General features: G+C 39.0%; 4 protein-coding genes and 2 pseudogenes across 6 annotated transcripts; 4 read left to right on the forward strand and 2 right to left on the reverse strand.

Annotated features, from left to right (window-relative positions):
* The first annotated feature begins 17117 nt into the window (after positions 1 to 17117).
* LOC121781073 (glutathione S-transferase T1-like) lies at positions 17118 to 18958 on the forward strand. Its single transcript, XM_042178759.1, has 7 exons — positions 17118 to 17294; positions 17365 to 17438; positions 17549 to 17609; positions 17776 to 17829; positions 17974 to 18053; positions 18299 to 18501; positions 18592 to 18958. Exons 1-7 carry the CDS (start codon positions 17230 to 17232, stop codon positions 18766 to 18768), a joined length of 714 nt encoding a protein of 237 aa, XP_042034693.1. The 5' UTR covers positions 17118 to 17229; the 3' UTR covers positions 18769 to 18958.
* Positions 18959 to 23651: 4693 nt separating this feature from the next.
* Positions 23652 to 26703, reverse strand: LOC121781071 (MND1-interacting protein 1-like). 3 transcript variants are annotated; one of them, XM_042178758.1, is made up of 4 exons: positions 26430 to 26703; positions 25012 to 26329; positions 24842 to 24920; positions 24161 to 24316 (listed from the first exon to the last, which is right to left on the reverse strand). In XM_042178758.1, exons 2-4 carry the CDS (start codon positions 26260 to 26262, stop codon positions 24288 to 24290), a joined length of 1359 nt encoding a protein of 452 aa, XP_042034692.1. In that variant the 5' UTR covers positions 26263 to 26329; positions 26430 to 26703; the 3' UTR covers positions 24161 to 24287. The 3 variants fall into 3 exon arrangements, with proteins under 3 accessions (XP_042034691.1, XP_042034690.1, XP_042034692.1); XM_042178757.1 differs by lacking the exon at positions 24842 to 24920 and having other exon boundaries at positions 23652 to 24316; positions 25012 to 26326; XM_042178756.1 differs by lacking the exon at positions 24842 to 24920 and having other exon boundaries at positions 23652 to 24316.
* Positions 26704 to 28689: 1986 nt separating this feature from the next.
* LOC121782951 lies at positions 28690 to 35416 on the forward strand (annotated as a pseudogene).
* Positions 35417 to 35820: 404 nt separating this feature from the next.
* On the reverse strand, positions 35821 to 40746 carry LOC121781900 (annotated as a pseudogene).
* Positions 40747 to 51148: 10402 nt separating this feature from the next.
* Positions 51149 to 54922, forward strand: LOC121780948. Its single transcript, XM_042178609.1, has 6 exons — positions 51149 to 51326; positions 51416 to 51485; positions 51615 to 51720; positions 53327 to 53425; positions 53506 to 53646; positions 53710 to 54922. Exons 1-6 carry the CDS (start codon positions 51176 to 51178, stop codon positions 54760 to 54762), a joined length of 1620 nt encoding a protein of 539 aa, XP_042034543.1. The 5' UTR covers positions 51149 to 51175; the 3' UTR covers positions 54763 to 54922.
* Positions 54923 to 57928: 3006 nt separating this feature from the next.
* On the forward strand, positions 57929 to 58411 carry LOC121781620. Its single transcript, XM_042179344.1, has one exon. The coding sequence runs from the start codon at positions 57929 to 57931 to the stop codon at positions 58409 to 58411; it is 483 nt and encodes a 160-aa protein (XP_042035278.1).
* The last annotated feature ends 13678 nt before the right edge of the window (positions 58412 to 72089 follow it).

Consider the following 72089-nt stretch of genomic DNA (forward strand, 5'->3'; position numbering starts at 1 on the left):
TTTCCTACAGAAGTTTTATGATCTGATTCATCTCGTCTCTAGCGCCACGCATGTTACATTACATTCATTTTTTATGAATATTTGTGGCATTTTTATTATCACTAAAAGCCCGGAGGATGATCATTGATAAGACTCGTTTCATGCATGTATTATGTGATAAAACTATACCATTTTCTATAATCTAACGTGCAAATGTGAGCCAGGTGTGTATACAGTCCACCACAATCAGAAACTGAACGGATCAACTAGGCGGACAGACAGACCAAGGAGAAGGAGTCAATTCGCCGCGCCAACGGATCAATTCAGAATATATGTAAGCAGCTGGAGCACCCGCATAGGAAATAGAATATATGGAAGCAGCTGGAGCACCCGCATAGGAAATAGAGTGTAACATAAAAAAAGATCCCAAAAGGCTAAGGGGCAGGAAAGACTTTTCAAAAGGACAGTTGCCTTAGGGATCAAGACCCCACGCCTTCCTATAAATGAAAATAGGAAGGAGGAAGGAGGAGCACTCATCATAGATTCCACACCTATGTTCAATGACTTTGGCATCATCATTAAGTGGTTGGTCATTCAAATATTATTAGGCTGTTCAACAATATTTAGCACACTTAATTCTTGAGGAAATGAGGGAAGAAGGTTAAACCCTTATTTCATTAATGACCGCATTACGAGTGTTAGAACTCTCACTGATCTCACCATTCTCAAAGAATCATATACTTCCAGTTTCCACAATTCTCATGCTATCATTAGGACAATAATTACCCTATGGATTTTTCTGGTAACTCATAAAGTAACCACTAAATGTCTAAAATCCCATTTCTTTTCTTGCGAAGAGTATACTCTAGTTTCTGCTGAACAACCCAAAACATGAAGGTGCTGCAAACTGGGTTTGCTACCTGTCCAAAGTTCATAAGGGAGTTTTTTGTACAACCTTACTAGAAACCAGATTTAATACATAAATAGCGGTTCTGAGAGCATAAATTCACAACGATATGGGTAAGGTAGAATTATCATACTTCTAACCATTTCCATGAGAGTTCGGTTTCGTCTCTCAGCAACACCATTCTGCCGAGGCGTACCAGACATAGTGTATTCAGCACAAATGCGATGCTTTTCTAAGTATTTGGCAAAAGGTCCAGATAATTGACCAATTTTAGTGGTACGACCATAACATTCACCATCTCTATATCGAACAATTTTCACCTTTCAATTTAATTGCCTTTCAACCTCAGTCACAAAATGTTAAAGTGTTTTTGTTGCCTGAGATCTTTCATGCAATAAATAAATATATTCATAATGCAAAAAAAACATCAATAAAGGTGATATACTTTTCTCCACCAAAATTCGGGATATCAAAAGGTCCACAAATATTTGTTATGTATAATTTCAAGGAGCTCAGGCTTCTTGTGGTATTTTTCTTACTATGTTTTGTTTGTTTACCTTTAATACAAACCACATAAACCGTAAAGTTTGTAAAGTCTAAAGTTCAAAAGAATATATCCTTCACAAGCCTCTTAATTCTTTCACTGGAAATACGACTAGTTTCTTATGCCATAAGAACGATAAATTCAAAAGAATATTACCCTTTAGACGCTCCTTTAGTTGAGTATGAGATGTACTCCTTTCACGCTCCTTTAGTCTTTGCACATCCTGGACCAATATGTTAATCAATTCATAAAAGTACACTTATCTTTTATAGTGTTATAATGAATTGGGAATGGTCCATATTGAGGAGGTAAGAAGGTTAGGAAGAATTAGATAAGGAAACCCCCGTCCACTGATAATCCTAACTTTCCCAGCTTGAAAGTGTTATTCATGTACATCACATGCTCGTACATGGTCCAAGAACCATCATATTGCATGCTCATGAGATCCTTCATAAGTTTTCCTGCAAGAGACTTATATGCAGTTGTGAAGCGATCCTCAACATTCTGCAAACATTCTTTTGCAATATCATTCGTTGAGAGACTTTATCTGCAACGAACATTCTAATGAACTGTAAACCTAATCCTGTTAGATTTTTTTAAAGTAAATATTTGGGCTCCTAAATTAAATTAAGTCCAATGTTTAAATACAACTTATGGCTTTGGGCCAAGATAACCAAAAGTCCAACAAATAAATAAAATTACACCTCTTGGGCTATTCATCTAATGAGTCCAAACAATTTAATTGTGGGAGATAGTTTTTGAGCCCAATCCTCTCCTCTCTTCTTTCTTCCTCACGTGAATTCCACTCCAGATGCAGCACCTTCAATGATGCAGCACCTTCAATCTTCCAACTTCCATCCCACTCGGCGGCCATTACCTTTTTCCCAAGCATTATTGATGATTCCGCGAATTTTTGATGTTAGCAAATGCTGGTAGAGAATGAAAATACAGACACAAAGAATTTTACGTGGTTCGATTTACTGAGGTAAATCTACGTCCACGGGGAGAAATGGGGGCAGGTTTGTATTGCTTGATCTGCGAATTACAGCTTACAACACAGACTTGCTATATGACTATTTCTCTAGAGAGATTCTAACCTCTTCTATCAGATCTAAGTTCTATTTATATAATGAACTCAGATCATGGCTTGCATCACCACCCTAAGTCGTGGATGTCGTGTAGGTTATGGCCTAAGATCGTGGGTGAAGCGTAGGTCATGGCCTACGATCGTGGCCTGAACTGACATCACGTGGTAGTGGGTGTGTTGGACATCCTGTATGGGTCCACTAACTCCTTGTTCGGTCGAATACCGAGACCGAACTGCTTTGGTTGCCGATCTGAGAGTAGAGCTTGATGCCGACCTGAGAGCAGAGCTTGATTGGTTGGCTTTTACCGAGCTGTAGGCTGAGGCCGAACTCTTTGGTAATGCCGAACTCCTCCGAACTCTTTGGTAATGCCGAACTCATACTCCTCCTTGGGCTTTGGGCTGATGGGCCGTCACTGCTGTTGGGCTTGTTTAGTTCGTACCCCATCACTACCCCCCCCGAAAGACGAAGTGAATCACTTCGGCGAAGCGAGTCACTTCGGCATTCTGGATAAAGGTACGGGGGAGGCTGACGTCAGGGGACGTGCCTTGCATGTGACTGCATTAAATGCGACAGTAAAATCCGGCCGTTGAATCCTGAAAAGGTGGGATTCGAAACGGTGCGACGATTTTGAAATCTTCGCCGAATCTGATAAATATGCTCTTTCTTCCTCATTTGAACACCTTTGCTGTTGCGTCTTCTATACTCTCTCTTTCTCGAGAAATTTTCTTCCGCTTTCAAGAGCTTCTTCAGACTTTCTTCACTTTCAAAAAGTAAGAAAAATGTCTTCTTCTTCTTCTTCGGTGTCGGGTAGCGGTAGGAAGGGGTCTTCTAGCCGGAAAGAATCCGGGGAGAAGACCGTAGAGTATTTTCACAGTATCTTGAGTAAGGATACTGTGATATCCCTTCACGAGAAATATTTTTTACCTGGGGGGAAGGCGGTGGTTCCCGACGATGATCATAGGGCTAACGACCCGCCGGAGGGTTATGCCACCGTTTACGAAGCCTGCTTAGAATGCGGGCTTCGTTTTCCTCTTCCCCCACCTTTTGTAGAGCTTCTTGATTTTTTTCAACTCCCTTTAGGTCAGGTGACTCCGAACTCTTGGAGGCACTTATCGGCTTTTGCTGCTGAACTGCGTAGGCTAGATAAGGATCTGTCTCTGAGGGCAATCCTTAATTTTTTCCAGTTTAAAAGGAAGGGATCTTGGTTTTACTTGATCCCCTTACAGCCTTTTAGGGCCTTCTGCAAAACCAAGTGGCCGAAATGGCAAAACCGTTTCTTTTTTTATAATAGGACTTCGGCTCCGGGCTTTCCTTGGAGAAGGCCGAAGTCCGTGATTCCCCATCCTCGGTTAGAACCGTTGGCCGAGCTCGAGGGCGAGCTCAATAAGATTCCTATGATTAGGAAACAGTATTCGGAAACTGAGCTCGTCAAGGGCGACCTCGTGTTCAATATCTCGTCTTCGGACGAAGAGGCCGAGGGTGAGGATTTCTCTTTATCTTTATGCTCTACTGCTTTAACGAAGAAAACTAACCTTGTTTTCTTGCTTTTTGGCAGTGTTCATGCTGAATAAGGCTATCCGAAAGTCCTCCGAGCTTGAGGAGCCGGAGAAAGAGAAGGCTACCAGCTCGGCGCCTGATGCCGAGAAGAATCCGAAGAGGCAAAAGACCTCTTCGGGTCCAAAGAAGCCGGAGTCGACTTCGGCAAGTAGGAAGGGGAGGACCCAGAAGCCCCCGAGAGCGCCAGAGAAAGACGTGGTCTTGGCGCCTCCTTCGGAGCATATCTGTGAGCCATTTTTATGGCCCACGGACTTCGCCGAGGTGAATTGTCTTCTTGATTCTTTGGCCTGGCTTCTGTCCTGTATTTTTGGTGCCCTCTGTTGACTTTTTTCCTTATCCATTTTCAGAGGAACGATATGCTCTCCAAGCTCGTCGCCGTCGAACTCTCCAAAGCGTCCAATGACTATGCCGAGATGCAGAGGAAGTTGGCGGCTGCTTGTCATCGGGCCGAACAGGCTGAGGCTAAATTTGAGAAGGCCAGAGCTGCTAGGATTTCGGCCCAGGATGAAGCTCAGTTTGCCAAAAACCAGCTCGTCATCCAGCGAGAGCAGGCGAAGCGGAGCGATGCTGCTGCCGTGGTTGCCCAAGGGGAGGCTCTCCGTGTTTACACGGAGAAACTCTTTTTGAGCAGCCAGTTCTCGGCCTTTGTCGGTAGCCTGGTAAGGCTAATTGCCGATAAGGGCGAGCAGGGGGCCGATGTCGTGCTGCCTCTGTACAGCCGAGAGATAGCAGCTCGGCTTCAGAATCTGCCGCTCCTTGAGGAGCTCGCTTCATCCTCGGTCCTGCTTTCTGCAGACCGAGTCCGGAGTTGTCGAGCTGATCGGGACGAGAACCTGGAGGCTATCTTTGCCTCCGTGGGACCCGTTTCACCCGCTTCGACTTACAACGGAGAGGGTGAGGCCGAGCCGCTGGAGCGGGAGGCCGAAGTCGAGCGAGCCGGGCATCCGGAGAAGGAAGCCGATCAGGAGACGCAGCAGATCGGCTACGGTGGCGCCGAGCAGGCTGAGGAGAGCAAGGAGGCAGAGGCTGAAGCTGAAGCAGATGAGAAGGAAGCTGAACCTCACCGAGAAGGTGGAGACGAAGCTAGCGAAGTATGATTTCGTCTCCCTTCTCTTAGTTTAGTTTCTTCCTTTATGTAAAATGGCCTTGAAGCCCTCCTTGTATAGAAAAATTTTTTTCTTATGAATGAAAAAATTCTTCTTTCTGCTCTTGTGTCTTCGTATAGCCTTTCGTACTCTCTTACTCCTGTTGTGGTTTACTACCTGCTCGGTAAGCTGAAATGCCGAACTGACGTAGCTGCTTTGTATTCTTAACTCTCAAGGAGCTGGAGATACTTCACTGGAAACGGCTGTACTCTTCGGCTTTAGACGAAGCTGAGAAAAGAGCTATAGCCGATCAGACGAAGAATGACGAGCTTCTGGCTCGTTTAGTGAAGCTGGAGGCCGATATCAAGGACTTAGAGTCCGATAAGAAAGATCTGGAGGCCGAGCTGAATACGGCCATTGCTGAGAGGACTGCGTATGAGGATTACATCCGTGTGCGCGGGGGAATGACCATATCAGAGGTTCAGGAACGAGTTGACGAACTGTGGGAGGAGTATAATGTACTCCGGAGGAACAATGCGCTGGAGAGCTCGGCTTGCCAACAAGTCGTGAAATCTTTGCGGCGCTGGGCTTCTCGGTATGACATTGTTCTTGCCCGGCGTCCCTCAATTGAGAGATTCCTCCGGCATATCGCGCCAACAGATGCTCGCACTCCAGATCAAACCTCTGGTTCCCTTGTTCAAAATCCTACTCCCAGCCAACAACGAACTCCGGAACAGCCGGAAACGTCAAGACGAGAACGGGCTCAGGAGCAACCGGAATCGTCAAGACGGGGACGGACTGAAATTCGCCGAGGAGTTGTGACTATGAGCGAGCAAGATCAGCAGATGCTTATTGCAGAGACTCTTCATCGCCGAGGTGTTAGGACTTCTCGGGCTCGGGGAAGAGGCGTTGGGTCGAGGATGGCATCTCGTCGACCTGCTTATTCTTCATCTGCTCGGAACAACCGAACTCGGCTTCCAGAGGATTTTGCAGATAGGTGGCTTAACTTCAGCAACCCTGGACAGTAGAATAGTCCTTTGTAATAGCGTAACGCCATTTTGTAGGGTAGCGGAGTTGTGTGCCGAACAAGATTTGAAAATGAAATTTTGTTTTTGTTTTCGCTTCTAACACTGTGTATTTACAGCTTAGCGAAAAAATTTCATCGTACTTGTCCTCGGTCTTATGAAGTAAACTTCTTTGACCGGACTTGTCTTTGGTCTGATGAAATAAACATCTTTGACCGGACTCGTCTTTGGTCTGATGAAATAAACATCTTTGACCGGACTCGTCTTTGGTCTGATGAAATAAACATCTTTGACCGGACTCGTCTTTGGTCTGATGAAATAAACATCTTTGACCGGACTCGTCTTTGTGTTCTAATTTGGCGATTTTCGTCGCCGGGATCGAACTTTCCCTTGTCCTAATTCGGCGAGTTTTATCGCGTGGATCGGACTTTCCCAGTTAACCGAAGTGGTCTTATGCAGTAAACCTCTTTGACTAGACATGGTCGTCCTCGGTCTTATGAGGTAAACTGCTTTGACCGAACTTGGTCGTCCTAATTCGGCGAGTTTTATCGCGTGGATTGGACTTTCCCTTGTCCTAATTCAGGCAAGTTTTATCGCGAGAATCGGACTTTTGTTGCAGTTCGTTTCAGACGAAGTGCTTGATTCTTAAGCAGAATTGTGGTCTTGTATCCTCTTTAGAAGCTTTGACACACAATCGTGGGCTTGTTGCAGCTCGTTTCAGACGAACTGCTTGTTTAAGCTGAATTGTGGTCTTGTATCCTCTTTAGAAGCTTTGACACACAATCGTGGGCTTGTTGCAGCTCGTTTCAGACGAACTGCTTGTTTAAGCTGAATTGTGGTCTTGTATCCTCTTTAGAAGCTTTGACGCACAATCGTGGGCTTGTTGCAGCTCGTTTCAGACGAACTGCTTGTTTAAGCTGAATTGTGGTCTTGTATCCTCTTTAGAAGCTTTGACGCACAATCGTTGGCTTGTATGTTCTAAAAAGGGGATCAGCCTTTGAAGAACGAGATACCTCAGTTTTATTTGTAAGAGACGACACTCACATAGACACAACGCACGTAGAGACAAGAACAAGTAAAAAACAAAGAAAACACATAAGACTGACCGACCGGACTGTCTCTTACAAATGGAACTTTTTGAGGTTGGAAACGTACCATGTTCGGGGTACTTGTGCTCCCGACGCGTGAGTCAATTTGTAAGACCCTTTGCCGAGGACTTCTGACACCCGATATGGACCTTTCTATGTGGGTTCGAGTTCGCCCAGCTTTTCTGCTCGGCTTACTTCGTTGTTTCTCAAGACGAGATCTCCCACTTGAAATTGCAGCTTCTTCACCCTTTGGTTGTAATACCGGGCTACTTGCTCCTTGTACTTGGCTGCTTTAGGCAGGCCAATTCTCTTCTTTCTTCGGCAAGATCTAGTTCGGCTCTCAGTCCGTCACCATTCATTTCTGAGGAGAAATTGAGTTCGGGGACTGGATATGCCGATCTCAACCGAATCACGGCTTCAGTGCCGTACACCATCGAGTTCGGCTCCGGTGTGACTTCGGTCATTTCGCCGGCCTCTGATTCCGGCTGCTGTGATTGCTATGCTCGATGGTGCCGAACTGATTGCTCGGCACTTTTAAGCGCAATCTGCGAACACACTTGCTCTTTTTCGATCACCTCGGATGACCGCTATCTCTCCTTTAGTGGAGAAGGTGTTCGGCGAGGATGCCTCTGATCGTTATGACCGGGCTTCTTTTTGTCTTCTCTAGATGAGCTGTCTAAAGACCGTTTTCGACGGTCTGCCTCATCGGCACGAGAAAACTTGTCCGCAATGTCCCACATCTCTTGAGCTGTTTGCGGACCGCACTCCACGAGCTTTCTGTAGAGAGCTCCGGGCAGGATTCCATTTTGGAATGCCGAAATGATAAGTAGATCATTGAGATTATCTACTTGTAGGCATTCCTTATGGAATCTCGTCAGGAAGTCGCTGATCTTTTCGTCGCGACCTTGACGTATAGAAAGCAGCTGAGCCGAAGTAATCCGGGCTTCCGCTTTCTGAAAGAACCTCCTGTGGAAAGCATCCATTAGATCTCGGTAGGATCTAATGCTGCCTTGGGGGAGGCTATCGAACCACCTTCTTGCGTTCCCGATAAGCAGCTCGGGAAACAGCTTGCACATGTGGACCTCGTTGAGACCCTGGTTCGCCATGTTATATTGATAGCGTCCCAAGAAATCATGAGGATCCACGAGTCCGTCATAGGTTATCGACGGAGTTCGGTAGTTCTGTGGTAGGGAAGTTCGGGTAATATCGTCCGAGAACGGAGTCATCAATGCTCCGTACATGGCGAACCCGACATCTCTTCGGTATGGAGGAGTTGGAGTTCTCCTGTGATTCCGGTACCGAGGATTCTCTCTCCTGGAAGACATGACACTACTGCGGTAGTGACTGTCTCGTATGGAGGGAGAGGGAGAATCCGCCGTTTTCGCCTCCGGCTGCTTTTGGCTTTTTTGCAGGAAGGTTAAGAATTCCTCCTGCTTTTCAGCCAAAAACAGCTTGACAGCCTCGTTCAAATCGGGCTGCTGGGAAGACTCGGTGTGTGACGGCTTTTGGAGCGGCTTGTTCCTTCGCCATGAGAACTGGTGGTGGATTTATCCCTAGGCTGTTTTCCCGACCTATGGGATGGATTGGCTTCCTCCTGGTTCTCCCGGGCAGGAATACGGGTATTCTGCGATCTGGTATGCATTTTTTGGGTGGAGAAAATGGATCAAAAATTCGCTTTATCACAAATTTTGTTCTCTGTTTCCCACAGACGGCGCCAGTGATGATTCCGCGAATTTTTGATGTTAGCAAATGCTGGTAGAGAATGAAAATACAGACACAAAGAATTTTACGTGGTTCGATTTACTGAGGTAAATCTACGTCCACGGGGAGAAATGGGGGCAGGTTTGTATTGCTTGATCTGCGAATTACAGCTTACAACACAGACTTGCTATATGACTATTTCTCTAGAGAGATTCTAACCTCTTCTATCAGATCTAAGTTCTATTTATATAATGAACTCAGATCATGGCTTGCATCACCACCCTAAGTCGTGGATGTCGTGTAGGTTATGGCCTAAGATCGTGGGTGAAGCGTAGGTCATGGCCTACGATCGTGGCCTGAACTGACATCACGTGGTAGTGGGTGTGTTGGACATCCTGTATGGGTCCACTAACTCCTTGTTCGGTCGAATACCGAGACCGAACTGCTTTGGTTGCCGATCTGAGAGTAGAGCTTGATGCCGACCTGAGAGCAGAGCTTGATTGGTTGGCTTTTACCGAGCTGTAGGCTGAGGCCGAACTCTTTGGTAATGCCGAACTCCTCCGAACTCTTTGGTAATGCCGAACTCATACTCCTCCTTGGGCTTTGGGCTGATGGGCCGTCACTGCTGTTGGGCTTGTTTAGTTCGTACCCCATCAATTATGGACAATCAGCTAAACTACTTTGATCATAAGATCATTGGGTTATCATTCAACAATATTCGGTCCAAGTCCATTACTCCTTGAGTGAACTCAAGTTTCTCTTTCCATTAAGAGAAGTTAGTTCCATTAAGTTGGGGAACGTTTGAGGTAAACATACTAGTAGAAAAAAATGCTTGATATTATAGGAGCAAATAAAAGAATGAATGCTCACATATAAAAGCTTTGAATAATAACACGAACATTAATTTGAAAACCCATATCATGAGGCAATTATGAAAACTCCTTTGGGTAGTCTTCATACAATAATAAACATCACGATTTTAATGGTCATATCTTAGTTTAATAATTGAGTAGTAATAATTTATTTTAACCTTTGGGTAATCGACACCAATTTATATTATTAACTCCATTGGTGCTCATTATATCGCAAAAGACTATTTCCTTTGGGAATCTAGACTTTTTATGACAAACGAACTATATGTAGATAATGAATATACTTTATAATCATAACAAGCATGATGATTAATTGCATACACAGATTTTCATAAACTTGATTATAAACTTTTCTTATTTTACCTCACTTTGGTGATTGCAAAATAAACGTAATATAATCAAGAGTATATTGATTAATGATTTAAACAGATTTTCACAGTACTAATTTGATTATAAACATTTTTCTTATTTTACCTCACTTTGGTGATTGCAAAATAACCGTACTATAATAAAAAGACACACCCTTAAAACATGAATTGAATCATTTAATCATTCATTCCATATCATATAAACTCAATTCACATGAGATAATTCAATTCAACAACAATTCTAAAAAATACGTGCACAATTATGTATACAAAATTACAAACTTAATTCATCAACTAAAAATAAACACAATTAATATACCCAAATCAATTCCATATAAATAGAATCAATTTGAAAACAATGTGATTCAAACATGGAAAACATTGATTCACGGTAGTGAGCATATAATATAAATTGACAATTCATCAACTAAAAATATCCAAACATAATGCGCGTGCATAACAAGATTCAAAACACACACTTAATGTATAACATATTCTCTCGAATCTATGGCATCAAATAACCATCATTCAGTTTAATAGCCATTTTTAATTGATAAAGCAATTAATCAATACAATTCACAAACAAATTATGCGAATAAAATTAATTACCAATTCAATCATCCTACTGCCTTGATAGTCGTACAGGAACAATAATCCATAACGACAGAATAATCAATGCATAATTGTTCAATTAGGCATATGAATTCATTCATTAAAGTCACGTAATACATGAATTGAATCACTAAAAACTGAATTCAAAATACGCTGACCATATTAACAAAATAACCGATTCAATTCGTACTAATTTATCAAAAATAAATTCAAAAAATTATGGTTTTCAATCATATGAAAATACATGAGTTCTCAACCATGCTCTGATACCACATGTTGGAAATTATTTATCATCATATATTCAAGAATGCATAATTGAATATAAATACAACAAGATCTTTGAACGTCATGTATTTCACATAAAACCATAAACATACTAGGATCGAAATATACCTTGACGATCCATAGCGGAAGCGATTGAGGAAGGAGGAGACGGTTTCCTTGAACTCTTTTTGGCGTAGTGCCGCAGCTCCAACTCCAAGGATTTGTTTATCATCACCACATTTTATTTATAGGCAGAGAGAGAAAACAAACCCTAATTATCAAATATTAATGTCATTTCCATCAAAGTAGCTATTAAAATAATTAATATAGACGTTTTTTATTGAACAAGAATATAATCTTCCATCAATTGATACTACTAATTGGTCACAATCAATTCTAATCAAATCATAATAATATGTACGAAAGTTTCTTTCCTTAATAGCCAAAGAATGAAATATTCATTCCATAAAGACTATGTAATCAATCGACACATATATAAATCCAATTCATTCCTTATAATTGGAGAAATATAATATGATTATTTAATTAATTGATAAGTGACAATAATTAATTGATAGTCAATTAATTAGGGTAAAATGTGTCTTATCCCAGATATATGTATTATACTAAAACTCAATTCTATTAAGGATTCTATCACATGTCACATATGTGCGACACAAAACTTACACGAACAACACCACCTACCCAACTGACGAATAGATCGACTGATGTATGGTTTCTTAGCAAATGTTCATGTACCACTCTCTTGATTGTTAATGAAGATGAAGATGGTGCAGATGATAACTCTGAGTTAACTATATACTTTACGGAGAAGTAATACAAGATGAAATCCACTAAACTTGAGCATTTTGACATAAATTAAAGCACAACAATTTATGTGAAAAAATTGAAGGCAATAATATACATATACAAAATGGGCATCGCAACTTTGTTTTGAACAAAGCCGATACAACCAATTCATCGGAACCTTATTACACTACCAATTTGGACAATGCCAATATGAATCAAATCAATTCGATCAAAGCCAAGAAGGGATGGTGTGCTCAGAAAGATGATGACAGGGGGCAGAGATAAGGCAACAGTTGCAATTCCAAATTTCAATAGTTTATAGAGTATATTTAATTGAACATTTGGAAAATTCATTTCACATTCATCTTGATCTAGATCGAGACAACAAATAATATTAGAATTAAAAAATTTGATTGATCTTAGATTTCATTGAGTATTAAGTTTTTGATTAATTATGCAATGAAGTAGTCTATTTATTTTAGCTTTAATTGAATAATTATGAATTTCGGTTAAGCATTTAATAAATTTTGCAAATATCAATTTATTTAATGGATTTCAAGTTATTTATTATTGTCTGTTTAAATTTCACTTAAGAAAATATATTTTTCATTGTGTATTTTTAATGCTGAAAAACTATTACATCCAAAAAATTGAATTACTTTTATATGCACGCATAGTATGCTATAATTGTTTGCATAAAGACTACCATTAAATATCATATAGTTTAAAATAAGTGAAACTCAAATTCTCCATGCAGTTAATTAGTAATAATAGAATTTTAAGACTATCATATATACTCCCTCATGTAAATATAAAAATTATATTTTCTCTCTCCATTTAATACACAAAAAAAACCTCCTAAAATCATGTGCCGTCCCACAAGTGTGACATCTTTTGTGGGATGGAGGAAGTATTTATATTTCAACTTTAAAATTAATTATACTCCGTATTAAACAATTCAAATAACAATATTATAAAATACTACTACTAATAAATAAAAGAGAAGAACAAACGAAAGGAAATCAAATACTACTATAAAAGAACAAAAAGGTACATAACATATATGATATTGTTTATTACTCCATTTTATAGTAAAGGAGTGTGAAAGAAAATAAAATGGTTATGCATTGCAAGGTGGGGATCTATTCATTTCCTTTTTTTATCTTTTGTTCTATTGTTCTTTTTAATCTCAGCCCCACGATTTTGTCATCCGACGGTTAGATTGATGTCACATGTCATTTAATAATGCAGATTTTTAGTTGAATAATGCACACCGACTAGTAATGCACCATTATAATGTAATAATGCAGATTTTCAGTTGAATAATGCACACCGACTAATAATGCACCATTATAGTGTAATAATGCAGATCATCACAACCATCCAATTCAAGGATCCAATGGCTGTGATTAAAAAGAAGCTTGGACTGAAAAGCTGCGAAGGACCTTAGCACACCCCTGACATTAATACTATTATAAAAGAACAAAAAGGGTGTTTCATATTCTATTAAATAATCCTTTTATTATTTTCTATTTATGCTTGAGAAGCAATAATATAAAGTGAATCAGCACTAAATTCACTATTTTTATCCATTTTTTATTTGTATAAGTAATCACGTTATAACCATTATTAATACTCCCTCCGTCTAATTATAAATGAATCACTTTCCTTTTTGAATGTTCATTATAAGTGAACCATTTCCATTTTAAGCAAAAAAAATTTCTTTCTAACTTTATTCATCCACCTTCTATATTCTTTTCATTCCTCTATTTTTGTCTTTCTTGTACTCTACTTTCTCCACATTAGTTCTTAACTATCAATTCTTTAAATTTTTTACCAAAAGAAATGGTTCCCCTTAGGACGGATGGAGTAAAAGATTTCGCATGCTTGGTTTCCAACACAAAATGCGGAAACTTTAATTATGGTAGTAAAAATTTACTACTATGAAATTACGCTTTTATCATTCTTCAACTACGAGCTGTAAACCATGCAAAATTATTATTGGTGATGTGAATAAAATTCAATAATCCAGAAAAAAGAGAAAAATAAGTAATTAACAATTGTGATCATACGTGGGGTCGTGGGGACAACTGAATTTTAATTCGGTGATATATTAGCCATTCAAATAAGTGCATCAACTGATATATGAGGATTAAATGAATACATATTAGGAGTAGTATTAATCAATGCTATAAATTATGTCGGTTTGTCTCCCACTAAGTTGATTAAAAAGGTGTGAAAGTGTGAACCCAGTTCTGAAATTTCATATATACTTCTAACATCAATTGTTTTCATTAACTAATGATTCATGTATAGTTATATATTCACATAAAATAGTTATGTAATTCTCCTTTCCCAATTAAGTATGAGACAAAAATTTTAAACTTAAAAATTAAGAAATTGTGTTAAAAACAGGAGAGAAGAATAAAATAGAAGAATAGAGAGAATAAAGTAAATGATTAAATAAAATAAGAGTGATTTGATGTTTTGTTTTTTTATAAAAAAAGAAATGACTCAAGTTAGTTTAGAAACATCTCAAAAAGAAATACGACTCAATTTAGTTGGGATGGAAGAAGTGTATATATTTTATGCATAATAGTAGTAGTATATATTTAATCATACTATTATATTTTATAATTTATCAAATTTAAATATTTTTATATAAGAATAATACATTCATCCCTTTATTATTTCGTCTAAGTTCGATCAAAATAAGTCTTTATATAATTATAGTAAAATTTCTTATTAAATGTCGTGAGCTCCATTTCCTATCAACACGTTCAATTACTTTTTTCTCTAAAAATTCGATTTTTATATAGGATATAAGTATATTTGAACTTCTTACAATGGTCTAAAGACTAAAAGGCATTTGGTTGAGTGGTTATAAAGTGTCTCATGGATCTCGTCTTCAAATCACCTAAATTGCAAAACTTGATATATTTTGTAAAAAAATAAAAATAAATTGAGTGAACTAGTTGAAATGCTTGCTGCTTTCATGGCCGGTTTTCTCAAATTCAAAATAGCCTGATATTCAATCGGTTAGGTTGGGTGGTTTTTAAAACGTAGATGTGAACGAATTAATAGGATAGATACATTATTAAACATTATTTGCAGTCAACAACACAATAGGATAGATACATTAATCATTATTTGCAATGTGTTGGAGATGAACATTATTTGCAGTCAACAACACAATAGGATAGATACATTAATCATTATTTGCAATGTGTTAGAGCATCTCCAATGGCGGTGAGCGGATAGGCTAGCCGATTCCCGGCGCTGGCCGGTCCACTCGCCAAACCATTAAAACCGGCGAGCGCCATTTCGGTGAAAAAATCGGCGACCCGACGCCGATGTTCAGGCGCTGGCCGGTCGGCTGGCCGCCATTGCAGGCTCTCGATCGGCGAGCGATCAGCCAACTCAATTTTTTTTTTAATTTTTCGAAACACTATATATACGCGATTTGCACGTCATTTTCATTCGCACCATTTGTTTTAACGAGTTTTCTCTCCATCTTAATTTCTGTACAAGAGCAACAACGTGAAATGAGTAATGCGGGTGATAGTAGTGGTGGTAGTGGTGGGGATGCTGAGGATTACGAACGGCAAATGAACGAAGAGTTGGAGGCCTATACGTCCCGCGAGATAAACCGGTTGATACAAATGGCCTTGCAGCCGGCGGTACCTCGACCTCCACCCGTTGTCCACCGACGAGCAGTGATTGATCGGGATCACGTAGCTGCACATCAGCGGCTATATGAAGACTACTTTGCGGAGGAGCCGCGGTTTGGGGCGCCTCTTTTCAGGCGCCGTTTTAGGATGCGTAGGGCAGTGTTTATGCGTATCGTTAATGCTTTGGAGCGTTTATATTTGTGTTTCCGGTTCAGGTACGATGCGGCTGGCAGACCCGGCCACACACCTATACAAAAGTGCACTGCGGCAATCAGGCAGTTGGCCTACGGAGGCGCGGCAGACATGTGGGACGAGTACCTCCACATCAGTGAGACGACTGCCCTGGATTGTCTGAAGTATTTCTGTCAGGGCGTCATTGAAATATTCCGTGATCAGTATCTTCGAAGCCCTACCCCTGAAGAGTGTCAGGATCTGATGCAGATACACGGGGAGAAGCATGTGTTCCCCGGGATGTTGGGCAGCATAGATTGTATGCATTGGGAGTGAAAGAACTGCCCCGCTGCCTGAAAAGGGTTCTACACGACTGGCTACAAGGGAAAGAATCCCACGATGATCCTCGAGGCCGTTGTTGATTACCGGCTGTGGATTTGGCATGCATATTTTGGGGTAGCCGGGTCAAACAACGACCTCAACGTCCTCAACTCGTCGCCCCTTTTCAACGAGCAGTGCCAGGGCGTCGGTCCGGCCATCAGTTTTATCGCCAACGGGAACCAGCATGATATGAGCTACTACTTGGCGGATGAGATATACCCTAGGTGGCCCGTCTTTGTGAAGATGATCAGATGCTCATCAGATGAGAGGAAGACCTACTTTGCGGAACGGCAGGAGTCGGCGCGCAAGGACGTGGAGCGCGCATTTGGTGTGCTCCAGTCTCGATGAGCGGCAATTAGGGGTCCAACGCGTTTGTGGCATGTCGACTGCATTGCTGATATAATGTACGCCTGTATTATCCTGCACAACATGATTGTCGAATATGAATGTGTACAACTGACTAGTTGGGCCAATGACGATGCTAATGAAGCCGGCCCAAGCCATGACGTGGCCGCCCCCAACGTACGAAGAGGGGTACCTCACGATGAAGTCGGCCGCCTCAAAGCACATGCCGACATACGCCAAGTGAATGCTCATATTCGACTCTAAAAGGATTTAATTGAAGAGTTGTGGGCGCGGAGGACTGCACGTCGTTAGATTTTTTTTAATTAATGTAATTTTTTAATTAATATACTTTTTAATTTAAATATTATTATTGAATTTTCCCGTATCTGTGTCATAAATTTAATTCCGTATTTTGTGTGATTATTAATTATTTGTTTTTTATAATTTTATTTATTGTGGCTAGCCTATTGCTTGTCCAATTGTTTATTCTGATGATGTGACAGGGGGAATTTTAGTCCTGATAATATGACCACAGGAGTTTGTGGTTAGCCTATAGCTGGCCTATTACTCTCGTGGATGCTCTTACACAATAATAATATAGGCGGCCCCACCCACCTCCACCAACGGCAACTTGACCCATGACGATGATAAGGTTCAAATTTTAAAGAATCTCGATACTCTCAGAGTCGCTCAACTCAACTCAACTCAACTACTGCATATATATCTCAATCTGTTTCTGAGAAAAAAAAAGGCGAAGCAAAATGGAGCTCAAAGTCTACTGTGATCGGATGTCCCAGCCATCACGAGCAATTCTCATCTTCTGCAAGTACGATTTCCCTTATTCTTCACTGTCACACACATTGTCTGTTTATAATTCTTGTGTGTTGTTTTTCTAGGGAAAATAATGCAGAATTTGAGGAGGTTACGGTCGAGATCGGCAAGGGCCAACACCGCACCCCTGAATTTGCAGGTTAATTAATTACGTGTCTCTAAATTTTTTTCTTCATAAATATGTCATGATAATCAGCTGATTTGGTGTTTTTAATTGGGGGTTTTGGTCTTTTGTTTCACAAATTACAGAAGTGAATCCTATGAAACAAGTTCCAGCTGTCATCCATGGTGATTTCAAGCTTTTTGAGAGGTACTTGATCATTAATTTTTTTATACAATTATTGTTATGCAAATGTTATTCCTGGTTCCGTTTAAGTTTAGCTCAGTTAGATGCTAATCTCTTTAATGTGAACCCTAATGAATGTTAATTTAATCTTATTATTCGAAATTGTTACTCACTTTTTTGTTTACTGCAGTCATGCCATACTTATTTATCTGGCTTCAACAATTCCTGGGGTTGCTGATCACTGGTATGTTCTGCTTCTCTGCTTGCACCCATTCTCTTTCTCAGAATTTCCCTTTCAGGATCAGCTTATGTTATCTACTTCATTATCGTTTGTATCGTTGCTTATGTTATATCTACGAAACAATGTGTGACATAACTCGCGGTGCAGGTACCCAGCTGATGTACGCGAGAGAGCAAAGGTCCATTCGGTGCTGGATTGGCACCACACGAATTTGCGCCGTGGCTCAGGTGATGTGTACATCTACATCTAGAGATATTATTAATCTCATTTAAAGTAGTTTTGTTGGTCAGTGAACACTATGATAGGAGTTGCGTAAAAGCAGGAAAGGCATGGTTGTGGTAGTCCTAATATCATTTGTATCGTTGTTCAACTGTGTTCCGATCCACCATATCCTCTTAAGCGTTTGTACTGTAAAGCCATGGATGGTCCTATAGTACTCCATAAAGCTTAACTTTTGTGTTAATTCTTTCAGTTGGATATCTCTTGAATACCGTCTTTGCAGTAGCGTTTGGCATACCTGGGGACCCGAAAGCAGCAGCTGAAGGTGAAAAGCTTCTTTCGGCATCTCTTGCAAGAATTGAGTCATTCTGGCTTCAAGGAGGACCATTTTTGCTTGGGAATTCAAAGCCAACAATTGCTGATCTAGCTTTAGCTTGTGAAGTCACACAACTTGAGGTAAGTCTATGCCCTGCTTTCAAATTTGATGAGAAAATAGTTGTTTAGATGAGATGATATCTGACTTGCTTTCCCCCAATGCGGATTCAGGTTGCAGATGAGAAGGACCAAGACCGTATTCTGAAACCCCACACGAAAATCGTGAAGTGGATCGAGGTTGTGAAGAGCGCAACCGCCCCTCATTTTGAGGAAATTCATGCAGCAATCCGTTCAGCCAGAGAGCCCCTAAAGAAACTGAAGGCCCAGGCAGGTCACAAATCGGAGTGAAGCGTTCCATTTCCACATGTGTGAGGTAACAATGAATAAGGGAAAGTGCTGAACATCTCCATCACTCGATCTATTTTACATGTGGGATATCGACTTTTATCTTATCTGCTGCTTATAGTAGCAGAAAAATCTCCTTTAGATTTATGGATGTGGTGAACATGTTTCGTATAATAAATCTTTATTCAAAACATCTCTTTTGTGATGTTATCTTTTTGATGCATTAAAACATGATTATATAAATTAATTATACTACATTATCTTTATACCGTATGCTCAAGATTACTAGGTACATATTGACAATGTAAAAAAACTCTTAAGATCTTGTACTTTAACAGGAAAAAGCAGAATATTTGATGGAAGGACGGGGAGCCCTTTTGAACAACCCGTTATAATAGGAAAGCCTTATATCTTGAAATTAATTCATCAAGTTGATGATAAAATCCATGGACGTTCCAGTGGACATTATGCGCTTGTTACACAACAACCCCTTAGGGGAAGGGCAAAACAAGGGGGACAACGGGTAGGAGAAATGGAGGTTTGGGCTCTAGAAGGATTTGGTGTTGCTCATATTTTACAAGAGATGCTTACTTATAAATCTGATCATATTAGAGCGCGTCAAGAAGTACTTGGTACTACGATCACTGGAGGAACAATACCTAATCCTGAGGATGCTCCCGAATCATTTCGACTGCTTGTTCGAGAACTACGATCTTTAGCTCTGGAACTGAATCATTTCCTTGTATCTGAGAAAAACTTCCAGATTAATAGGAAGGAAGCTTAATCGGAATAAATCCGAATTTGTATTCTATGATCGATCGGTATAAACACCAACAGCTACGAATTGGATTAGTTTCTCCTCAACAAATAAGCGCTTGGGCCACTAAAATCCTACCTAATGGGGAGATAGTTGGAGAGGTGACAAAACCCTATACTTTTCATTACAAAACCAATAAACCGGAAAAAGATGGATTATTTTGTGAAAGAATTTTTGGGCATATCAAAAGTGGAATTTGTGCTTGTGGAAATTATCGAGTAATCGAAGATGAAAAAGAAAACCCGAATTTTTGTGAACAATGCGGGGTCGAGTTTGTTGATTCTCGGATACGAAGATATCAAATGGGCTACATCAAACTCGCATGCCCAGTAACCCATGTGTGGTATTTAAAACGTCTTCCCAGTTATATTGCGAATCTTTTAGATAAACCTCTTAAAGAATTAGAAGGCCTAGTATATTGCGATGTGTGATTTGATCAAAATTATGATTTTACAGATTCGGAATGAGAAACTGTCATCCCAGTCAATCCAATTGTGGGATGCCCTGGATCTGACATGTTACTCGGTAAGAGTACCACGAAGCTCAGACTTAGGGGTGTAGTCAATACTCCCAAATCAAAAGGGGAATTTATCTATGGTCAATTTTGGAACAAATCCAAAAATTTATATTTGTACCTCGTAAAAAAGATTTATTTGTTTTGTGGAATTAACCATTTACTTTCTTTTGGAAAGAAATTATGTTCAAACAAGCAAATATGTCATGGTTACAGGAGTCTATCCATCGCGTATAGGCTTTAAAGGCATCGTGGCAGAACCGTCGAGGTTAAGTAGGGACCTAACAGATCGAATGGAACAATACATAGACAAGTAAATCCCTTATGAATTTGAATTCCAAGGTATTCTTTAATTTCATTTTTGAATTCTAATTAAGAATTAAGGAATTTCTCATTCGAAGGGAAGTAGACTACTCAAGAATTCCACATTTCATTTATGTCGAAATTGAATAACGAATTAAGATAATATTAATTTTATTAATAAATAAGCGGAATTGATGAAATCTTGCATGGTCTTCACTGGGAACTTGAGTAAGGAGTAGATCTTTTTATTTTGGGGTTTTCTAGAATTTGAAAGCGAGAACCCCTTTATTTAGTTGGTGTACCTACTTGAGCCGGATGAAAGGAAACTTTCACGTCCGATTTTGAAAGGGGGAGATCCTATAGGATCCTATCCTAATTTTTCTTTTGCTAGGCCCATAACGAAAAAACCTACTTTCTTGCGATTACGAGGAATCTCACTGAGAGTTCCAAGTCAATATTATACTACATCAGTCCCATCAAGTAGCTAAGATAAACAATAACTTTGGACTGATAATACAATTTTTTTTACTATTTAGGATGCATGAAAGATTTTCTATGACTATTGATCCACACAGATTATACACATTTTAGGGGTTAGTTTTAGCTTGATTTGATTGAATATTGCATGATTTTAGTATGTTTTTGTCTAACTATATATCAATTGGTTGGTATGATTTTAGTATGAGTCCATCATCTAATCTAGCCTTCAGTATAGGAGTGGTTCACAGAATTATTAATAGTAATATTTGGTAAATAAACCAGAGTAATAATAAAGGCAAACCATGGGTCAAAAATAACTTATTCTTATAAAATAAGAGTATGAAATAAGATTTTATATAATTCAAGCATCTCAAAACATGCTCCTCTCTCTTAGTCTAAGCTAGTAAGAGCATTCACTACGCGGCGCACCGGCGTCCCGCGACCCGTCCCGGAGAGACTGGTTCGTCGCGCGCCGCGTTGCAGCATCCGTCCCGTCCCATCCCGCGACCCGTCCCGCGTCCCGTGTCGACGAGACACGCGACGGGCCGTCTCACCACGCGCCTATGCGACGTGACGCGACCCGGCGTCTTGCGTGACGCCCACTCGCCGGCCCGCGAGTGGGCGTCGTCACGTGCTGACGCAATAAATATTTTTTTAAAAAATTCAATTTTTTTTAAAAAAATAAAAAATAAAATTAAAAATATTTCTAACGGTAATAATACCGTTTTTGTTTTTTTAATTTTTTTATTTTTAAATTAATTTTTTTACTCTATAAATACTCCTACACTCATCCTCATTTCACACACAACTACACATCTATTCTTCTATCATCTCAATTTCCTCTCAAATTTCCTCTCAAATTTCCTCTCATCACAAGATGTCCGACGAAGGCAACTACGGCGGCTCCGGCGGGTGGGATCTCAACGCCTTCGGCGATTGGGAGACCATGATCAACACACTGGGCGGTTCCAGTGCGTCGACGCCGGGGACCCAGAGTTCGGCGACGCCGGTGGGGTACCAACCACCCAACTTTGACGTTGATGCATATGCCCGTCCCTCCGCCCCGCGGTATTCGCAGAGATTATCCCAGATCCGGGAGGATTTTCCCGTTGATCCAACGCCGGGAGTAGGCCGAGGCGGTGGAGGTGGACGAGGCGGTGTACAACCCCAGTCGGGCGAGGACGAGGAGGAGGAGGAAGAAGAATAGGAAGAGGAAGAGGAAGAGGATTTAGGCCGGCATCCGTACAGCAACCACGAAACGCTGGCGGTGTACAACGCCTGGATCACCGTCTCGTACAATCCCATCGTCGGGAATCAACAACCCCGAAAGTGTTTCTGGGAAAAGGTCTGCGAGGTCTACCACCAGATAAAGCCGAAAGGCTCCCGCAAGCGCAAATATAAAATGCTCCGCTCTCACTTTGACAGAGTCGACCGACAGGTCAAAAAATTCTGCGGCCTCTATTCGGCCGAAGCGGCGCCACGGCAACCGACATTTTGACGTCCGCTTTGCGCGCCTACTACGAGGACACCCGTCAACAATTCAGATTTGTTGATGTTTGGCAAGCCGTGAAGGACGAGGAACGGTAGGCCGGTGGTTTCCGCTCCAGCTCGGGCTCAAACTCGAAGCGCACGAAGCATACGGCGAGTGGCCAATACTCGTCTGGTGGTGACACCGCTGAGGGCATCAGCCCACATGAGGCTGAATCACATGAGTTTGCGGGTACGATCGGCGATACTGGAGGATCCAGCCGTGGGCGCCGTCGGCCGCAAGGGACGAAGGCGGCGAAAGTGGCTAGAGCGAGGAAGGGCCGAGGCGAATCAAGCCAGGCGGCCTCGGGATCGGGCTCGCGGGGAGGCTCGGACACACTTATGGTGGCGTACATGACCGCCACAATGGTAGACACTTCCCGCTTCTCGCACGCCCAATTCGCAGCCTGGTGGAACAGAATTGTGCATATGGCAGCACAACTTGGCCTTCCGACTCCCCTCAACCTCGACCGCCTCCGGAGGATGATTAGCCGGCGGAGTAGTTTTTTTATTTTCTTTAAATTTGTATTTTAAATTATGTTGTGTGTTTTTTTATGTTGTGTGTTTTTTAATAAAGTGTGTTTGTTTTAATTGAATTGAGTTGAAAAAAAATAAAAAATTAAATTAAATGAATAGTAATTTAAGGGACGGAATAAGGGACGGTTAAGGGACGGAGGGTTGCATGTTCCGTCCCTTAGTTAAGGGATGGAGGAATAAAGTACAGTTGGGCCCTTAAATAATAGTTTAAGAGACGATGGGGGGATGGTGGAGGGACAGCGTAGTGGATGGCGTAAGTATTGATTTAGTAATTTCGTTGTTGTTGATTGCCTCGATGTAGCTTCTTGGCTCACTGTAATTTTCCTTCTTAGCAGTCAATAAGGTATAGACTTTGCCCATAAAAAATAAAATAAAATAATGTATAGACTAAAATTCAAAATTGGATGTTTATATTTACTCAAAAATACTTTTTAGTACTACACATGAAGTCAATAGTTTATGATTCCAAACAATATACATCGGTCCAGTTTTAACTATTCTAACAAAAATTAATGATTAAATAAATTTTGGCCAAATTATTTTTATAAAATAAATTGCATTCAAATTAAAAATAAATCAGAAAATCCACCGATTCCAATTCCATTACCTAAATTTTGCAAATTCTTTCTATAAGAAATCGCCATGGCTAACACCAATATCCATATCTTCCACATTTAGCAAACCACCCATAGAGGAAGCCGACGAAGATGCAAAATCTATTTCTATGTATTAGCTGCTTATTGCAAAGATCAGAATAGCCTTCTTCCCACAGAAAGTAGGAGAGTATCATGTAGCAAATGCACAAGCCGCATATGACTATGCTATTTATACACGTATATCCATGCTGGTTTCTGGCAACGAACCAGTAAAGCTAAAAACTAAAGACACGTATACCACCTTCGGATCTTGTACTGTACCTACAAGCTTGCACCAAAAACTTGAATCCTTTCTTCAATCGGAATCCCACAATATGCACATGTATCTTTACCTTTCTTTCCATAGTTTTCGTTACAGTTTGCACAGATCACCTGATGAGTGCAAGGAAGAAAAACGACAGAAACTTCATCTCTCGTGCAAATCACGCATACCCTATCACATCTGACCTTCTTTTTTGAACAGTCTTGCAGTATATCAGCTTCTGTCCAAAAATCATTTTCCGCCTCTGTTAACTGTGCCGACTCTTTAAGGCGATCACATTCTTGCTCAAGGCGCTGGAGATCATCTTTGTGGCGCTGGAAATTTATCTTTATCTTTCGGCGCAGATCCTCAAGCCTTGTTTTGTTATTAGCCTTAGAAGCTTCTTTAAGGTGCCGCTCATTCTCCAGCTGTGTGAAAACTAGTTCTTTAGCCTGCTGCTCCTGCCTCCACTTTGCCTTTAATATGGAAGTTCGAATACACATAATTAGTAAGCCCAAGTTTACTGTTAATGGGGTAATGAGCTACAGCTCTCCAGGTAAGAGAAAATAAATAGCAACTCATTCGGAAAAGGGCTTTCGTTAAACAAGTTATCTACCCACATACTTGAATGTGGTATAGCATAACCATGACGTAGAGCAGATTGAATTTAGCATAAAATGCAATCTAATGTAAGATGCATAACCGTGATGGCTCATAAATGTTCTCAAAATAGGCACCATCGGTCCTTATCCCAATGCGTCCAATGCCAAACTGCAGTCTGCAGTTACATACTACTATGAGCAGATGACATTATGTCTGCACACATTGTCACATGTATGCATGCTTATATGTTACTAATATTTCTCAATGGATATACGTGATCAAATCATTACATTCGGACATTATAAAGCCTCATCTATTGTCATGTTCAAGCATGTTGAAGGAAATTGAATGCCTGAACAAATTTGCCTGTATAGGTACATCCAGAATAAAAGATACACCTTTAATAAATAGACCAAAGGAATGCCTTTGTACGTGAAGGCCTTCATAAGCACTCGCAGACAACAAGATGATTCCAACCTAATAGTTATGCAAATATTTATATACCAGTCACATAAAAGGATCGCAGAGTAAAGTAATTTGTATGAACAGCTCTTTTCAGTACACATACCTCAGTTTCCTTTGTGGCTGCCTCGACCTGAGCCAGTTCCTCCTGTAACTCTGAGATCTTCTGTTTCGCTGCGGCAATATCTTCCTGCATCTTAGTTTTCTGCTTCTCCCGTGCCAGAAGCCTCTTAAGGCACCTTTTCTCCCTCTTCTCTACTTCCAAACAGGATGAGACCGATTCAGATGCACTTAGTTTAGATGCTTCCATCTCTGCTCTAATTTCTGCATTTTTTGTCTCAAGCTTCTTAACAAGACCATTTAGATCATCTACTTGATCACTAGCCATCTTTACAGCATTCTCCATCTCAGTGACCTTTTCCAGGGTAGTATCATCAAGCGTTTTCCTGCCCTTTTTCAGGCGCCGAGTCTCCTCTCTCTCCATTCTCAACTTCCTCAGTTCAGTGAAATCACAACAGAGCTTTTTTGCAGCTTGGATCGCCTTCTGGTGAGCCCACTCTTTACGTTCCTTCACCTGTTTCTTTAAGTACGTAATCTGATAGACCAAAATAAGGATGATGAAATCTTGTTCATCCAATGGTACTTGTCCAGTGTTCTTCTCATCACAATTGAAGTCCCGAAACTTACTCACTGCTGAGTTAACCACATCTTGAGTCTTGGCACAGTGGAACTCGACACTGTTCCCATCTGGAACTGCAGCCGCCGTACCACACCCACCAGATAAAGAACCGGGACAGGCTTGTGATTGGCTCTGAAACCGCTTCGGAATTCCCCCAAATCCTGCAGCAAACATCATAACGTCCCTCTTCAACATGCACTTCATTAACGGACTGAGGTTAAATCTCTTTGGACACTCAATCTCTCTCTGCAAAGCTATTTCCATTGCACTTGCATTACCAACAAGGACAACACTCATCAGTATACTCCACAATGCATCATCCTTGGTCAGATGGGGCTTTTCTCGTTGCAAGAAAGAAACCAATCCCATAAGCGAATACTCCCGCAGCTGCCTCAAGTCTGTAAACGAAGGCACCGGATCCCCCGAAATCCAATTAATGCAGCCACTATGCAGATAAGCCAAAGAATTGCGCAAAATGTTATTCAAAACATCCATCTCACCATAACAATGCCCATTCCTTAAGATTGCATTGAGTGCCTCCTCCTCAACATAACCAAATTCAACAAGCTTATTTATCGCCAGATTATACAAAAACTCCAAACTCGTGAGCAGCAACTCCTCTAACTGTTCCTCTGTAAGGTGCCACCAACCCTTATCCTCAAACACAGAACTCGACATTGGTGCATTCAAATTACTGATGTGTTTGTCTCTTACAATCGATCAAATTAACAAGAAATTCAAGCTGCTGAAATGAAAATGAAGAATGAATAAGTAATCAGCTACACTAATAGACGTAAAGAGACGAGGGCATAAGAAAAAAAGATGAGGGAAAATCGGAAGGTTACCGACAAATTGATGATTCCGGCGATCAATTAGCGTGTTTGAGATTTCTTGATTGGCGGTAAGCTTTAGGAGAATGCCCTGACAGAAAGTTACTGATAAAATGATGATTCCGGCGATCAAAATTGGAGTGTTTGAGATTTCTTGAATGGCGGTTGTGGTGGAGAACTGGAGAATATGCACAATACAGTAAGCTTTAGGAGCAGCTGCCAAAATGGGTGGGCTTTTGCCGGATACGGGTCTGGATCCGAATGAGACGAGCTTGGGATGGGTTGAAAACCGTCGAATTGCCACCGTGATGCAAGTGTAGTTTGGTCACCACAGCGTCGACACACAAAATATACGTTTTTGGCGGGAAGCAACATTTTTCATTGCAAATTATTGTGTTAATTTTTTAATCATTTTGTAAATAGTGACTACAAAAATAGTCCTTCGATTATGGTTTATCTCTTCACTGGACTTTAAAAATATCGTCAGACATCCATGGGTTAATGGTTTATTTCAAAAATGGTCATTTGGCTATTTTTAATCTGAAAATGCCCTTTTGGGCTGCTAGACAATTTTATCTTTTTACATTTTTAACTTTGTAAAATCTGATGTTATTTCAATGAGGTACATATTATTTTTAAATTATTTTCTTTTTTTCTTTTTTTCATCCTTCACTTTGTTTCTTTATTTCAATATTAAATTTAATATTATAAAATTAAATTTAAAATTTAGAATTTTAAATACTAATAAATTATTTTTAATTAAAATTATTAATTTAGGTAGAATTTTGAATGATGTTTCTTTTATTCTAAATGATACTTCTCAAGATTCATTTTTTCACACCGCCCATTTCTTATACCATATTAATTTTCACACCGGCGATCATCAAGGAGCTCGCCAACACCGGCATCGGAATAGTCATCGGAATATGAGTACAAACCTCAACTTATAAATATTAATTTCATCAAGGCGCTCGCCAATACATAAATTGGTAATTTTAATTAAAAATGATTTATTGGTATTTAAAAATTTTAATTTTAAATTTAATTTATAAAATTAAATCTAATATTGAAATAAAGAAATAAAGTGACGGATGTAAAAAGGAAATAGGAAGATAATTTGAAAATAATATCAGATTTAGTATATCATTAAAATAATATCATATTGAAAAAGTTAAAAATGTGAAAAGTTAAAATTGCCCAGCAACCCAAAGCACATTAAAAATAAAAAATAACCAAAATGATCATTTTGAAATAAACCCTTAGTTCATAAATGTTTGGCGATAGTTTTAAAGCCCATGGACTATGAGCGAGATAAACTCATAGGTTATGAACCAATTTTGTAGTTCACTCTTTTGTAAAACCTTTTTGCAAAAGGTTGCACCATATATTAGTTTTACTTGTATACATTAGTTTTAAAAGATATATGAGTGGAATGAGTTAGTAGAATGTGAGATCTTTTTACCATTTATGATAATTATGAACTAAGACTCCTATTCGCGGACGGATCAAAATGGAAATCATGATTCCTATTCGGAGATATAGAGAGTACATGCCTATTTAATTCAGAATGCGTGTGTGATTTAGGTGTGTGGTGGCACTTGGAAACTAAGAATTCTTATTTCTTGCCAATGATTCAGTTTTCTCTTTCTTAATTTCTGAAAATTACCTAAAATAAATTAACTTTTGTCTAGTGACATTATTCTCTTTGATGTACATAAATTTGAATGTTAATACTCCCCCCTCCTAAATTAAGCAAAAGGTTTCATTTTTGAACCTGTTTTGAAAAAATAATGATAAATAGTTAAAATGAAGACAAAATTAAGTAAGAGAGAATGATAAGTAGCCCTACAGAATATGTACTTTGAGTTCGACACGAGTTTTAATGTAAAATTGATAAATTAAGAGAGAGGTAGAGATAAAAAGTAATCAAAGTATTATTAGTGGAGAATGAGTCTCACTTGAGAAAATAATTTCTAAAATTAAAAAGTGGATATTCTTGTAGGACGGACTAAAATGAAAATGGTGCATGTTTTTGTGGGACAGAGAGAGTAATACGCAAGAGTATAAAATTGAAACTCATAGTCTACTAATATTTTCAAACTCATTTTTCTTTACTTTTCTAAATCTGATGTCGTTGGACAATTATTGAGGGACGAATAAGTATATTGTATATACAGTATACAATGCTCCTCCGCCCCTTAAGTCGTTAAGGGCGTGGCTATGGTCGGGAGCATCGTCAACCCACCTATAATCTTAATTGGCGGACGATGCATGACTTTGTGGATGCGGGCTGGAGCTCAAAATCTTTTGTCTCGAACATTCATTAGTCCACATCAACACACCCATAAGTGTCCAACACTAGTTGCTGTCAAAACCTTTGTATCACCTCCATTTTTACACAGATTTTGCCATCAATTACAATTTTGAACACTCTTGCTTCAATTCTGTTAATTTCCCGTCGAATCATCTGTTTCCTCATGCGGGTTCCACCGCCATGAGCCGCCGCCTCACCGCCGCCCTAACCTCCTTCATTGTCATCCTGCTTTCCTACCATGCCTACCGTTTCCCCAATCGCAACCCAATTTCCACTCCCTCACTCCCCCCTCCGGCAAATTCAACCGCCACCAACCACATCATCCGATTTCTCCGATACAACAACGCTCACGAACTTAGGGCTTATCTCGAGCGCCAAGTCAAATGCAGCGGCTGGAATTGGGTGGAGCGCCGCAACCCGGCGGCCAGCTTCCCCACGGATTTCGCCCTCGTCGCGATCGAGGACCACCGCCGGGACTTTTTGATTGGGGAATTTGGGAAATTGGAGCTGGTGAAGGATGTTTCCTTGGACTTGAGCTACCAAAGGGTGGTTCTCAGTGCTCACGAGGAAATTGGCGCTGGCGCCTTTGTGGATGGGAAGAAGAAGAAGAGGCCCGGTAAAATTTTCACTTCCATGTCGTTTACCGAGCGGGAGAATTCCGCCCCGGCAAATGCTAGCTGGAGGAGGAGTCTGATGATGCAGGTCGCCCTTGCCTTTTCTTGTTTCTTAGTAGTTAGTTGTGATTTAAATTGAATAATTAGGGGTTTGGTTTAACTGGAAGAACATTACGAATCAATTTTATTTTTCATACCTGTAATCAAAATTACTATGTTAAGGTACAATCCACTCTGTCATCCTGCGATTGATCTTGAAATTGAAATCCTTGAATACATTTAATCCGTAAAATTGAAGAAAGGAAGAAAGATCATTCAAACTAGCAACATCTTAAACGCTTACAGCTCTGTAGAGTTCTTTTTCTGTCATTGAGATCATAACCCTTAGGCTTCTAAAAGAAAGTATGATTTGCTTAAACTTGTACATTATATAGGTCATTTACTGCATTAGTATTTGTGTGTGTGGAGGGGCAGACACTATTAATTGGTGGTTAGATTTTCTTGCTTAAAGAGCTCACAAAATTTGTTGCCTGTATAGGTTTAGCCTATTTTTAGTTTTATGTGGACTGTGAGCAGTAATATTGCAAATTGTTTCTGCTCTCTTGGACTAACATGCATGATGCATGTCAGGGCTTTCACTGTGAACTTATTTTCCATCATAGTTTCCTCTCTTGTTGCAGAAATCTCAGGTTACCTCCTTGTTTGGAGCAGATGCTCTCTGGTCGAAGGGTTATACTGGAGCTAAAGTGAAGATGGCTATTTTTGATACTGGGATCCGTGCAAATCATCCACATTTTCGTAAAATCAAGGTGAATTTTATGGCTGATAGGAATATCTTTGTCAGTGTTCTGTTCTTTTTTGCCTTGTCTTCTGGTAAATTTTTCTATTATCAGGAGCGCACAAATTGGACCAATGAAGATACACTAAATGACAATCTTGGGCATGGTACATTTGTGGCTGGCGTTATTGCTGGTCAGGATGAAGAGTGTCTTGGTTTTGCCCCAGACACTGAGATCTATGCTTTTAGGGTGTTTACTGATGCACAGGTAAAACTTATTGTTATATATATATATATATATATATATATATATATATCGTGGAGTAATATAATTCTTATAGTGCATACTACTTCCTAGTTGAGGCCAATAGTTCTAGGGTAATTGATAAGCCCAACCAGAGTAAATGTTCTATTGGCTTGGCTATAATATCTTGTATACATAACAGTGAGTACTCTTAGTGCACAAATGATTATTTTGTGAATATATCATCATTATTTAATATTTATGCGATGATTACATGCTAATACTAAAGTAGGCCAATGTGAGTGCTAATGTACAACATTAAGTCAACGATCCAAAACAAGGCTGTTCAATGTTTTAAAAAAAGCATATATATTGGCCAATGTAGATCATGTGATAAGGCAGTGGCAATCTCCTACACATATTCCTTGTCTGGTTTAGTAAGTTTATGAGAAACTTCTTCTCAGCTTATTGCAGGTTTCTTACACGTCATGGTTTCTTGATGCATTCAATTATGCTATTGCAACCAAGATGGATGTTTTGAATTTGAGCATCGGTGGACCTGATTATCTGGACCTCCCATTTGTTGAGAAGGTATACAGATTGTTTCATTACTTCATTTGACCATAATTAACTTTAATATGTTGCCTTTCCATTTTATTGTTTCCCCTTCCTTTGGTTTTATAATTATTGAGCTACTAAATTGTGCCCTTAGTCCCTACATCTTGCAGACAATGCCTCTTTACTTCTAGTTCTAGCCAAGAGACTGCAACCCCTTTTTAAATTAAGGCTACTACTACTAAGGAAGGGAACTCAAGATATTTGATACCCCTCACTTATAAATCTACTGGAGGTAGAATGTATTAGGGATTCAACCCTAAATGTTGATTGAATGTTTGTTAATCAGCATCAAGTCATCAACGAGTAAACATGTGTGGGCAAACATCAGTTGAGTTTCTGAGTTTTCACTGTATTAATTGCTTGGCATTTTATTTTTATTAGTGTAAATTTCGAAACGTCTAGGGTTAGACTGCATGATCTAAAATTCAAGTAACCTTATCAAGTATAGGAGTTAAATTGTGCTCTATGGTGTCAAATATTTTTGGATTTGCTGAGGCATTGCGTGAAACTCTAATTTTCTCTTTCCATGCAAATATGTTTCTTGTTAAGGAAACCCATTTGATTTCTCAACTCAATCTTACCATGATTACAGTTTATCACAAATTTAGATACAGTCATCCTAAAAATGCAACTTTCTTCTATGCACCTATTTTGCTAGGTCTGGGAAATTACAGCGAACAATATTATTATGGTATCAGCGATTGGAAATGACGGACCACTTTATGGAACTCTGAACAATCCTGCAGATCAAAGTGATGTTATTGGTGTTGGCGGCATTGATTACAGTGATCACATAGCATCTTTTTCATCACGTGGCATGAGCACTTGGGAGATTCCTCATGGGTTACTGTATACTATAACTAATATTTATCTGTATATGCCGATCTTTGCTTCTTCTGTTTATTTCCTCTTGGTTGCAAGACAGTTAGCTGACATGTTAATTGTTAGGTAATTGAATAATTGGTTGATATCGTTTTAATCTTTAGTCTATTGAAAATTTTGTTCCGCTACATATGCATCCTAACACGCATGATTATGAATTTCAGAATGCTGTTATTTTTCATTATTGATGGAGCTGTAGCTTCACTTTAAAACTGAGCTTAGGTTATTGTTTATGGAGTAGTTGGAGGAATTATTTCCACATGACAGTCGTTTTAAACTGCTTCATCCCACTGTTTTGTATCTTTTGTGAAGGAAGATATTCTTTATGAAATAGGAAGACAGAGAAGTCACATCCTTGGAAGTCTAGGCTAGATTACCCTTTTAGATTGGCTCTTGAGTTGTCAGTTCTCTACTTACGCTAGCGTTGGTGTGGTGGAATCTTAATGACTAATAGGTTGAGAGAGAAATGGGTGAAACTTAATCCATTAGTACCAATAGATACCAAGATAAAAAGAAATGCACAAATATTTACACATAATTTTGTACTCTTATTTCTAAATTGTCTGATGACTGATGAGAGAGTACCTTGGATCTTAAAAAGAGTCTGCTATTTGCATAGTGGTAGTGGACCTGCTTACTTCAAGTCAGTTTATTTTGCTTGGTACCATAATTGTTTCTCTTGCAGGTATGGTCGTGTGAAGCCTGATGTTGTTGCTTATGGACGTGAGATTATGGGTTCCAAGATTAGTACAGGTTGTAAAAGCTTGTCAGGCACCAGTGTGGCAAGTCCTGTGGTTGCTGGAATCGTTTGCCTTCTTGTTAGTATTATTCCTGAAAGCAAGAGAAAAGAGATCCTAAATCCAGGCAGTATGAAACAAGCACTTGTTGAAGGTGCTTCAAAGCTCTCTGGTCCAAACATGTATGAGCAAGGAGCAGGCAGGGTTGATCTGTGAGTACTCTTGAGTTATTTCCTGTAAGGTGCACTTTAATAACAGTTACTGATTCTTGTATTGGATTATGTCAGATTGGAATCTTATGAAATTTTGAAAAGCTATAAACCTCGAGCAAGCATATTTCCCAGTGTCCTCGACTATATGGATTGCCCCTACTCCTGGCCTTTTTGCCGTCAACCGTTGTATGCAGGGGCGATGCCTGTCATTTTTAATGTTACTATCTTGAATGGAATGGGTGTGATTGGTTATGTTGATGGTCCACCAATGTGGCTTCCTGATAGTGAGGAAGGTAATCTTCTCAACATCCAGTTTACCTATTCAGATGTTATTTGGCCATGGACTGGTTATCTGGCACTTCACATGCAAATCAAAGAGGAAGGGGTGCATTTTTCTGGTGAAATAGAAGGTAATGTAACTGTAAATGTTTACAGGCCCCCAGGCCAAGGTGATAATGCTCCTCGAAAAGTACCTGCATCCTTCGTCTGAAACTAAAGGTTGTTCCCACACCTCAAAGATCGCAGAGAGTTTTATGGGACCAATTTCATAGTATCAAATACCCACCTGGTTATATTCCAAGAGATTCCTTGGATGTTAGAAATGATATCCTTGACTGGCATGGAGGACCACTTACATACAAATTTCCACATTATGTTTAACATGTTAAGGGATGCTGGATATTATGTTGAAACTCTTGGTTCTCCTTTTACTTGTTTTGATGCTAACCGATATGGGACACTTCTGTTGGTGGATCTTGAAGACGAGTATTTTGCTGAAGAAATTAAAAAACTGAAAGACGATATCATGATTAATGGTCTAGGTCTCGTAGTTTTTGCTGATTGGTACAACGTGGACTCAATGATGAAAATGAAGTTTTTTGATGATAATACGAGAAGCTGGTGGACTCCTGTCACCGGAGGTGCCAATGTTCCTGCTCTGAATGATCTTTTGTCTCCATTTGGAATAGCTTTTGGAGACAAGATCCTAAACGGTGATTTTGTCATTAATGGGGAGCAGAGTCGATATGCATCCGGAACTGATGTTGTGAAATTCCCTAAAGGTGGTTACTTGCATCGTTTCCCTTTCTTGGATAGCTCAGAAAGTGGTGCTACTCAAAATGTCCTGTTATCTGGTATGAGCAAGGTGAGTTCTGTTGTACTACAAACTACAATATTACCTGTTGACCTAAACAAAATACTAATTAGGTAAAGGGGAATTTTGTGGCAACAAGGAACTCTTATGTTTTATGTTCTATATATGGTTTTGAGAATTGTCCTTTCTTCATGAGCTTTCTTTATGTGCACAAATATTTGTATTGGTAATTTTCTAGCAATCATGGGTTGTATAAAATCTGAGCTTGTCAAACACTGTTTGTTTTTCTTCCGATCGGTTCTCTGGGTTTTCTATGACTTGATCTATTATCATGGATATGAGTTTGGATGACTCGTCCCTTGTCTGTGGTGTCTCAATCTCTGCTCAGATATTTTACTTTCCCATAGAAAGTCCGATATTACTTTGGCTATTTTTGCTTTGCATGATTTATGCGTAAATTCGTAATACTATATTGCTATGATACTTTAACTATGATTCCAATTAATGCAGGCCGATTCCCCTATTCTTGGTCTAGTAGAGGTTGGTGAAGAAGGACGAATCGCAGTCTATGGAGATTCCAACTGTTTGGACAGCAGCCACATGGTTACAAATTGTTATTGGCTTCTGAAGAAAATATTAGATTTTACTGCAAGTAATATTAGAGATCCAGTGCTTTTCTCAGATTCGAGTAGACAAGATAAGGCATTGCACCTGGATGATAATCAACTACCTTCCCGAAGAACAGATGTAAATTTCTCTACCTACTCTCAAGTTGTCAATAAGGAGTTGATCTGCAGAAGTGACTCGAGGTTTGAAGTTTGGGCAACAAAGGGTTATGATTTACATGTGAGGGGCAGAAACCACAGATTGCCTGGCTATGCAGCTGTTGATTTGGGTCAAGGTTCGAACTCTACTCCAGAGGTTCCATTTAAGAAAATCAAATCAGTAGACAAAGATGGCAACTCCTTGGGGAACTCTTACCTCGGCTACTTGTATGGAGATGATGTAAGCAGAGTCTTGTTAGATCATAGCTGCCTTTCATATTGTCATTTATATGCATCTTCAACGGCTAACGTTATTATCTAATTCTATTACAGCAGCTCGATTTTCCAGAATTAGTTGCCAGTCACTGGCTTTTACCTGCCATCGTTGCAGGTTCTGGTAAGAAACCATACTAAGTTTCTTGTGTGGGCAATCTTGGAGTTCTTGCATAGTTTAACTTATCGAACCATTACTGTTTTCAGGCTTTCTCGTGCTCTGGAGTTTCTGGAGAATTAGGCAGAGGCGCCGGAGGAGAAGAAAAGGATCTGGGTCTTTTAACCGTACTGCTAACCCTTAATTTTCTTTTGTTTGATAATCGTACGAAGCTAATGTACTGCTGGTTAAATTTTCTCAATAGTCTAATCGCGCAACTCCAAATTTTGGTGTCTTAAATAACATGGTGAATTCTTATCGAATTGGAACTTCATAGCTTACATTTTTGAATTAATATCATAGTTTACATTTTGAATTCCTATTTGAGTAATTGATGAATTTATCTAGCATGTCATTTATATCACATACCACATGTTGTCATCTTTGTAGATGCTTGCTTATGCTTTGTATAAGATGGTATCGCATATCTGTATTTGTAATCTTATGTGATAGTTATAATTAATAGTAGTATTTTAGTTTTAATTATATTTTATGTATGCATTTTATCATCGATATAAATTAAATCATTTATTAATAAACAAAATTAGTGTTCATTAAGTTGAGGACACAACGGACCATTAAACTTTAATCTTTTGCTTTTCTGAGATGCTTGCGTGTGCATTCAATAAATTTTAATTAAAATTAAGTTAAAATATTTGAGGTATATTAAAGAACACAATTAGTATTCCTAGTAAATTAGAAAATGTCCTAGCATTATTCTTTTAGCACAATAAAGTCTCTTTTGAAATCCAACAACATTTATACACGTCTTACTACCATCTTTCTTGTCATATGAAGTCGTAATCCGACTTAATGTAAATATAGTTGAGTATTACATTTTTTTCAGTGTTTCCCCATTCACCTTTTTTGGTTTTTGGGATGAGAGATATGCATTCTGCTAAGCACATGGAGGTAAATAGACGGTGATTCCCTCCCATGCACAATGTAATTACAAAGCATTGTAATACCATCGGACTAAAATAATTATGCAACCCCTCGTACTTTCTGTTCTACTTTTGTCTTAAAGAATAGCTTCTCTAGAGCACCGGCATCCATTCTCGTGTTAGGTGTGAGCACTTCTCATCAGGTCCCCGGCATTGTACTACTTGTACTTGACAAGATGATGAAGGCACAAACCACGGAAAGTGAAAAGACAGACACCCAAGTGTTCTCGGTATACATCTCCATGGCATCAGTGAATGAGAAACGGGTTCGACTCTCAGCCCAGTTGCAGAGCCTATCTGCCTCAGCAGCATAGAGTGCCCGTCCCTGAGATGTCCATGGTTATCAAGAGTTATTGGACCTCGATTACCAAATTATTAAATCCACACAGACATGGACTCCATATAACAAGTGCATGCAGTATGACAACCAAAGACACATTATGGTACATCCTCAAGGCTTAAAACAATTATTATTCCAAAATCCGAAGTCACAATATGGTGTGCTAACTGCTAAACAACGATTGAAATTTTCATATGTCAAATAAAGGAATATCTGATATGTATCATGTATGTAAGTAATATTCCTCTTTTTCACCCGAAAGGGAATCTTATACTCCAGACATATAATGTGAATTGTGCAAGTTACCTGGTCATCAAACCAGCGAGCACGTCTTAGCCAGGCAGTGACTAGAGCGAGTAAAATTCTTGGTGGTGTCAAATAGTTGATGGCTTTCCCATTTCCCTTGACAACCCTCATTCGTGGAACCAAGGTTCTAGCAACTGTCTCTGGAAGCTCGCAGATAATGTTGAACATCTGCTTGTTTTTCACACTTGCACCACTGACATAAACCGACGAAAATTATTTAGCAAACAAAGAAAATTATGTGTGCACCAACTTATTGGTCTAAGGATCAATCCACATCCCTTCCACTTTCCCACATTAAAAAGTTAAAAAATAGACAAGAAAACCACTTATCAGAAAGACATGATGATAATTAAAGTATAATACAACTTGTCTTAGGAAAAGCAAATTTATGTCAACTTGGTTATTTAACAAGAGCAAGTTTTATTATATATCTCGTTTGGTAAAATTTGATAATTAAACCCACATCAGCCATTTGATAGCGTGATACAAATCCAAACACCATTGTAGAGTTCCATTTCTACCATAATCCCTGGTTAGAGGTTGGAGGTGACCCCTGAAGCGCATTATGGGTAACATAACACCTAAAATAAATACTTGGATACCGATAAAGTAAAACATATTACAATTGACTAAATCAAAGAAAATAACCTCAGATAGACAAATTCATCAGCTTATATCCCATTTGCACGACTATCACCCTACAAATGAGCCCCCATGGAAGGAAGACCAGTCAATTGAAGAGCGTACTAAAATAGTAGTTGAATACCTTAATAGCAAGTCAGTCAGTACCATGCCTGGTGAAGCTGTGTGGACGCCGACTTTCGATTTTTTGCTCTCCTTCAAGAGTGACGATTGAAACTGCCTAAGACCACATTTTGTCGATCCATATCTGTATTTTCAAAGAACCTGAGACGTTAAATTTCTCAGATGGAGCATCTAAAGTATGACATGATTGAGATTCCATATTTAGAAGGAAAATGGTTAATAATTAGATCTTACACGGCTGTTAGTGGGGTGCTGGATCCCCCAGATCCTGCTCCATCCATGTTGAAAATATGACCTCCATTTCTCTGGTTGCCCATGATTCGTAATGCTTCACGAGTGCAAAGTATTGACCCAACCAAATTTGTAGACACAATCTGTCGATTGTTCAGATAATAGGGGCTCTTTAAAAGCATATAAACTAGTAGTATTACATTTTGTGAATCATATGCATTTTCTAATGCCAGCTAGACTTGTCACAATTTTCATGGGGCAGGACAAAAGGAGACTTATATGTGCAAATCAGTTGCTAAAATTTAATCAATCTGAACCCTTAAGAGAGGAACAAACCTGTTGTATGTCTTCATCACTAAATTGCAGCAAGGGCCTGAACCCCTTGTTTGTCCCTGCATTGTTTACCTGTACAAAGGGGCGAGCAGAGAAGTTATAACTAACAGCTAAGATTGAATGTCAAAAAAGACATAACTTGTTATATGAGAATTCATGTGATGTCTTGAAAACTTTAATTGAGTGAATTCTCATATATGAGGTATCATGAAGGATGCCTCACATGTAGATGGAAAAGAAATGGAAACCAGTCATCCCGTTAGGATACATCACCTTTTATCATGCAAAATATTAATCTAATTTTTCCACACCAAAAACTATATGTATAGAACATGCACCCTAATGATTGATGGTTGTTATGGTGATCTATCAATGCTCAATCTCAATTGATATTTCAATCATACTACTGAGAACTACATGTTTAAAAGAGTAAAAAAGTGTAGTCAACAGAGGATATAGGAGAATATTTATAGAGAGAAGAGAAAGGGCAGTTTGCCTACCCAGATATCAATGGAGCCAAGTTCATTCACAGCGAAATTTGCTAATTTGCTAACATCTTTGGGATTAGAGACATCACATGGAATTCCCACAACTTTTGCATGTCTTAAATGTTTCCTAGATGATCCACCTGTAACCACTACAACCTGCTTCAGATTCTCTGATAGTTCTTTGACGGTCTTGTCCACAGATTCAGCACTGTCTCCAAAAGTGCCATTTATTAATACAGGCATCAAAGCAAGGAGGAAAGATGCATATTACAAACTTGAGTGATATTAATTGTGAAACTACCTCCGAGAAGTTACTATGACTCTGTCACCTGAAAGTATGAATTCACGAGCTAGAGCTTTTCCAAGTCCTCGAGTACTGTATAAAGGACCAAGTTCAATAACGCAAAACAATCGATTCTCAAAATGCAAAGATGATGTTTCTAACTACTAACAGCCTAACGAGTAAAGATTTGAAAATACACATTCTGAACCTAAACGATCTAAACTCTTCATTCTAACAGAAACTAAGCCTACTGCAACCAGTCAAATGAGACTCTGAAGCGCGTCTTTTTTTCCTTGCGAACGAAAGTGTTCAAGTAGTAAGATCAGAGTGTCAGAAAGAAAAAGTAGCAGAGTACTCATGCTTTGTTCCTGGTAATTTCTACAATAAGTTTCGATCTGCAGTCTCATGAATTTTAAAAGAAGATATACTGTACCTTCCAGTTATAACAACATTGCGAGGGCCAGATCGACTGCCTTCCTCCAAGACCATATTGGAACCAATCATTGTTCCAATAATGATCCCCCCAAGCCAGCTATACCAAACTAATGCATTCATTTGGTCATCCCCACCTACACAGTATTTGATATATTTAGAGCTCAAAATTAACCGCTGAATGCAAAAATTGAGATTTATTACTGACATTTTAGAAAGAAACAGAGACAGTAGCTAACCTGACAACTGAAAACCCGATAAGCAGTATAACTCCAGTACTTAACATTGTCACAATATATCTTCCAATGTGCATAGACCACTGCCCACGGAAAATTGTTTTGTCATAAACAGTGCATGCAATACTTATGAAATTCACATCAAACACCACCAACATACAACTGGTGAAGACACTTAAAATTGGAGAAATATAAAATACAACAAATAATAAAGAGCAAACAGGAATGACTACTTGTGGTAGAGTAAAAGCTGGTACATTAGTCATTCGAACTATATTGTCTTATTGAGTAAACAATAATCACAATGTTCACGGAATCCATCAGCTATAAGCAGTAAGATGCAGGTATAAAAACCTCAAAGTCCAAGAACAATTGACATACCCCTTTCGTATCCTCCTTGCACCGCACGCATTGAACAACATCATATGAGTTTTTTTATAGTATTATTATTTATATATGATTTCAACAACACTGTCCTATCACCTATGTACACATTCTCTCTTATGCTCCCCACACCGGAAGATTAAAACGCTGGCGCCTCCATTGCTCGAACAATATCATCTAAGTTGCTTTTATTTTATTTGAACAAAACCACCCTATTTAGACAGTAGCGCATAAATATTTGCAATATTATCCAAGTAAATTACAGTAACATAAATTATTGACTAACATTAATCAAGTAAGAATTAGGATCAAGAAAAAGCTACGATATACTATATTAAACTTATAAACTCCTTTAAAATCAAGCATAAAACTTGTCCAATTTTCACCTAAATCATCGAATTCGACCTGAAATTTCAAATGCACTTACAGAAAACAAAATTTCTTCCAACTTCTCCATGGCTTCACTAAACCTCAATTCCGATCGCAAACTCGGCTTCGACATTCTCCAAACCGCATCTCTAATCCCCTCTACAAATTTGTTGACGCTTTTCTCCTCTCTACTCTCCATCACTTTCTTCTCTCTCTCTCCAAATCCAGAACCCTCCTGATCGGACTTGAACGACCTGCATGGCCGAATCGAAATTCTCCGGCGAGCCTTCACAGCCACCGCATCCCGGAGAATTATCCGGGACAGCGGCGGTTTGGAGGGAGTGGTTGTGGCAATCGAGCGGCGGAAGGGGGAGCTTGGCCACCGTGGTCATTGTGGAGAAGTGAATGGTGAATCAATGCAGCTGAAATTGAGTTCTGGAATTGGGAAATGTGAGAGTTGATTCGTTAATTAAGCAGGGATGCATGTGTTGTGTTGTACCAAAATTTATGGAATTGGATAGTGCTACTTATCGGTAAAGCGAATGGCAATAAATATCTAGGCAGTGATTAAGACGTGAGAGAAGAGAGAGAAAAAAAGGGGATGAGTTGAGTCGAAGAGAGAGAGAGAAGAGTGTGACGACCACACGTTACAGTAATATCTAATCCCTACGCTTCGTCTGTAACGTGGCGTTGTTGGCTTCTCTTGACGGCCAGCCAACATTTTTTTACATATATCACGTTTCCAAAAATACACAAATTTTACTAAAGCTTCATATTTGGGATGATCCTTAATTTGTCTTCATTCTAACCTTTATTTTCTTGACACCAAAAAGTGTCTTCTTAGAAAGGATCAGTGCAACAAACAATGGAACATTAGCATTTATGCATGCATGCCCATAGGAGTTAACCATAAACACTCCATATAAGATTTATGTCTCATATATGATATGTGATAGAATCTTAAATAGAATTGGATTTTTATATAATACATTAACTTGGTATAAGACGCAATATGACGTGGTATGCCCCACCAATATTATGTTGCCAAATGGAAATACACATGTCATGTACTTCCAGCTAGAAGCATAAACAATTTGGAAATAAAAATGCACTTTCATTTATTAAGGAAACTATCCCTAATGATATGCATTTTCTTTTAATGTGTATACTAAAAAAATGAATGGTATTATTATCGTATCGCACCAACAATTTACTGCTTTTCTTTTATATTGATATATATACATAAATTCAATTTATTTATTTAATGGATTTTTTTATTTGATGTATGCATAATTTAAAATTTGTTAGCATTGCACACAATAGATTTATTATTTAAATAATGATAATGTGTATGTTAAAATATTAATTAAGATATATATATATATATAATGATATGATAATGTGTTATGTTAAAATATTAATTAAGATTGCTAATAATATAAGATGATATGATGGATTTTATACAATAGACAAAATATTTAGTATAAAATTCAATATGAAATTTAAGAAAATAAAATACTACTTGTACTATTAATTACGGTATTCAAATTAAGGATTACAATCTTATTTCATACAATTAAAATGAGATTATTGTTTAACATCTACTATAAAATTAAGAAGATAAAACTCTAGTAGACATAATTATGTAGTCTATTATAATTACTTAACAATAAAAAACAAATACTATAAAATAACGAAGAGAAGACTAAAATATATATAAAGAAATAATCTATTAATTATAAACATAGCCAAAAACATATTTACTTGACTAAAAGTAAAAAGATGGAGCTTGCGTATATACATTGTGTGTATATATGATTATATATACTCATATGAGAATTGTAAAAGTTTCCTTAAAACATCATATTATACCATTATAAGCATTTGGCCATGTATGCTATATATTTCCATTTGGCAACATAATATTGGTGGGGCATACCACATCACATTGCCATGTGGTATACCTAGACTAGGGAATTTTTTCTCCTGTAACGTGGCGTTGTTGGCTTCTCTTGACGGCCAGCCAACATTTTTTTACATATATCACGTTTCCAAAAATACACAAATTTTACTAAAGCTTCATATTTGGGATGATCCTTAATTTGTCTTCATTCTAACCTTTATTTTCTTGACACCAAAAAGTGTCTTCTTAGAAAGGATCAGTGCAACAAACAATGGAACATTAGCATTTATGCATGCATGCCCATAGGAGTTAACCATAAACACTCCATATAAGATTTATGTCTCATATATGATATGTGATAGAATCTTAAATAGAATTGGATTTTTATATAATACATTAACTTGGTATAAGACGCAATATGACGTGGTATGCCCCACCAATATTATGTTGCCAAATGGAAATACACATGTCATGTACTTCCAGCTAGAAGCATAAACAATTTGGAAATAAAAATGCACTTTCATTATTAAGGAAACTATCCCTAATGATATGCATTTTCTTTTAATGTGTATACTAAAAAAATGAATGGTATTATTATCGTATCGCACCAACAATTTACTGCTTTCTTTTATATTGATATATATACATAAATTCAATTTATTTATTTAATGGATTTTTTTATTTGATGTATGCATAATTTAAAATTTGTTAGCATTGCACACAATAGATTTATTATTTTAAATAATGATAATGTGTATGTTAAAATATTAATTAAGATATATATATATATATATATATATAATGATATGATAATGTGTTATGTTAAAATATTAATTAAGATTGCTAATAATATAAGATGATATGATGGATTTTATACAATAGACAAAATATTTAGTATAAAATTCAATATGAAATTTAAGAAATAAAATACTACTTGTACTATTAATTACGGTATTCAAATTAAGGATTACAATCTTATTTCATACAATTAAAATGAGATTATTGTTTAACATCTACTATAAAATTAAGAAGATAAAACTCTAGTAGACATAATTATGTAGTCTATTATAATTACTTAACAATAAAAAACAAATACTATAAAATAACGAAGAGAAGACTAAAATATATATAAAGAAATAATCTATTAATTATAAACATAGCCAAAAACATATTTACTTGACTAAAAGTAAAAAAGATGGAGCTTGCGTATATACATTGTGTGTATATATGATTATATATACTCATATGAGAATTGTAAAAGTTTCCTTAAACATCATATTATACCATTATAAGCATTTGGCCATGTATGCTATATATTTCCATTTGGCAACATAATATTGGTGGGGCATACCACATCACATTGCCATGTGGTATACCTAGACTAGGGAATTTTTTCTCCTGTAACGTGGCGTTGTTGGCTTCTCTTGACGGCCAGCCAACATTTTTTTTACATATATCACGTTTCCAAAAATACACAAATTTTACTAAAGCTTCATATTTGGGATGATCCTTAATTTGTCTTCATTCTAACCTTTATTTTCTTGACACCAAAAAGTGTCTTCTTAGAAAGGATCAGTGCAACAAACAATGGAACATTAGCATTTATGCATGCATGCCCATAGGAGTTAACCATAAACACTCCATATAAGATTTATGTCTCATATATGATATGTGATAGAATCTTAAATAGAATTGGATTTTTATATAATACATTAACTTGGTATAAGACGCAATATGACGTGGTATGCCCCACCAATATTATGTTGCCAAATGGAAATACACATGTCATGTACTTCCAGCTAGAAGCATAAACAATTTGGAAATAAAAATGCACTTTCATTTATTAAGGAAACTATCCCTAATGATATGCATTTTCTTTTAATGTGTATACTAAAAAAATGAATGGTATTATTATCGTATCGCACCAACAATTTACTGCTTTTCTTTTATATTGATATATATACATAAATTCAATTTATTTATTTAATGGATTTTTTATTTGATGTATGCATAATTTAAAATTTGTTAGCATTGCACACAATAGATTTATTATTTTAAATAATGATAATGTGTATGTTAAAATATTAATTAAGATATATATATATATATAATGATATGATAATGTGTTATGTTAAAATATTAATTAAGATTGCTAATAATATAAGATGATATGATGGATTTTATACAATAGACAAAATATTTAGTATAAAATTCAATATGAAATTTAAGAAAATAAAATACTACTTGTACTATTAATTACGGTATTCAAATTAAGGATTACAATCTTATTTCATACAATTAAAATGAGATTATTGTTTAACATCTACTATAAAATTAAGAAGATAAAACTCTAGTAGACATAATTATGTAGTCTATTATAATTACTTAACAATAAAAAACAAATACTATAAAATAACGAAGAGAAGACTAAAATATATATAAAGAAATAATCTATTAATTATAAACATAGCCAAAAACATATTTACTTGACTAAAAGTAAAAAAGATGGAGCTTGCGTATATACATTGTGTGTATATATGATTATATATACTCATATGAGAATGGTAAAAGTTTCCTTAAAACATCATATTATACCATTATAAGCATTTGGCCATGTATGCTATATATTTCCATTTGGCAACATAATATTGGTGGGGCATACCACATCACATTGCCATGTGGTATACCTAGACTAGGGAATTTTTTCTCCTGTAACGTGGCGTTGTTGGCTTCTCTTGACGGCCAGCCAACATTTTTTTTACATATATCACGTTTCCAAAAATACACAAATTTTACTAAAGCTTCATATTTGGGATGATCCTTAATTTGTCTTCATTCTAACCTTTATTTTCTTGACACCAAAAAGTGTCTTCTTAGAAAGGATCAGTGCAACAAACAATGGAACATTAGCATTTATGCATGCATGCCCATAGGAGTTAACCATAAACACTCCATATAAGATTTATGTCTCATATATGATATGTGATAGAATCTTAAATAGAATTGGATTTTTATATAATACATTAACTTGGTATAAGACGCATTTTTCCTTATTAATTAGTTGTAAGTTTTATGAATTAGACGTTTCTTATGCAAAATCAATTGTAACATAATTCCCATGGCTAATAAGGAAAATGGGATTATGGCGTTGATTACAATTGATGGCATATATTCATTACTGATTTGCAAATCATAAGGAAATATATATATTATTATATATATAGTTTTGATTAGCAATTCGTTGAATACCAAAATAATGAATTATATATTTTAATCAAATATATGGTAAGGATTGTGATTACCATTAAACTTGAGAATCAAGTTTTAGAGGATCCGCAATTGGGCGGACGATAGGCCGCCTCGGGCGCGCCATCGTCCGTCACTGTGGGTGTGCGGACGATACCTGATGCATTGTCCGCGCCCTATAGATCGTCTGCGGACGATAGGGCATCTTCCGCCCACTGTGGGCGACGCGGACGATGCAACACGTTTTTTTTTAATTTGAAAATTATTTTTATATAAATACCCCCTACCCCACATTCACATTTTTAACATTTCCATTCACATTTTTACTCTCAAATTACACTATAAAATAGATTACGGTGAATACCCAAGTCCGAATAGTCTGATGTTTGGGGGTGGTGCACGTTGGCCGGGTACAGACCCTGACGAATATCAGCCCTTCGACTCCAACATGCAGTACGATCCCGAATTCAGTACGGATTCGTACGGTCTGTTCGACATGGAGCCGTCACCAACCCGCCGCCGCCGCCCCCTGCCAGAAAGAAGCGAAACCGGCACCGGGCGTACAAGTTGCCACCTCCGGAAATGAATGAAGAGTACGCCCCGGGGAGGACGAACTACCAACCGGACCCTCGTCTTGGCGAGGTGTTGGGTGGATATTTCGGAGGACCCGGTATTTGCGAACAACCGAAATGAGGCGAAGCCGCCGAGCGCGTACAAGCGCCATAGGGAGCAGCTCCGCAAGCACTGGGATCAGGTGAAGAAGCAAGTCAACCTGTTCTCGGCGGAGTACGAGAAGTGCTTGAGGGAGCAGGGAAGCGGCAAGAGTTTGAGCGATGTGCGCGATAGGGCGCTGTTGTCGTACCAGTTATTGTACGGTGACTTCAAGCATTTCAACATCTGGGTGCTCTTGAAGGACAAGCAGAAGTTCCAAGGTGGGATTCTGCCATCGGCTGCGCCAAAGAGGACGAGGACCACCGAAGCCGGTGCTTACATGAGCAACGAAAGCGGCGCATATCCGGTGGACCTCAATCGGACGATGTATGAGGAGGAAGAGAGTTCCGGCACACCGGTGTCCTCCCGGCGTCCCGTTGGCGTCAAGGCTGCGAAGAACAAGGGGAAGGCGAAGACGACATCCTCCTCACAAGCCGCGGCCGCCCCCCATCGCCGATCCCGACCCCGATGTCACTTGCCTACGCGGAGTTGGCAGCGGCCACCAACCGGAGGACGTTGTTGGACACGCACAACGCCCTCATGCAGTGTCAGGACCCGACCAAAGCCGAATACCTCAAGGGGATGATCGATGAGCTGCGCCGCAAGTTGGGACATTTGTAGAGTAGTCAACTTTTTTTTCATTTCTAACTCGTGTAACTTTTTTTTAATCAATGTAGGATTTGCCGTTTTTAATTAATCGTGGTGTTTTTTAATTATTTTACATTGACATATTTGAAAACATTTAAATTAATTAACAAAACAATAGTGAAACCTATAGGGCGGCCTTTAGGGCGGCTTATAGGGCGTCCCACTGCAGGTGGAAGGGTAGGGGGATAAAATGATGATGTGGCGGTGCATAGGGCACTCTATAGGGCGTCCTATATGGCGCACCATTGCTAATGCCCTTATAGAAGAAACACTCCTATTGTTATATTAAATGGCCACTTTGATGGAAATGGCATTAATGATTTTATTATTAGAGTTTGTCATCTCTCTGCCTATAAATAAGTGTGGTGATCCCATCAAATCACACACATTACAGAGAACACATAAACGAGGGAAAAAGAGAGAAACAAATCCTTAGAATTGGAGTTCGCCACTATGCTGAAAAGAGTTCAAGGAAATCGTGTCCTCCTTCCTCAATCGCTTACGCTATGGATCGCCAAGGTATATCTCGATCCTATTATGTTTATGGTTTACGTGAAATACATGTTGTTCGAAGATCTTACTTTGTTTATATTCAATTATATATTCTTAAATATATGATGATAAATATTGTCTAACACTTGATAATAGCAACAAAACCACTTAACACTAGTACGCTGATATGGCAAGTGTTGACATAGTGGTAGAGTGGTTAAGACAAAGGACAAATGTTCGAGTCTAGTGTATTGATAAAAAAGAACCAACACCTTTATGCATTAGGTTGACATCCGAAGCTCATTTATTTATTTTCTATAAATTGTTTTTTTTGAGTGAGATATAGTGAAATATGCAAGTGATGTGTGTATTAGCCGGAATGTTTTCATTATGCCAAATAGAAAAATGAAGTAAATTGTGCATGATATATTAAAGATAAGATACATATCCAATCACATCATACTAGTATTTTGGAAAAATTCTACGATGAATGTCAACCGATTAACGTTGTGTTGACATATTATGTTGACGTCTGTTGAAACTGAATCTTGAAATTTAATGATCCATTTTTTAGTTTGTAGTTTGTTGAAAATGTGCAGTTTGTAGTAGTATAGTAGAACCCAAATATTATTAACATAAGCTCACAAAGTCACAAGGATATACTATTTGTTCATAGAGCATCAGCAATGACGGATGTCTCGCCGGATGTCGGACCGGCGTGCCGAAAGTCCGCGCGGGATGTCCGCCATTAGGCACGGATCGACGGATGCGGACGTCCGCCACGGATGTGAGGTATCCGCAGCCTTCCGCCGACGTCCGTCGGGACGTCCGCCATTGCGGTGCCCCGACCGACGTCCTGAATTTTGATTTTTTTAAAACTCTATACATACGAATTGCACTTTCTTCATCCGTATTCGTGTAGAAATTTTAATTCCGTAAATTGTTTAATTTGGTGAATTTTTGCATTTTTATTATTGTGGATGTCCGCCGGGATGTCTTTGAGGACGTCCGCCATTGTGCAGTGGGATGTCCTTATGACGTGGCAGTGCGATGGGAGGTCCTTATGACGTGGCATGATGTGTTTTTGGGAAGTCTTCCGGGACATCCGCACCATTGCGGATGCTCTTATGAAAGAATAAGGTCAATTATAAAGAAATCATAGCACTATAGTACTACTATTCTAATAAGAACGTGGCGATATAGCATGATTCATATGACATCATCAAATTGTTAATATCAAAGTAATTTGCTTATAAGAGCATCCGCAATGGGGCGGATGTCCCGGCGGACATCCTGATGGACTTTCCAAAAACACATCCAGCCACGTCATAAGGACATCCCACTGCACAATGGCGGACATCCATAATAAAAAAATCACAAATTCACCAAATTAAACAATTTACGGAAATAAAATTTCGACACGAATACGAACGGAGAAAGTGCAATGATAATTTCATTAAATAAAAAAATGAAAAAGTACAGTTCAACAAATTTTTTTTAAACAAATTACATTATAAAATATCAACGTGCACCCCTCCGCGTCTATAGCTCTTCAATTATATCGTTCTGGAATCGAATAAATGCTTGTTGTTGGCGCATGTCGGCAAATGCACGGACCCGATCTGCCTCTCCATGGGGTATCCCATACACATATTGGCGGTGGCCACGCCGTGGCTTGGACCGACAGCATGAACATCATCATTGGCCCAATTAGTAAATGCTGGACTTTCATCTTCGACAATCATGTTGTGTATGATAATACATGCGTACATGACATTAGTGATGCTGTCAATAACCAAAGCCGTGATGGACCCTTCACTGTCGTCCATCAAGCCTGGAGCACACAAAATGTCCGCTACACATCTTTGCGCGCTGCCTCCTGACGCCCCGCAAAATAAATCTTCTTTTCGTCTGATGGGCATCTGATCGTCTTCACAAAGACGAACCACATAGGGTATATCCCATCCACCAAATAGTAGTCCATATTGTGCTGGTTGCCGTTGGTGACGAAACTAACGGCCAGACCAACGCCATGCACTGCTCGTTGAAAAGGGGCGACGACAGGAGGACGTTGATGTCGTTGTTCGACCCGGCTACTCCAAAATACTCATGTCAAATCCACAGTCGGTAGTTAACTACCGCTTCAAGGACAATCGTGGGATGCTTGGCTTTGAAGCCGGTAGTGTACATCCCTTTCCAGGCGGCGGGGCAGTTCTTCCACTCCCAATGCATACAATCTATGCTGCCCAACATTACAGGAAACCCGTGCTGACTCCCGTGCATATCCATCAGAGCCTGGCAATCTTCGGGGCTAGGCTTCCGAAGATACCTATCCCCGAATATCTCTGTAACGCCCTCACAAAAATACTTCAGACATTCACGGGCAGTCGCCTCGCCGATATGGAGGTACTCATCGAACATGTCGGCCGCACCTCAGTATGCCAGCTGCCTGATTGCGGCAGTGCACTTCTGTATGGGCGTGTGACTGAGTTTACCAACCGCATCCTCCCTGAACCTAAAATACTCGTATCGACGCTCTAAAGCGCTCACGATACGCATAAATAGTGGACGATGCATCTTAAAACATCGTCGGAATACGTTCTCCCAAAACCACGGCTCCGGAGCGAAGTAGTCCTCATATAACGGACGGTGTGCAACGATGTTATCCCGGGGTACTATAGCTCGACGATGGATGGGGCGAGGTACCGCCGGCTGCTGCAAGGCCGCTTGTATCAGGCGATTTATCTCCCGGGACATATAGGCCTGCACCTCTTCATTAATTCATCGGCGTATGTCATCAGCACCCCCACCACTACCACCACCACCACTACTAGCCATTTTGGATATACTGATAGAAACGTAGAGAGAGAGAGAGAGAAACTCGTTAAAACAAGTGGTGCGAATGAAACGAATGAAATGACATTCAACGGGCCATATATATAGAGTTTTTTTTTTTAAATTAAAAAATCGGGACTTCCGTGCGGGACTTCCGTCGTGGCACCGCAATGGCGGACGTCGCCGGAAGGCCGCGGATATGCGGTGTTCGCAGCGGAAGTCCGCATCCGCCTCTCCCACGTTTAATGGCGGACGTCCCACGCGGACATCCGGCACGCCGGTCGGATGTCCGCCGGGAAATCCGCCATTGCGGATGCTCTAAGTGGCATTGGCCATTACTAGGAAGTAGGAAGTAAGTACTCTCTTGTCCATAAAAAATAGTTCTATTTGTGCATGATATGAATTTTAAAGAGAAATTAATAAAGTAAGAGAAATAAAGAGAGAAAACATGGATAAAGTATGAGAGAGAAACTTTCCATTTTAGAAATGATACTATTTTTTGGGCACATCATAAATGATAAAATGAGATTATTTTTTTTGGACGGAGAGAATATAATAAAGATTTACCTATATCTATTTGCAAGTCGATAGCTCTAGAATTTATTAAGCACTTTGAAAATGAATTTTGCAAACGAATTAAAAACCATCAATTTTGTATTTATATATTGAATTTACATTTTCATATTACTTTCTCAGTCCGTGAATAGGAGTCCCGTTTTTTCCATTTTAGTTCGTCCACGAATAGGAGTCTCGGTTCATTTTTACCATAAATGATAATAAGGTCCCACCTTCCACTAACTCATTTCACTCACGTTTCATTTAAAACTAATATATACAAGTGATATCCCTATTCTACTAATTTTTTACACGACTTTTCTTAATATTCTTAAAACCTGTGCCGTAAAAAAATGAGACTCCTAATGACGGACGAAGGGAATATTAGTTTAAAAAAATGTAAGTGAAATATGTAAAAAATAATCAAAAGTAAATGATATACTTGTCTTGGACGAATGAAAAAGGAAACTTGAGACACTTCATCGATGGAGTATTAAAATTTTAAAATATTTTAAAAGAACCACAAGGATAAATAGAGGTACTCCACCGCCCGCCCAAAAATTCAAACAGTGGAATGGCAATGGCGCAGGCTGCGAGGTTGAACCTGCGAATGCAAAAGGAATTCAAGCTCCTACTTACCGATCCACCTCCAGGCGCCTCTTTCCCCACTCTTTCCGACTACCACCACGTCGGCGGTGATTCCTCTCTCACCTCCATCGATGCGCGTAACTCTCTCTCTCTCTCTATGCTCACACAAATATACGTTTAATCGAATAACAATACCGTCTCCAGATGCTGAATTTTCATTTTGCAGTGCTTCAAGGACCCGAGGGCACCGTATACTCCAATGGTGTTTTCAAAATTAAGATCCAAATACCTGAAAGGTATATACTATTTTCAATTTATGTTATTGGCCATCGATTCATTCATTTTTGTCGGCTATATGAATTTTCAAATAGCTGTAATTTAATTAGTCTTCGGAATGGATATGCTTTGTTTCGCTATTTGTGAAGGTACCCGTTTCAGCCCCCGATTGTGACTTTTGCAACGCCGATATACCATCCTAATATAGATACTGGTGGGCGTATTTGCTTGGATATCCTAAATCTGCCGCCCAAGGTATGGTGCATATCCACCGTTTTAAATGTTGAGTAAAAATTCCATGCTCATTCCATACCAATTGGCATGATTATGTGGTATACCTTACCACTAATTTATTGACAAATGGAAGTAAAAAAGGTCCCACATGCCACATAAATTTAACTCCAATATAGTAAGGTAACGACATGGCAATTCTTTCATTTATGGAAGATTATTAGATATGGAATGACTATAGACATGATACTCCAATATCTCCCTTATAACATGAAAGTTATGTATACTAGTATGATTACTTTTTTTTTATAAAATATTACTATTATATTGAAGTATATTTTACGCCAATTCTAGGAAATTATAAGAGAGATACTGAAGTATCAAATTTATAATTTTTATATAATAAGGGAGATATTGGAGTATCATGTCTATAGTCATTCCATATCTAATAACCTTCCATAAATGAAAGAATTGCCACGTCGTTACCTTACTATATTGGAGTTAAATTTATGTGGCATGTGGGACCTTTTTTACTTCCATTTGTCAATAAATTAGTGGTGAGGTATACCACATAATCATGCCACTTGGTATGGAATGAGCATGGAATTTTTACTCTTAAAGAGTATGTTTTACAAATTAATTGATGCGTTGATCTTTTGTTGAACTTAGTTGGTGGTTATGGGATAGTTCATTCACCAATACTGCCTGATTGTTGGGCAAGTGATGCTTTATCTCTGAAGTTACAGCCTTGTGCTACTATTATTGCTGATCCATTCCATTGGGATGATTTATTTTATTGGCTGTTGGGAATGGTTAAAAGACATTTTGGGTAGACTTGGATTGTCATGGATGGTTTTTATGTTATGATCTATTCCCACCATCACAGGATGCTGCAGAAGTTCCCTGTGCTATCGTTCTTATTGGATTGATCCAAAAAGTTTGAGAGAAGTGATATCTTGTTCGTTAATATCGTTATGATAATGAACGTGTGTACAATTTAGTAGGCATGGTCCCTTATGTTCATTCTTTTGCATGCTTTTCTCTGGATGAGTTCTTATTCATTTACATTGAAAAGCAATCCTAATTTTCAAGAACCTATAAAAGGGTTGTGTCTAGTCATCTATCTTTCAGAGTTGTGTCTTCATACATTGGTTTGTAATGGTTGTATAAAACTAATTCATTTCTCTAACTCTGTATTTGGATCTACATGCACATGCACTGTTTTAGATCTCTACATTCCTAATTTTTTAATACAAAGGACTTGCACTGTGTTTATAATTCAAGTTGTTTAACTGTAGTGTAGTTTGCAGTTCCATATTGTCCATACTCCATAGGAGACTATGGAACTTGCAAACTATAGTTTAACATATTACTATATTAGCATAATCTATGATATTGGTTCCATATGTTGTCTTTGATAACATATATTTGTTCTCAAAGTTTATTGTTTCTTCCATTAAATATCTTTAGAATATATGGAAGGATTGTATGATTGTTTTTCGCAAACTGAAAATTTCATTTGCTACTTGACTAAACTCATAACTTGTGTACAGAGTTATGGCCGAGGATAGCTAATTGTTAGTAGTAATTCTGAGCTTCCATGGCTAATATCAAAATCCAATTGATGCAGGGCATGTGGCAGCCATCTCTTAACATTTCAACTGTTTTGACAAGCATCGGACTCTTACTGAGTGAACCTAATCCTGATGATGGCCTTATGCATGAAGCAGTGAGTGACTCTTGTCCTTGAGAGAAACTATTCAAACACAGATACATACTCCATCTTGATATTTGTCCAATGTCCTGCAGAGCAGAGACTACAAATATAACAGACAAGCTTTTGATCGCGATGCAAAATCCATGACTGAAAAATATGCTCAACCTGGAGTGACTGATATTGCAAGGGACGAAAATGGGGTCCAGACTCATATAAGTCAAAGCACATCACAGGTAAGTCTGATATATAGTGGGTATTTGTTCCATTTACTGTTTTTACTAACTCCACTACTGCAGACCAAAATGGAAGGATCAGTTGCACCCATATGCATTCCCGAGCACAGGAAGCTGTCACTGGAGTCTCAAGGATGCAGTAGGGACAGTGGTGTGGAGATGTCTAAATTGCCAATTCATACTTCCTCAGAGAAACATACAGGAACTGGACCGCTGAAAGAAGCTATCAAGGATTCATTCAAATACACTGGGACTTCTAGAAAATTACAAACCGGAAGATATAAACTGTCACCAAAAGTTCCAGTTGCTTCCCATAGTAGAAACGAAGAAAGTGGATTGTTGGAAATTCAAACTGCTTCAGATTCTCCAGAGTCCTCGTCTGTCCAGGCTGGGAACTTAGCATCAACGAAAGATAAAGGTCATGTAGAAAAAAGCCACGGCACGAGTGTTGGTAAAGGACTGCCGTCATTACACCTTGTTAAAACAAACCTGTGTAGGGAATCTGATGAAAAATCACAATGCACTCCCCAGGTGACTGTTTCCCATCTTGGTTTAGCCAGGCCACAAAAAGGCTTGTTGTTGTCTCATAGTAGCAGCCACGGTAAAGCCAATCCTCCTAAAGATGTTATTGCCAGAAAAGGATATTGCTCCACAAGTATGAGTCTTAAGAAAAGAGCCTTGGTTGGGGTGATGCCATCTGCAGAACCTCCGAGAGTCCCTCAAAATCATTTACTAGATGGTAAAGAGAACATGGCTCCATATCGAAGTTTGTCGCCTCAACTAAATGAGCAAGCTGCTGCATCAGCCATGAAATCAGCTTTTATACCAGTAACTGCGGCTCCTAAACTATGTAAAACAGCTGCAAAGCTTCCAGTAGAGCCTTTGAATCAACTAGGAGGCAGCAACGAGAATGTGATCATGCATCCAGCAAGTGATGTCAGGTCAGGTAAGAAGCAGCCTACTGTTGAGGTTTGTGATGGAGAGAGTGCCGTCACAATACCTGATGATGTAATCGTCTTGGATAGTGAAGATAGTGATGATGAAAATATCCCTGTGAGGTCCAAGTTGTCGCTAACCAGAAGATTCTTGTCTAGGAAGCGGAAATCGGCCTTCTGATCGCCTCTCTGCTTTTTTCGTGGCAGGAAGCTGCTCAAGTTCTTTCTTCCTCAATATTAGCATTCAGTTGCAGCAATGAGAGTTGTAAAATTGGATTCCATACTTTTGTGGAATGAAAATGGATATGAATTGCAATGGAATGCTGTATGTGTTTTGTTTTTGTCATGCTTCCTTTTTTTGTTTTTATTTTATCTTTACTGCATTTGAATGGGTAGTTGGAGTCGCGGCTCTCCCGGGATACCTTATGTGAGATCCCCGGGGAAGAGGATCAAGTTGTTGATCGTGAACAATTAGGTGCACTCTCTCCCCCTTCAACCTTTCGAGTGAAATGTAGCAAAAGAAAATGGAGGAAAATCCATGGATCGACCCCATCATTCATCCAATAAAAATTACTGCTACTAAAACACCCAAGGGTGGGTGCCTTTGCCATACTTCTGGAATCCTATTGCCTAAGGAATTTTGTTTCACACTCTTCTTTTCGTATATCTCTCCGAAGCTTTTCTCACTGAAAAAAGGGAAAAAGGAAAAGAATGGTTCATTCCAAAACTTTTCCGATATCCCAGGATATCATTGTGCAAGAAGAAGAAAGCTGTAACTACAAATTATTCGAGCATTGGATTTACATGAATTACTATATACTTACTATAACTCTTTGGTGTAATTGAATGGTTTGGTTTGAGTTGATACCTAGAGGTTATTAACAATAGTAGAATATTGATAAAGTGGAACACTGTGATTTATTCAATCAAAGTTTGACTGCATTTGACCTCGTCTAAAGGGGGTATGCAATCGAGGTGATTTTTGTCTTGTATTAGTAGAAGATCAACATCATATTATCAAATGTAGTCTTTCTAAGCATTTTCTGGATGTAGAAAATATTATGTGTGCATTGTATGTGTGTGTATGCGCACGATTGCAGCATGTGAATGTGCTTAATTTTGTTACCATTTGAAATTATATCTATTTTATATATTCCATATAAATTTAAAATATATACAATTTCAAATTGATATACTTACTATTTTTTATATCAAACATTAAATTTAAAATTAGATAATTTCAATTTCAATTTCGTATTCTTAATTCCATGGGTACCAAGTAAACCTAAGAGCATCCGCAATGGCGCCCGTCCCGGCTGACGTCCGTCATTGTGCAAAAGTGACGCGGATACGGACATCCGTTGCGGACACCGGAGTTCCGCGGCGTTCCCGGGACGTCCGTCGCGACGTCCGCCATTGCGTTGACCCTACGGACATCCCGATTATTTTATATATATATTTTTAAAAATTCTATAAATACGGCTCGTTGAATTTCATTTCATTCGCACCACTTGTATTAACAGTATCTCTCTACGTTTCTTTTATATATCCAGAATGGCTGGTAGTGGTAATGGTTTTGGTGCGGGCGGTAGCGGTGCGGGTGGTGGTAGTGGGGGGTATGATAACATTATGAGGCAAATTCATGCACGTGTGCGGGAGGCAGCGGAGAGGGAGATACAGGCGGCCTTGGCGCCGGCGGTACCTCGATTTATCCATCATCGATCTATAGTACCCCGGGACCACCTCGCTGCACACCGTCAGTTGTATGAGGATTACTTCGCTCCGGAGCCACGATTTGGGGAGAACGTGTTCCGGAGACGTTTTAGGATGCATCGTCCGTTCTTTCTGCGTATCGTTGGCACTTTAGCGCGTCGATACGGGTATTTCAGGGTGCGGGAGGGTGCGGCTGGTAAACCCGGCCACACGTCGATTCAGAAGTGCACTGCCGCAATGAGGCAGCTGGCATACGGAGGCACGACCGACATGTTCGATGAGTACCTCCACATCAGCGAGACGACTGCCCGCGATTGTCTTAAGTATTTTTGTCAGGGCGTTAGGGAGATATTCGGGGATAGGTATCTTCGGAAGCCTACCCCCGAAGATTGTCAGGCCCTGCTGGATATGCACGAGACTCAGCACGGGTTTCCGGGGATGCTAGGCAGCATAGATTGTATGCATTGGGAGTGGAAGAACTGCCTGCTGCCTGGAAAGGGTGTACACTACGGGTTTCAAGGGCAAGAATCTCACGATGATCCTTGAAGCGGTAGCTGACTACCGGCTATGGATTTGGCATGCCTATTTTGGAGTAGCCGGGTCGAACAACGATATCAACGTCCTCCAGTTGTCACCCCTTTTCAACGACCAGTGCATGGGGGTCGGTCCAGCCGTCAATTTCATCGCCAACGGCAACCAGCACAACATGTGCTATTATTTGGCTGATGGGATATACCCTATGTGGCCCGTCTTTGTGAAGACGATCAGATGTCCAACAGAAGAAAAGAAGGTATATTTTGCGGGTCGTCAGGAGGCAGCGCGCAAGGATGTGGAGCGGGCATTTGGTGTGCTCCAGAGTCGATGGGCTGCAGTGAAGGGTCCATCACGGTTGTGGTATGATGAGAGCATCGCCGATATCATGTACACATGTCTTATCATGCATAACATGATTGTCGAAGATAAAGGTCCAACACTGACGGATTGGGCCAATGATGATGCTGATGCTGCGGGTCCAAGCCACGACGTTGCCGCCGGCAATGTACGTATGGGTATACCCCATGACGAGGTCGAGCGAGTCCGTGCATTTGCCGACATGCGCCAAAAACAGGCTCATATTCGACCCCAGAACGATATAATTGAAGAAGTATGGCAGTGGATGGGTCGTCGTGGAAGAAATTTTTATTTATTGAAATGTACTTTTTTTAATTTTTTTTTGAAATGTACCTTTCTTTTTTTTATTTAATGAAAATTTTATTCCGTAATCGTTCTGTAAATTTTAATTTCATAAATTATTTAATTCCGTAAATTATTTAATTTGGTGAATTTGTGAATTTTTATTAATGTGGGAAGTCCGTCGGGATGTCCGCCACTGTGCAGTGGGAAGTCCTTACGACGTGGCAGTGCAGTGGGAAGTCCTTATGACGTGACATGAGGTGTTTTTGGGATGTCAACGGGGATGTCCGCCGGGACATCCGCACCACTGTGGATGCCCTAACAGCAATTCAATGTTAGTATTTCTGTAACGAGGAAAGGCAAGTAAACACCCAAATTATAAATCTGCCCACAATATAATCTAACCCTTTAATTTCCCCGCCAAAAAAGGAAAGAGAGAGATGAAAGGGAAGACGGCAATGATGGTAGCAACAATCGCAATGGTGGCGGCAGTCGCAATGCTCGTCTTTCTGCTCTTGGCCGAGCTCTACTGCACCCTCTTACTCCGCCGCCGCCACCGCAATAACACCTCTCCTGCTTCCACCGATCCCCGCCGTCAGGGCTCGCCCTCCTACCTCTGCGCCTTCTACGCCCAGGGCGTCATCCGCGCTCCAAGAAGCTTCCTTTTCCCAACATCATCAATTCTAAACTCAGGGAACCAACTCATCCCCAGCAGCAATCGAGAAGCAGCTTCTTCTCCGGATTCTTCAACCGCTGGCGCCGGCGCCGGGGAGCTCATATACATCTGCAATCCAATGTACAACAAGAGAGAAGATACGCCATTTGAAACCCCAGCCTCGTCACCCGATATTGAGACCGGGAGCAGCGGAGGATCGTCGCCTCCGCCGCCGATGGAGGAGGGTGCCTCAGTCTCACTTTCGTCGTTGCCTTCTTCGCCGTGGTGAACAATTCCCATTTTTAGTTATTTATTTTCTTTTGTACTTACTTTTTTTTCGCCTTTCATATTGTCATATATGTGTGCTAAAATTTCCCAAATTTTTTTTTTCGAAATCACCAAATGTACATTTTTAAATAAAGGTGTTGGACGACTTTAGAAGTGATTTAAAATATCAAAAATTTATGTTTTTGTGTGTTATGAATAATAAAAGTAGTCATAAAACTCAAATGCTAGTAGTAGTATGTAAGGATTTACTATAAATCTCAGAGTTGTAGTGGATAAAAACAGACGGCCAAAAGCAATTGGGTCAGCCAGCCTTTGTTTCACCTAGGTCATTGTTCTCGTTATCATACATGCATCAGTTTCCCTTTGTCTCATCCCCAACCATTTGGTAAATCGATTAAAATTCTACTTTATGCTACTCCTATAAATACTCCATACTACTAGTCTTGGTTATATTTTTGTACTATTACTACTTGTATTCTCTCTCTCTCTCTATATTTTTGCTTTGTTTCACAAGATAACAATACTCAGGACGGCATTTCCTCCGTTCCATAATAGTAGAGACATTTCTTTTCGTCACACGATTTAAGAAAAAATGTGTTAAGTGAGTTAGGTAAAGGAAAAATAAAGTAGGAAATGTAAACGGTAGAGAGATGAAGAAAGAATAAAATAAGAGAGAGTAAAGTAAGTGAGAAAAAATGTGTTGAATTTTACTGAAAAATGAAATGACTCCACTACTATACAATATACCAAAATCACAAAATGACTCCACTACTATGGAACGGATGGAATATAAGATTTTATACAATTTTTTTTATAACTTTTGTGTGTTAAGTGAAGAGAATTAAGTTAAAGAGAATGAATAAAATAAAGATAAATGAGTTTCTATTTTTAATAATGAATCAAGCTAAAAAAGAAAGTGAGTCATCTTCGGTAGAACGAAAAGTATAAAACAATGTCCAAAAACTCTTTTGGACGAGGTAAGTAAAGAGTTTATAGAGACCACACCATGAATTCCAACAGTGATCTTTAATACCCACAACAAAATTGGCATTATTAAATCAGTTAAATATTGTATTAAACTATACAGTATATTTTACTCTTGGTCTGGTCGTATCACTTGGATCAGTTCTGACTTACCATAAAATTGTCGAAGAACAATGTCACCCTTTGACCTCTGTTAGTGCTAACATTGACCTTCTGACCATTACGATATAATGGTAACAGGAGTGGATCCCCTGCTGTGGAAAAAATACAATAGGGGCTGTTGTGCCACCAAACGATGGCGTATTCACTCAATTTTGAAAAAATTATCTCTATCCAATTATCTTTAACTCTCGTCGCACTAACCATTCCATTGTAATAATTGTTTTAATGATTTACGCTAAACTATTATTTCACTATTAAATAACAATTTATTAAGGGTGTTCGTTTTGCAAGATTGTATCCGGGATTAAATTTGCAGTGTGTTGGTTCATGAGATTCAATCTCACAACTCAATCTTAGATGGATATGTTAGAAATAAGGAAAGATTATATTGTAATCAATTACTTCAATTACGTAGTTGACAGAATAAGTTTCATAGAATAGAATTATTCTTCTCCCTTGTGCAAGACATACCATGTATAGTGTTTTTCACTCCCTATTTAAAGGGTACTATATATAACGGAATAATCATCCAATTCCATACAAACCTATCGTGTTCTATATTTTTCTCTCCAAGTATGTTCTCTAAACCATTTAACATGGTACCAGAGCAGGACTTAGAGAAGTATCATCATCGTCCCTAAAAAAACCCTTCTCGACCCTTAGCCAAAAATCTGCATTAAACCAAGTCAGATTCAGATTCCGGAAAAACAATTGTCCCATCCCAGTCGGATGAGATTGCTCGGCAGATTGTCAAAATCATGAGCAAAAGTTTTGCCATGATGAAACCCCCAACAATTGAACCAGAAACCATCAACAAACCACCAGAAAATCATACCCCAATATCGAATTGATACCCAACCTCTCGTGATAGGGGAGAGGTTGAATGGAGAGAACTACCACCTGTGGGTGGTATTAATGAGGAAGGCGATAAATGGCCGGGGGATGGAACCTCACATTACCGGAGTTCCACCACCACCGCCAAGAGCAGATCCGACCTATGCTCAATGGCAGAAAGTCGACAACTGTGTGTTCACATGGATGACACAAAACATCGAATCCAGGCTGGTTAGCCGAGTATCCCAACAGCCGACGGTCAAGCATGTGTGGGACGCGCTGGCGGTCACATATGCAAGCGGAGGAGACAAGATACAAATCTATGACCTGCACATGAAGGCAAGTATGGTGTGACAGGGGAACAACCCATTAGAAGAAACGTGGAACATTCTACAAGAGCTATGGATCTCAATTGATCAAAAATGAACCAATCCAATAAAGTATCCCGAGGACATGGAGATCCATGACCAATTTATACAGGAACAAAGGCTATATCAATTTCTAATAGCAATTGACAGTAGGTACGAATCAACCAAGAGGAAAATCATAAAAATGGAGCCACTTCCCTCGGTTGATCACGCCTACAGCATGGTCCAGCAAGAGGAAACTAGGGCTCAGATATTGCAGCCGGTGAACAGCCATGGAGGAACCGCTGCAGACGGCATTGGAGCAGGACTTGCCGTTCAGGGTCGGGCGAACTCATCCAGCGGCTCTTGGGGCGGCAATCGCGGGGTGGAGGCTGGAATCTTCGAAATAATAATGAGGATAAATCCAAACTAGTTTGCTCACACTGTAAACGGAAGAAGCACACCAAAGAAACGTGCTTTGAGCTAGTTGGATATCCCAATTGGTGGGAGGAGAAGCACGACAAACCACCACCACCGTATCACGCGCCTTGGAACCGGGGCGGACATGCCGCTGCAGCAGTCGGAGATGTGGGGGATGGAGGGAAGCCTCACGCCACCACCAATGGCAACCAGGAGGCTGCGCTTGCTCGGGGCGGAGACAAAGACCCCCAGACGGCTAAAAGCGGAACTGCTAATTTTGTCGGCGGTACCGTGATAGCAAATTGGGCAAACGAGATGATGGAACCGGAGAAGGGACGGCGCAGTCAAGGGGTGAAGGTAAATTAGGGTTTGGGGAGTCTTTTATTAAGAACCCCCAGACTCTTGGTAATTCTCATTTTTTACCCCATTTCCAGAATGTTTTACAAAATGCACCCCTAATTCCTAATCAGCCTAATTTGGACCCCAATCTCTCACTAAATTATGGAAAAGCCCCAATTATATGTGAAAATTAATTTAAGCCCTAGAAAATCTTGGAATTGCATGTGCAGTATCTAGGGATCATGATAAAAACGATATATGGATATTCAATTGTGGGGCTACTGATACAATAACCTATGATGCCTGTGCAGGGATTGCATGTACAGTATCTAGGGATATTCGATCTTGGAATTGCATGTGCAGTATCTAGATGGAATTGCATGTGCAGTATCTAGGGATCTCACAAAATTCAGAAACCTAAAAAATCTCATATTCAAACGGCTAATGGGGAGTTTACAGTAATTGAGGAGGCATGGACTGTGAAAATATCACCTACACTACAATTATCGAATTGCCTCTATATCCCATCTATGTCTCATAAATTGCTATCCATCAGCCACGTCACAAAGGAATTAAATTGCACTTTGCTAATGCAACCACACTTCTGTCTGTTACAGGATATCCGAACTGGAGAGATAATGGGCGTGGCACTGAACGCAATGGACTCTACTATGTGGACGAGATAGCTCAAAAAGGAACTGCCATGCTAACTCACGGGTCTGTTGATCAGAAAGCTTGGCTTTGGCATCGACTTCTAGGACATCCATCCACGGGTTACTTAAAACAATTATTTCCTGGTATTATTCCTAAGCATGACATGTACTGTTAAACCTGTTTTATAGCTAAATGTCATCGACATTCCTATCCTTTCAATAATACTCGTGTTGAATCTTTATTTGATTTGGTTCATTCTGATGTGTGGGGGCCTGCACCTGTTATAAGGGGCAAGGATTTAGATATTACCTGGTGTTCATAGATGATTGTACCCACATGACTTCGGTATACTTTATGAAACAAAAATCTGAAGTCATTTCCCACTTTTCCCACTTTACAGTCTTATACAAACACAGTTTCAAAAACCATCAAAATACTTCGAACCGATAATGGGGGGGGGGGGGAGTTCGTCAATTCTAGTATGAAACAATTCTTCCAAGAAAAAGGTCTTATACACCAAACTACCTGTGCACATACCCCTGAACAAAATGGTGTAGCGGAAAGGAAAAATCGAACTCTCCTAGAAATGACTAACTCTGCTTATAGAATCAAATGTTCCAAACCAATTCTGGCCAGAAGCTATTGCCACATCAGCATACCTTTTAAACCGATTGCCCGCGAGTATCCTTAAACACCAAACCCCACTCCAACTTCTATCAACTCTTGCCAATGTCCCACCTTCCTTGACCCTCGAACCTCGTGTCTTTAGATGCTCTGTCTTTGTTCATATCCCTAAGCATGAAAGGACCAAACTATCTCCGTGCGCTGTCAAATGTGTATTTGTAGGATATGGGGTTAGTAAAAAGGGGTATAGGTGCTACGACCCAAAGTCAAACAGCATGTTCATCACGATGAACTGCAATTTTCTTAAAACCGAGTATTTCTTCACCCATTTCAGCGGTCAAGGGGAGAGTAGTACACAGGATAACAGTGTTCATGACCCTCTAAACTGGATTTCGATCCCAACGCCAAGTAATCTTGTAGTGGACCCAACAGAGAAGGCAGTAAACAGAACCGCTGAGCAAGTCTCTGATGTGGTAGAAACTGTCGCGGAAAATGACACTTCTCCAGAGTTCTCTCCACTTCGGATATCCAATGTAAGTCCCCAAACCCGTGTGGATACAGTTGCAATTCCTACTGACGTCGTATATCTAGATGACAGTGAAAGTCAGGAAATTGAGACACAAGTGAGAGAAGTGGAAGGAGTTGATCATGAGGTTGAAGTAATTGATTCAGACACGGGTAGATATATACTTCCTCAAAGATTAAACAAAGGGATCCCACCGAAACGGTACACACCTGAGAAGATCAACAGAAAAGCACGATACTCCGTGGTAAATCTGGTGAAGGGGCATCTGCCAGAATTGGCTCAGGCCTTTGAAAATGCCCTATATGAAGAAGAAGAAATTCCACAATCTTGGGAGAAAACTATGAGGCACAAACACTGGAGGGAAGCTATGAAGAAGGAGATAGATGCACTAATTCAGAATGCTACATGGGAGAAATGCACAATACCAAAGAGGAAGCGACCAGTGGGATGTCGTTGGTTTTTTCCATTAAAAGGAGACTTGACGGCTCGATAGAGAGGTATAAAGCTCGACTCGTGGCAAAGGGCTATACCCAGGCGTATGGAGTGGATTATTCATAGACTTTTTCCCCAGTTGCTAAGATGAATACTGTCCGTGTGTTGTTGTCCGTCGCTGCAAACAAGGATTGGTCCTTGCACCAATTCAACGTAACCAATGCTTTCCTTCATGGTGAACTAAAAAAAGAAGAAGAAGTGTACATGGAGGCGCCTCCAGGATTTGAAACAGAGTTTGAAGCAAGAGAAGGATGTCATCTGAGGAAGACCCTGTATGGATTAAAGCAATCCCCGAGAGTATGGTTTGGAAGGTTTGCTGGAGCAATGAAGGGATATGGATATCAACAGAGTAATTCAGATCATACTATGTTCCTTGAAAGACAAGGAGATAAAATAATCTGTTTAATTATATATGTAGATGATATGATTATTACAGGTGACGATTTAGAGGAGATCGAAAATCTGAAGAAGAACCTGTTCCAAGAATTTGAGATGAAGGACTTGGGTGAGCTCAAGTACTTTCTTGGCATTGAGGTGCTCAGGTCGCAAAAGGGGATCTTCCTAAGGCAAAGTAAGTACATTCTTAATATCATAGCCGAAACGGGTCTACTAGAGTGTAAGCCAGCAGACACACCTATGGCAGTTAACCATGGATTACAGATTAGAGATGGAGTTGAACTAGCTGATCGAACTCGATACCAGCGACTAGTTGGTAAGCTCATATACCTTTTTCACACCAGACCAGATATTGCTTATGCAGTAGGAGTTGTGAGTCAGTTTATGCATAAGCCACAGACGGATCATTTGGAAGTTGCACTTCGGATCTGTCGATACTTGAAGGCAACAACAGGACATGGAGTGATGTTCTCTAAGAATGGACACCTTGAGATTCATGGCTATACAGACGCTGATTGGGCAGGATCCACAGCAGGATATTTTACTTTCTTTGGGGTAACTTGGTAACTTGGAAGAGTAAGAAACAGAAGATGGTGGCTCTTTTGAGTGCGGAAGCAGAATTCCGTGGAATCAAAAGTGGCTTGACTGAAATCCTGTGGTTGAGGAGACTGATGAGGGGGATAAATTTTTCACCCAACATGTGTCAGCTATATTGTGACAATAAAGCCGCCATCAGCATATCAGAGAACCCAGTTCAACATGACAGGACTAAGCATGTGGAGGTTGATAGAGACTTCATCAAAGAAAACATCGAGAATAGCATTGTTGAGCTGCCGTTTGTGAGATCTGAAAACCAGCTGGCTGATTATCTGACCAAAGCAGTCAATGCTAGAAGCTTTGAAGAGGCATTGCGCAAATTGAGTGTTGGAGACCCCACCATTCAATTTGAGGGGGAGTGTTAGAAATAAGGAAAGATTTTATTGTAATCAATTATTTCAATTACGTAATTGACAGAATAAGTTTCGTAGAATAGAATTATTCTTCTCCCTTGTGCAAGACATACCATGTATATTGTTTTTCACTCCCTATTTATAGGGTACTATATTCAATGGAATAATCATCCAATTCCATAAAAACCCATCGTGTTCTATATTTTTCTCTCCAAGTATGTTCTCTAAACCATTTAACAGGATAATCATGGAATAATTAGTCATAGATAATCATAGAATAATTAGTCATAGATAATCCTCTATAACTAAAATAATCTCACAACTCAATCCTAGATTATATCTTGGTATTATTTTATCTTGGAAACCAAACAATACTTAGAAGTATTAAATTTCTCATTATAATTTATGGATTATTTATTTTACTAATCAAAATTTCATAAATATAAAATAAATAAAATTTCATAAACTTATATTCAGTTACATGCTTATTTCAGTATCGTATTATTTAAGTATTAATATTATGGTAAGTCAATTTTAAATCATAGTTAGATGGGATCAGTTGCAATTGGGTTATTTTACTAAAACTTTATCAAATTCAGCAAGTAGGTTTATATTTAAATGTGTTAATCTCAATTATTATATACTCCCTATGTCACAAGTTACCCCTTTTTTATTTCGACTTGTCTCAAACTACTTACCTTATTTATATTTTAAGTAATAATTAGATTTTTAATTAATATATTAGAATTAATTAGGTGTTTCAAGTGATATTTCACAATACTTAAAATACTAGTAATTTAATTACACTAAAAAATAGATCACAAATTTACGATCTAAAAATAAAAGTGCAAGTAATTAGTTAAAAAAGTTACACTAATTTTATAGCAAAAATATTTTAAAAAAATAATTGAAACTTTCTTTGTAATATTTTAGTGTAAATTAGCTTATTATAATTGAAAGTTATTAATATAAGAGATAATTGTCATTAAAATTACTATATTTGGAGAGTTAATTAAAATAATTTGATAAGAATACATGGTTTTTTCCATATTAGTTTTAATTTTAACCATCATAAGAAAAATGAGACAATTGAAATGTTATATTCATAGTTTCAAAGTTATAGAATTAGTTAAAATTGAATGAAAGTTATGATAATCGAAATTAACACATTTAAATATAAAACTACTTGCTGAATTTGATAAAGTTTTAACGAAAATAAATAATCTGTAAATTTTAATGACTAGTTCAACACTCCTAATTAATCGTTATTTAATAGTGAAATAATTTTTCAGCATAAATTACTAAAATAATGATTAGTGAATACGCCGTGGTTTGATGACACAGGGGCCATTGCTGTGTTTTATCCCAGCAGGGAATCCACTCCCAATGCTAACCATCTTTGTGATGGTAGATCCTGCTCCACCATCCAAAAAATAGTTTTATTAGTAAACAATATGAGTTTTAATAAAAAAAAGTTGGTAAAGTAAGAAGAAAAGGAGAAAAAAATGGTAAAGTAGAGAAGAAAAAGTGAGTAAAGTACAAGAGAGAAACTTTTCATTTTTAAAAATGAGATTATATATTTTTTGTTGACATCTCAAAATGGTAAAATAAGATTATTTTTCGTGGACAAAAGAATTATATAAAACGAGGTATTATGTAGGTTATGATTTATATAATGCAAATTATGCAAGGAGGGGTAAATAAGTACTATTAGTATAGGGTTCCCATATTAACTGATTTTATAGACAAGGTACATAATTGAATAATACTCCCTTCGTCCCGCGAATAAGAGTTCTATTTCTTTCTGGCACGAGTTTTAAGAAATGTTAAGAAAAGTAAGTGGAAGAAAGTTAGTGGAATAGAAGTCTCATTTGTATATATTAGTTTTAAATGATATGTGAGTAGAATGAGTTAGTGGAATATGGAGGTCTCTTTACCATTTATAGTAATTATGACTTTTATTCGTGGACGGATTCAAATGAAAAAATGAGATTCTATTTATGGAAAGAGAGTAGAATTTGTTGGGTATCGGGTGTACCTAATTTTTGGATAATTAGATTTAGGGCTAATAGGCTTAATGTTTAGAAATACATAGTCATATTTTGTCACAACCGGCATAATTGATCATTGATGATGAATAATTGGATGTCGGAATGATGATGTTTGGATTTTACTTGACTACATTTTGAATTATTAATTGATTATTTCTTTGTATATTAATTAGATGAGTAATGAGTTTTACATTTTGCATAGTCAGTTCTCATATAGTCAATCGTGTGGTTTAAAATATATATGACACTTACTTTTATAGTTTTGTATAACATAAATATGACATTAAATATATTATTGAACTTGAATGTCGGACTTATTCAAATGTGCGATAAAGATGAACTAAGTGAAATATGAAGTACTATATTTACCAGAGAATTTAGTATTAGGAGTATCGCAACTCAACCAAGATATGGATTGGAGATAGTCACAATATATGTACATAGTCGGAAATTTGGGTGCTCAATTTTTTAGGTTGAATATACCCATGTAGGGTATTAATTTAGGTATTATTCAAATGTTTCGAGTTGGATACCCACACACTTATCCGCTCGCCGTACTCATTCTCCACTAATAATATTTTAATTACTTTTTATTTTCTCTTACATTCCTAATTATATATTAAACTCATGTCAACTAAGTATGCATGGAATGGATGGGTATCATTTAAATTGTATCAACTTTCCAATAATTAGTGTATTGAAGCTGAGGACGAAATTATACTTACATAAATAGAAATCAAGAATTTGAGCTAATAAGACAAAATAGCCCAACTACAAGTTTAAAAGAAATCAAAGTACAGATTGTCATCAATTTCTAAACAATATTTGACAAATGAAAACAATTTAATTATTTTTTATTTTTATCTCTCTTACTTATAAAATTTCTATTAAAATGTTCATCATTAAAATTATTTTTCTAGAAGGCTTATATTTTTTCTTGACTTCATAAAGCAATTATATAAAGAATAAATGTTATTTGCATGCTATAACCTAGTTTACACTAACCATACCCATTTTCTCTTGAATTGGTTTTTAGAAAATTGAAAGAAGTAGCGTTGCCCACGCTTGTATGTATATAGAGATAATGTTTAGCTAACGCAACTTGCTTACACCTTCAATTTCTGAATTAAAATAGTAACGTGAAAATAGTTCAAGAAAACAAATCATACTATCATTTTCAAAGATATGTATCCATTCGTTCACTCATACTTATCCAACCAAGTTATCTATTTTCAGACGAAAGCATTGAAATGCGAACTAATTGCAATTTCCCACGCAAATGGAACCACAAGCGTATGTCACATTTTTTTTCATTTTAACCCTTGTCGTTATACACATTTTATTACATAAAACTAATATACGTAGAACTGTTAGAAAGAAAAATACGTAAGTAAGGAAATAGGTAAGCAAGGAAAAAAAATTAATTAGAGAATGAGTATTATGGCAAATCTTGTCAATTTTATGTAACATTTGGCCTATTTAAAGGAGGCGTACCTATTGTAATTCTCTGAACAAGTTGAATGAATAATACTCATATCTTTCAACATGGTACCAGAGCAAAGGCTCATAACAAAATCATCATAGCCTAATACCTTTCCCGACCAAGAAGACGGTATTTTCAACCTGCAACATGTCAGACAATGAAGAGAAACCAAATATGGAGGAGACACATAAAGATAGTACGAATGTTACTCTAAAAAGCCGTTCAAAAACCAAAAAAACCTTTCCCCCCCCCCCAACGGGATGAATTTTCCCCTATGGAACGGCTGATGAGAGTAGCCATCGTGGGAAGACGAGCAAACAGGTATATCACCGGTACACCGCAGCCCAGGCCGCCGAACCCCTGGAATGAAGGGGTACAACAGGAATGCTGAGGGAAGCCGATCTGACAGTGTTCTCATGGATAATTGACAACGTCCGAATACAGAAATTGTTGTCGACTTTGACATCACCAACACTCGCAAGCTCTGGGGAGAGCCTACAGAACTACATTCGAAAGTACTACTGCAGATCCATATCTATTGTACGATCTAGAGGAAAAGGCAGCCGAATCGTGTCAAGTGGAACATGGGCTAGAACCATTGGCGACATCTCCCCGGAATCTGGGGTCGAAATTTGACCAATGCCGAAAAGCAACTGCCGTTCTTCACGGTGTTGAAAAAGGCACCAAAGTTCGAGTGGGGAGCCGAGCAGAAAAAAGCCTTTGACGAGCTCAAAAGTTATCTAGCCGAGCTTCCTATTCTCTCTGCTCCAACCGAAGCCGAAGTAATATTCTTATACTTAGCGGCATCGGATCAAACCATCAGCGCGGTGCTTGTACGAGAAGAAGGCCTAAAGCAGCTTCCCATCTACTTTACAAGCCGAGCATTAAGAGGTCCAGAAACCAGGTATCAACCTCTGGAAAAGATTGCTCTGGCATTAGTAAATGCAGCAAGGAGACTGCGGCCATACTTCTATGCTCACAAGGTATGCGTCTTAACTGATCTGCCACTTCGGCAAGTGTTGACCAAACCAGAAGCATCAGGCAGAATCGCCAAGTGGGCTATAGAGTTGGGAGAGCACACAATTGAATATCTACCTCGGAAAGCCATCAAGGGACAAGCCTTGGCAGATTTTCTTGCGGAAGCGAAGTTCGATCAAGCAATTCCTGTTATTGCCGAACAGAAGAATTCTGCCAGTGCCGAACTAGCACAGCCCTTGGAATCCGAACTAGAGCCGCCGGACTGCTGGAGCGGATTCGTAGATGGAGCTTCGAACAAGATGGGAAGTGGAGCTGGTATTTTACTTGTCGCTCCCGACGGACACGAGGTAGCCTACTCACTTCGGTTCCTATTCCCCACTACTAATAATGAAGCCGAGTACGAAGCCCTCCTGGCCGGACTCCAGTTAGCGCAAAGTCTGCTCGTCAAATCTCTCAAAGTCCATTGTGATTCACAAGTCATAGTAAATCACATGTTGGGTACAAGTGAAGCCCGTGACGAGAGAATGAAGAAGTATTTGGACAAAGCGCAAAGCATCAGCCGAAGTTTCTCCTATTTTCGGATAATCCGCATTCCCAGAGCGGAAAATAGCCGAGCAGATACCTTAAGTAAGTTGGCCTCAGATCCGAGCTCAAAGGCGGAAGAATTAATGCATCGAAGCATTGATGAAGCCGAGGTACACTCAGTATCCAGCTCGCCGAACTGGATGACGCCGATCTTGCAGTATCTGGATCAAGGACAATTGCCCGAGGATAAGAGAGAAGCTCGGAAGATCATGTGCCGAGCACTTCGGTACGAACTTCATGAAGGAGTCCTCTTTAGAAAGTCTTACCTCCAGCCGTTATTGCGGTGCGTAGGACCAGAAGAGACGGACTACATCCTCAGAGAAGTTCATGAAGGATCGTGCGGTAGCCACATCGGAGCCAGAGCTTTAGCTAAAAAAGTTCTGAGATGGGGATATTATTGGCCAACCATGGTACAAGAGGCAGTGCAGCTCGTCAAGAAGTGTACGAAGTGCCAAATTCACTGCAAATGTCCCAAGGATGCCGCAGACCGATCTATACACTATGCAAAGCCCTTGGCCTTTCATGCAATGGGGCATAGACATAGTGGGACCACTTCCTCAAGCTCCTCGGCAAATGAAATTCCTTATCGTTGCCGTGGACTACTTCACGAAGTGGGTGGAGGCTGAGCCATTAGCTACGATAACGAGCTCAAAGGCATTGGACTTCGTCTGGAAGAACATAGTGTGCCGATTTGGCATACCCCACATCCTCATCTCGGATAATGGGACTCAGTTCACCGACAAGACGTTCAAGAATTGGTGCCAAGAGCTGAACATTCAACAGCGGTTCACTTCGGTCTCCCATCCCCAAGCAAACGGACAAACGGAAGTAACGAACCGGATTCTGGTGAAAGGGTTAAAAGCTCGGTTAGAACAAGCCAAAGGACAATGGGTAGAAAATCTCCCTCAAGTCCTATGGTCCTACCGAACTACACCCAAAACCTCCAACGGTGAAACTCCGTATAGTCTGGTGTACGGCACTGAAGCCGTAATTCCGGTGGAGATCGGCGTACCCAGTCCCCGAACTCTAAATTTCTCCTCAGAAATGAATGACGACGGACTGAGAGCAGAACTAGATCTCGCCGAAGAAAGAAGAGAATTGGCGTGCATAAAAGCAGCCAAGTATAAGGAGCAAGTAGCCCGGTATTATAACCAAAGGGTGAAAAAGCTTCAATTTCAAGTGGGAGATCTCGTCTTGAGAAACAACGAAGTAAGCCGAGCAGAAAAGCTGGGCAAACTCGAGCCCACATGGGAGGGTCCGTATCGGGTGTCAGAAGTCCTCGGCAAAGGGTCTTATAAATTGACTCACATGTCAGGAGAACAAGTACCCCGAACATGGCACGTCTCCAACCTCAAGAAGTTCCACTTGTAAGAGACAAAGTCCGGTCAGTCTGTCTTGTGTCTAGTTCGGTCATAGGGGTACATGTTTTTATTTGTTTGTTTTTACTTGTACCTTTACTTGTCGTTTTAATAAAAAGTTTAAAGTTTTTTTTCTTTCGTCTTTTCATTTTTTCTCTATGTGTTGTGTCTCTATGTGCTTGTCGTCTCTTACAAATGGTACCAAGGTATATCGTTCTTTAAAGACTGATCCCCTTTTTAGATCGATTATTAAAGACTATTGTGAGTCCAAGCTTCTAAGGAGGATATAAGACCACAATTCAGCTTAACAAGCAGTCCGTCTGAAACGAACTGCAATAAGCCAACGATTGTGAGTCCAAGCTTCCAAGGAGGATACAAGACCACAATTCGGCTTAAGAAATAAGCACTTCGTCTGAAACGAGCTGCAATAAGGGAAAGTCCGATCCACGCGATAAACCTCGCCGAATTAGGACGACCAAGTTCGGTCAAAGAAGTT

Source organism: Salvia splendens, chromosome 20, assembly GCF_004379255.2.
Source record: "Salvia splendens isolate huo1 chromosome 20, SspV2, whole genome shotgun sequence".
Lineage (NCBI taxonomy): Eukaryota > Viridiplantae > Streptophyta > Magnoliopsida > Lamiales > Lamiaceae > Salvia > Salvia splendens.

Bases quoted from the DNA above. Each gene is read 5' to 3' on its own strand.
- LOC121780948 (XM_042178609.1), top strand. From the start codon at position 51,176: ATGGCAATGGCGCAGGCTGCGAGGTTGAACCTGCGAATGCAAAAGGAA. The intron at 51,327-51,415 runs GTAACTCTCTCT...TTCATTTTGCAG, and splicing joins TCTCACCTCCATCGATGCGC to TGCTTCAAGGACCCGAGGGC. The intron at 53,426-53,505 runs GTGAGTGACTCT...AATGTCCTGCAG, and splicing joins ATGGCCTTATGCATGAAGCA to AGCAGAGACTACAAATATAA.
- LOC121781071 (XM_042178757.1), bottom strand. From the start codon at position 26,262: ATGTCGAGTTCTGTGTTTGAGGATAAGGGTTGGTGGCACCTTACAGAG. The intron at 24,317-25,011 runs GTATGTGTACTG...TCCATATTAAAG, and splicing joins CAGCCACAAAGGAAACTGAG to GCAAAGTGGAGGCAGGAGCA.
- LOC121781073 (XM_042178759.1), top strand. From the start codon at position 17,230: ATGGAGCTCAAAGTCTACTGTGATCGGATGTCCCAGCCATCACGAGCA. The intron at 17,830-17,973 runs GTATGTTCTGCT...CTCGCGGTGCAG, and splicing joins CCTGGGGTTGCTGATCACTG to GTACCCAGCTGATGTACGCG. The intron at 18,502-18,591 runs GTAAGTCTATGC...ATGCGGATTCAG, and splicing joins GTGAAGTCACACAACTTGAG to GTTGCAGATGAGAAGGACCA.
- LOC121781620 (XM_042179344.1), top strand. From the start codon at position 57,929: ATGGTAGCAACAATCGCAATGGTGGCGGCAGTCGCAATGCTCGTCTTT.